The sequence below is a fragment of the Triticum dicoccoides genome, chromosome 4A, assembly GCF_002162155.2.
Source record: "Triticum dicoccoides isolate Atlit2015 ecotype Zavitan chromosome 4A, WEW_v2.0, whole genome shotgun sequence".
NCBI lineage: Eukaryota > Viridiplantae > Streptophyta > Magnoliopsida > Poales > Poaceae > Triticum > Triticum dicoccoides.
In genome coordinates, this window is record NC_041386.1 from 49145171 (window position 1) to 49217259 (window position 72089).

At 45.1% G+C, this 72089-nt stretch overlaps 2 protein-coding genes across 2 annotated transcripts; one reads left to right on the top strand and one right to left on the bottom strand.

Annotated features, from left to right (window-relative positions):
* Window positions 1-12944: 12944 nt before the first annotated feature.
* LOC119284923 (ninja-family protein MODD-like) lies at window positions 12945-20421 on the top strand. Its single transcript, XM_037564109.1, has 4 exons — window positions 12945-13383; window positions 13513-14079; window positions 19079-19378; window positions 19764-20421. The coding sequence occupies exons 1-4, from the start codon at window positions 13137-13139 to the stop codon at window positions 20183-20185; spliced, it is 1536 nt and encodes a 511-aa protein (XP_037420006.1). The 5' UTR covers window positions 12945-13136; the 3' UTR covers window positions 20186-20421.
* Window positions 20422-21199: 778 nt separating this feature from the next.
* On the bottom strand, window positions 21200-24813 carry LOC119284924 (replication protein A 70 kDa DNA-binding subunit B-like). Its single transcript, XM_037564110.1, has 12 exons — window positions 24531-24813; window positions 24163-24309; window positions 23859-24074; window positions 23584-23761; window positions 23220-23487; window positions 23024-23126; window positions 22796-22920; window positions 22626-22704; window positions 22394-22538; window positions 22124-22284; window positions 21904-22024; window positions 21200-21817 (listed from the first exon to the last, which is right to left on the bottom strand). Exons 1-12 carry the CDS (start codon window positions 24659-24661, stop codon window positions 21623-21625), a joined length of 1869 nt encoding a protein of 622 aa, XP_037420007.1. The 5' UTR covers window positions 24662-24813; the 3' UTR covers window positions 21200-21622.
* Window positions 24814-72089: the final 47276 nt, after the last annotated feature.

Genomic DNA, 72089 nt, shown 5'->3' on the forward strand with positions numbered 1-72089 from the left:
GCACGCTCAGTCACTAGGTTATATCCTAGGTATCAATAGGAATGTGCCTTCCATTTGCCGATTGTTCTATAACCATAGTTTCCATTTCAATCTAAGTATGCCATTTCTTTCGAATTCCTTCAAATGATCATTTCTGAATTTGCCTTAGTCTGGTATAAATAGTTTCAATGATCCCAGTATCAAAAGTAATTCTTTTTGCCACCTACGGGGATAGTTCCACGAGTCACCTTCCCTAAGGTGCCCCCTTATGGAATCATGGCAATTTATCTCCTCGCTACTTTGACATTTATTCACCATCTTCCTAAGCATGGAATTGTTTCCAACCAAATTGAAACCCTCGTCTTCAACCTCTTTCCATTGCTCCTAATGTGTGTTTTGTGTCTCAACTCAAGAGGTGTTCTTACGTCTCACTCCATGAGTTGATCTTGAGTTGCTCGATCTTCGAGAAGATCGATTCTTGTAGACTTTCTTTCTTTCACTATCATGTTGGGTGAAGATCTCTAAAGCAAAGACGTCAAGATCGATATGATGCAATGATTCAACATCTTTGAGAAGGGCAGTTGGATCGTGAAGATTGTGATAGTTAGTATCCCTTTTTCCTCTTACCTCACATCTTGAATCTCGTGACGAGATTCTTGTTTAGTGGGGTTGAGTTGTCACAGCCCTAGAATAATTGCCTGCAAATAGTTGCATCTACATCCATGCATCATGTTTAAATTTTTATTAAACTTGAAATGGGGATTGATCAAACCCTAGCACCCCTCTGAATTACCAGGATCAACTAAAATATTTTTCAATGAACCCAAAATGCCCTTCAGAAAAGTTCATCATTTTTGAATTGGTTGAAAACCTCTAAAAAATGATGCACATTTTTCTAGGTTATCCTGGATTTTTGAATTAAATTATATTGTATTTAAATTAGGGCATTTAAATGCTATAAATAATTTAAATGCTCCAATAATTCTGGAAAAGTTGAGGGATGTTGGAAATATTTCAAAAGTGCCCACAAATATTTTCATGAGTTTTAAAAGGGTTTAGTATTATTACTAAATCAGAAATAGAAAAAAGGACAGAAATAAGAGAGAAGGAGAGAGGGGGGAGAGGGAGGGAGAGAGAGAGAGGCCACCTAGACACTTATCTGGCCCAGCCCACCAAGGGCGGGAGGGTTTACTTCCTCCTGGCGCCAGTTGGATTGGGCGCATGCCCGACGCACACGCGTGCTCCGCGAGCCATGCAGCTGCCTGCCTGGCCTCCTCCAGCCAATGCGACGATGCACACGAACCCCCGAATACGTCTGGATCCGCTCGACCTCTCCATTCTTCCCCTCGCTCTCCCCTCGCCATGGCCGATGATGTTGCGCCCGCGCCGACATGAACCACCGCGTCCATCGCCTCCCCATCGTCTCTCCGACGTACCCACGAGCTCCGCCGTGCTGCCCTTGTCCTCTGCTTCGAGTCATGCGACTAGAAGATCTCCGACCTATTCTTCCTCCTTTGGATTCCAAGATCGCCATTGTCGCCCCGCTCGCTCCGACGCCTCCTCGAGCTTGCTGTCTGCCCCGCTCGAACCGTTGTGAGCCTGTCTCTTTTCCCCTCGCTCTCGTGCTCAATTTCTCATCATAGCCTCCGTATCACCGATGACCAAAAACCGTCGCCGCCTGAGCTCGTCGCCGACGATGCTCCAATGACCATTTGCTCACCCCAGTGTGCCCAATGTGCTCACCTCAACACGTAGCGCCCCACTAGCCCCTCACTTCGCACATTTGTGCGCCGCAGCCGCATCTCCGCACACACCCAAGCTCCAGTCACTGCTGCCAAGCTCGCCACCGTCAGCTTTGGCCATCTCAGGCCCGGCCACCACCTCCATTCGACGCACGCCGACGAGAGCTCTCCAACAAGCCCAGCCACACCTCGAACCGTGCCTCGTAGCATGATCCCGATTGCCATTCCGTGTTAGACCCCGTCGACGGCTAAACACCAGCGAGTTTGACCCAGTTGACCAGGGGTTTGACTCCCCTGGGTCACTGACGTGTGGGCCCAGGTCCCTAATTAACTCAGATTGGGATTAATCTTAGTGTTAACTAACACTGTTAGTTAGGTTAGTCACTAACACGCGGGTCCCACTGGTGACCTAGACCGCCCCTGTTGAGTGTTGATGCCACAGTGACGTCATACTAACACAATAAGTCATTTTATGGATTTAGTTTAATTTAGAATATCCAGGACATTCTAGAAAATGATATAAACTTCTAAAAATCATAGAAATTCAACCATAACACCAAATGAAATAATTTATATATGAAAAATGATCAGAAAAATATGAAGAATCTGTTTATACCATGATCATGCGTGTTTGAACAAGTTAAACTCGCCGAATAGGACAAATGATGATTAGGGTAATTTATGAAATAACATTTGGAGTTGGAATTTGATCTTGTTTAAATTTCGCTTCAATTAACTTGGCTAAATATTGCATTAGGTGAATTTAGTACCTTAATATGACATGTAATTCATGTGAATGTGCATTGCATTGATTTTGTTCCTTCTTTGCTAGTCGGTGTTGTTCCTTCTCAGTAGCTGATATTTTTGAGGTTCCGATCGTTGTCACTGATGAAGAGCAGTACAATCTTAAGAAGTGCCAGGCAAGCAAAAAAACCTTGATCACTTTGATACAATCCCGCTCTCTCGCTCCTGGTCTCTTTTAATGCATTACGACAACAATGATTCAACTGTTACATGTTGCGGTAGTTGAACCCATTCCTCTACATCACCTATCTTTGCCACAGTAAATAGTTGAAACCCACTAGCATGAGTAGGAGTTGTTTGAGCCACGGTGTGCCTACTCATTCATGCTTGATTGCTATGCCTGCACTACTTAGAGTTGTGTCAGCTCTGATTCATCTGGGATGGATTGGGATGGTGGTGAACATCTTCCACTGTTGAGAGCTAAATGTGTGAACACGATTTGGTAAAGGTAGCAGTGGGAGGCCATGTAGGAGTACATGGAGGATTGTCTCATTGGGACCGACCTCAAGAACCGAGTTATGTGTATGTTATCCAAGACTAGCTACTACCACACATTGGGATCCTTAATTGACTCTCTTGACTTATTAATTGCCTTGATCTTTGTCCATGAGTTGCAACTAGTTTCTAGTGTTTGTAGGATATGTGTTAGAGGCCACGCGTAGTGCTGACCCTAGGGGTGGTCTATGATGCGGTATAGACACTATGGCATGGTGTACCGAGGCACCCGTTTGGTGGGCTTGGGAACCATGCACACATCATTTGGGGCATAGTGGAAACCTCAGCCAAACTTCCTTGCGGATCAAGCTCAAATAGGCGATAAACCTGGATTAGAGACTTGTGTGGTTAGTCAGGTCGTGGCCGACATGCTCACCAGGCTTCCGCTTGATGGTTGTCGACATACATGATGTGTATATGGTGGTAAGTGGTGAGAGCGCGTGTGAAGAAGTACACCCCTGCAGGGTTATTAAACTATTCGAATAGCCACGTTCGTGGATATGGACTACTTGGAAAGCTTACATTGTTCATAGACAAGTTGAAAGGGATACTCTAAAATGCACAAGATAAGTGTGAGTGCTATGGATGGTCTTCTCGTAGGGAGACGGGAGCGGATCCATAGTGGTGTATTGATATGGTGACTATGTGGACTCGTGTGCGCTTTCTCACCTCAAAGAAAATACTGGTAGTCATAGTACATGATAGCCACTGAGTCAGAGCTGGCTTGTTGTGGTTACAGTCCACCACCCCATTGTTGATACTGGTGCATATGTAGCTAGTTCTGATGTAAGTCTTCCTGAGTACATTTGTACTCATGTTTGCTTAACTTATGTTTTATAGAGGAGACTTCAGTCTCACTAGTAGTTCCACGTGGGCTTCGACGATTAGCTTGGAAAGCCGAAAGAGAGGTCTGGTTGCTTTGGAGGGTCTTGTAGATAGACAGGCTTTCTATCCGTCTTTCTTTTCAACTGTCTGTACTCAGACAGGTTTATGCGTCCGCTTGTTGCTTGTATGACATTGTATGTTGGGTCATGAGAACCATGTTTGTAATATCATGTTATGTATGGTTACTCGGAGCCTCTTAAAATAAATACTTTGAGTCATAGATTTATGTTGTGATGTCATGTTGTATCTACACATATCGAGCATATTGTGTGTATGTTATTGAAATGCTTTGGTATGTGTGGGATCCGACACCTAGCTGTTTATTCTTGGTAGCCTTCCTTACGGGGAAATGCCTCCTAGTGCTTCCCTCTGGAACACATGGATTGACCACCATGTGTCCTTCTTTGCTCCTATGTTTATCCCTATGGGGAAATGTCACGTGGTGTTTACTAGAGTCCTTTGTAGCCTCACTATGACTCGGTTACACTCACTGCTGACCGACACGTGCATTGTTGGGTCACGTATGCATGTCCCTGTAAGTTTGTGCCACCTTGGTTTATGACTAGTCATGTCGGCCTGGGTTCTCTGTCATATGGATGCTAGCGACAAAATCATATATGTGAGCCAAAAGGCGCAAACGGTCTCGGCTAGGTAAAGGCGGCAGCCATGGATTACCGTCTGTGAGGCCGCAAAGTGATATGATGTGTTACATGCTAGATCGATGTGACTTAGGGTTGGGGTCCTGACATATAGTCTATGATTGTTGTTGAAATTATTTCTAGAGATAAAATCCACATAAATAGAATCATTAACACATCATTAGGATCAACATGAGCATTTTATTAGCAAAAAAATTCATAAGAGCATCCATTTTATCATTCAAAGTAGAAACTTCTTCAATGGAGTTTACCTTCTTACCAGTTGGAGCTCGATCGGTGTGCCATTGAGAATAATTTGTCATGATATTATCAAGGGTTTGTGTAACTTCTCCCGATGTGATTTCCATAAAAGTACCACCTGTAGCAGAGTCTAGAAGATTTCTCGACACAAAGTTTAGTCCCGCATAATTTTTTTTGTATTATCATCCATAAGCTTAAACCATGAGTGGGACAATTTCTAATCATTAATTTCATTCTCTCCCAAGATTGTGCAACATGTTCATGCTCAAGTTTCTTGAAGTTCATAATTTGATTTCTAAGAGAAATAATATTAGCAGGAGGAAAATACTTGGCAATAAAAGCATCCTTACACTTATCCCATGAATCAATACTATTGTGAGGCAAGGATGAAAATCAAGTTTTAGCACAATGTATTAGTGAGAAAGGAAATAATTTCAACTTTATAACATCATTATCCACATCTTTTTTCTTTTGCATATCACATAATTCAACGAAGGTATTAAGATGGATGCATCATCTTTACTAGGATTTCCAAAAAATTGTTCTTTCATAACAAGATTTAGCAATGCAGCATTAATATCATACAACTCCGAACTAGTGGTGGGAGGAGGAATTGGAGTACTAATAAAATCACTATTATTAGTTTTGAAAAGTTACACAACTTGGTGTTTCCTTGAGACATAGTGACAAAGCAAGCAAACAAGCAAACTAACAAAGTAAAATATTTTTGTATTTTTTATTTTTATGAGAAGTGGAGGGTGATGAAAAAGAGAGGCAAATAAAGAGTAGAGAAAGTAGATGATAGTTTGTATGTAGGAAACTGAGAATTTGATGATGTCTCCTCGGCAACGGCGCCATAAATTATTCATGCTACTTGTAAACTACTTTGGGATTTCCCCAAAGAGGAGGGGTGAAACAGTACTGTTTAGATAAGTATTTTCCTCAGTGAGAACCAAGGTTATCAAACCAATAGGAGAACCAAGCAAGCCTCCTTTAGCAGCACCTACACACACAAAAATAAATACTTGAACCCAACGCGGGCAAGAGGGTTGTCAATCGCCTTGAACTCGTTATTTGCAAGGATTAATTCTGATACTTATAGATAGATAAAAAGAAAAGTAAAACAAAATAAAAGTAAATAAATTGCAGCAAAATATTTTTGGTTTTTATAATATGATAAAGGTATACCTGGGGGGCATAGTTTTCACTAGAGGCTTCTCTCTCGAACACATAGCATACGATGGGTAAACAAATTACTGATGGGCAATTGATAGAAAAGCGTATAGTTGTGACATATTCATGACAATGATCACACATATAGGCATCACGTCTGTGACAAGTAGACCGACTCTGCCTGCATCTACTACTATTACTCCACCAATCAACCGCTATCCGGCATGCATCTATGGTATTAAGTTCATGACAAACAGAGTAGTGCTTTAAGCAAGATGGCATCATGTAGACAAAGTAAACCCAATCAACATGAATAAACCTCGTAGTTTTATCCTTAATGGCAATAATACAATATGCGTCTCGCTACCCTTTCTGTCACTGGGTGAGAACACCGCAAGATTGGACCCATTACAAAGCATCTCTCCCACTGAAGATAAATGAATATAGTTGGCCAAACCAAACAGAGGGAAATACAAAGCTATCATAATCATGCATAATAAAGTTTAGAAAAGACTCAATTACTTTCAATTAATAATCTAATCATAAGCCCACAATTCACGATATCCCAACAAACACACCGCAAAAGAAGATTGCATCGGATAGAACTCCAAGAAGATCGCGGAGAACATTGTATTAAAGATCAAAGAGAGAGAAGAAGCCATCTAGCTACTAGCTATGGACATGTAGGTCTATGGTAAACTACTCACGCATCATCGAAATACTACAAATGATGTAGAAGCCATCACTCAAAGTACTAATTTCTTCAACAGAGTTCACGTTTTTACTAGTAGGAGTTCTTTCAGTATGCCATTATGAATAATTTGCCATAATATTATCAAGCAATTTTGTAGCTTCTCCTAGTGTGATTTCCATAAAGATACCACCCGTGGCAGAATCTAAAATATTTATAAAAACAAAGTTCAATCCCGCATAAAAATTTTGTATGGTCATCCATAAACTTAACCCCATGAGTGGGGCAATTTCTTATCATTAATTTCATCCTCTCCCAAGATTGGGCAACATGTTCATGCTCAAGTTGCTTAAAGTTCATAATTTGATTTCTAAGAGAAATAATTTTCGTGGGAGGAAAAATACTTGGCAATAAAAGCATCCTTACACTTATCCCAAGAATCAATAATGTCTCGTAATGAGAACGGAAATAATTTTAATTTGACAATATCATTATCCACATCTTTTTTCTTTTGCATATCACACAATTCAACGGAAGTGTTAAGATGGGATGCAACATCTTCATTGGGACTACTAGAAAATTGTTTTTTCATAACAAGATCTAGCAAAGCGGCATTAATATCACACGACTCCGGACTAGTGGCAGGAGGAGAAATTGGAGTAATAATAAAATCATTATTATTAATATTGGAAAAGTCACACAACTTTGTTTTTTCTTGAGACATCGCGACAAAGCAAGCAAACAAGCAAAAAAGACAAACGGAAAATATTTTGTGTTTTTGTAAAAACATTTTAGAAGTCGGGGAGATGAAAACAATGGGCAAATGGCAAATGAAAGTAAATGCAAGGAGGTGAAATTTTTGTGCAATGGTACTTGATATGTGTTGGTGATGTCTCCTCGGCAACGTCGCCAGAAATTCTTCTTGCTACTTGTGAGATGCGTTGGGATATCCTCGAAGATGAGAGGATGATGCAGTACAACAGAGATAAGTATGTTCCTCAATTAAGAATCAAGGTTATCAATCTAGTAGGAGAACCACGCAATACCTTGTGAACAACACCTACGCACAAAATAACAAATATTTGCATCCAACACAAACAAGGGGTTTTCAATCCCTTGATGGTTAATTGTGAGGATCAAATCTTGTAGTGATAGATAGATAAACAAAAACACAAAATAAAATAATGATAAATAAATTGCAACAAAGTATTTTTGGATTATATATATATGATAAAGATAGACCCGAGGGTCATAGTTTTCACTTGAGGCTTCTCTCTCGAACAAAAAGCATACGGTTAGTAAACAAATTATTGTTGGGCAATTGATTAAAAAGTGAATAATTATTATGATATCCAAGGCAATGATCATGTATATAGGCATCACGTCTGAGACAAATAGACCGACTCCTGCCTTCATCTACCACTATTACTCCACACATCGACCGCTATCCAACATGCATCTAGAGTAATAAGTTCATAAAAAATGAAGTAACACCTTAAGCAAGATGACATGATACAGACAAAGTAAACTCAAGCAATATGAATAAACCTCATCATTTTATACTTAATGGCAACAATACAAATACGTGTGTTGTCCTTTCTGTCACTGGGATATAGAGCACCGCAAGATTGAACCCATCACAAAGCACCTCTCCCATTGCAAGATAAATCAACCTAGTTGGCCAAACCAAACCGAACGGATAGATAGAAGAGAAATACAAAACTATAATAATCATGCATAAAAGAGTTCAGAGAAGACTCAAATAATATTCATAGATAATCTGATCATAAACCCACAATTTATCGGATCCCAACAAACACACCACAAAAAGTCATTACATCGGATAGTTCTGCAAGAACATCGAGGAGAACATTGTATTGAAGATCAAAGAGAGAGAATAAGCCATCTACTCCCTCCGTTCCAAATTACTTGTCGCGGTTTTAGTTCAAATTTGAACTAAAACCACGACAAGTAATTTGGAACGGAGGGAGTAATTACTAGCTATGGACCCGTAGGCCTATGGTAAACTACTGATACACCATCGGAAGGGCATCAAGGTTGATGTAGAAGCCCTCCGTGGTCGATTCCCCATCCGGCAGAGTTCCGGAAAAGGCATCCAGATGGGATCCCGCAAGAACAAAGGCTTGCGGCGGCGGAAAAAGTATTTTGGATGGCTCTCTATTGGTTTCCCAGTTTTAGAGAATTTATAGAGTTGGAATTAGGTCAAATGGAGGAACGAGGGGCGCACAAGCCACATGGGCGCACCTACCCCCTGGGTGTGCCCATGTGCCTTGTGGCCTACTCCTTCACCTTCTGGCCTCCTCCCGAAGCTTCTAGGGTCTCTTATGTCCAAAAAAATCATCATAAATGTTTCGTGGCACTTGGACTTCGTTTGGTACTGATTTTCTAGAAAACCAAAAATAGACTAAAAAACAGCAACTGACACTTGGCACTAAGTTAATAGGTTAGTCCCAAAAATGATATAATATTGCATATAAAACATTCAAGATTAATACTATAATAGCATGGAACAATAAAAAATTATAGATGCATTGGAGACGTATCATGAGTCCATGTCCACCTTTATCCTTGGGGCTTAACACGACCTCCCATGTGACTGGACAAGTCCACCAATAACCCCTAACCGACCATTTCCAAAAAAAGGCATGTCTAATCTTGTCGATGGACTTGGTGACCCAGGGCGGTGGATCTAGCAAAAAGGTGAAATCGTGGTAGAATTAAGCACAAATTACACAAAAATGGGGCGATTGAGTCAGTAAAAAAAAGAATGGGGTGGTCGCTCCATGTAAGCATCGTAGCATGCCAAGAGGCAAGAAAGGCCTCAACGTATCCATGAGTATTTGTAAATCATCCTTCTTGGACTTCTTGCAGTTCATTGGCAACCCAAGGTAAGTGATGTGGAGATGCTTAAGTTGATAGTTGAGCATATTACAACAAATCTCAATAAAACAGGTGTCGTGGCTTATGGGTGTATTTTTTTAAACAGCTTATGGGTGTACTAGAGCTCTTAAGGGTATTGCAATTTAGCCCAGAGGGCGGAGGCACCGCCGAAGATATGCACTAGGGTTTTAACAACCTGTACATATGCGAGAGAAACGCATAGAAAAAGAATAATGTCGTCGGCATATAAAGAAAGCCTTTATTGAATAATGTCACTAGGAAATACAGTGAGCAGCCCCAAATCCTCTGCCTTAGAAATGGGTAGGTTAAAAGCATCCATAGTAATGATAATGTGCATCAAAGACACGGAAACTCCTTGTCGTAAGCTCCGAGCATGCCAAATAAATGGTCTCCGAGCATCATTGAGTAGTATGCTCGAAGAGGCCGTCGAGAGAATCACAATCCATGTCTGCCACGTTGGCCTGAGGCCCTTATCCCTAAGGATATCAAGAAGGAATTGCCAAGCGTCTGCATCAAAAGCTTTAGAAACACCTAATTTCGAAATAAGACTACTGCATCGTCCCACACGAGAGAGTGACATTATTCATCTTGGTTGAATAAACTCATGATGGTTTTAGCCCAAACAATCTTCATCTTAATATTCCCAAACGACTTGGAACTCCAACTTAGGAGAGATTTGGTTGTGAACTTAAGTTTACACCCGAATCGAGTGAGCGGATTTGAGATTGAGCAAAGGGCCTCTCTAGACCAAGCCGCGAAAATCGTCTCAATGGAGTCATCCAGATCAAGCCAGGAGGATTCAAAGCGAAAACACCAACACTTAACACTGTTGTGAACCATATAGAGGAGCAGCGGGCAATGGTGTGAGATGGCCGAAGAAATTCGTTAGAGGAAGGAGTAACAACGAATACCACTCTGGAGAGCCTAAAATGCGAACAATTTGCATAGCACGGTATTCTCTTGGTCTATTGGTCATTAGACCAGGAATATGCACAACTATTGAGAGTAATGTCGGGCAATATGGGCTACCATTGTGAGTAATGTCGAGCAGGCCGAGGTCATTTACGGCCTTCATGATGTTGCCCAACATGTAGCGATTGATATTATTATTATTCTTGTCATCGACACTTGGAATAAGGTTAAAATCCCCGGAGAGGAGACATAGACTAGTCGCGCTCTCACATATAAGCCTAAGCTCTTCGAGAAATCTTAACTTGTCCCGTCTATCTTGTGGCCCATAAACGGAGCTAGCCCAGAAGGCTGGCAAGTAGGGGCGATGGTAAGTAAATGTGAACGTTTATAGTTGGTTAATGTGCCTAGCTACTCACCAAGCAATCATTCCTGCAAAAAAGTCAACATTTTCAGAGATTAAAATTTTAGGCCAACTCCCCCTTCTCTCTCTCTCTCACACACACACAAGCTACTTTTTTGGAGCATGGTGAACATACTTTGGCCCTGTTTGGATACTCTAACACAGTTAGAGTTAGAGTTATTTTCTAACTCACTCTAACCCAAATAAGCACCTCTCCACCAGGATAGTTGGGTTGTGATCATATCCTTGCACAATGTATCTATGCCCGTGAGACCTAGCATCGCTGCTTTGATGTTCTGAACCTGCCTACCGCGGTCACGACACCCCAAGATTGCTTTCTGGAATAGTGGATGGCGCAGAGACAAGCCTTCCAAAAGAAGGAGAGGCGTGGGTTTGACACTTTGTTTATCTGTGCCACGTGGTCCATGTGGAAGCAGTGGAACGCCCGTGTCTTCAATCGGAGAGAACAACAGTTAGATGCGCAGGCCCTGACGAGTAGCATTCTTGAGGAGATTAAGGAATAGAAACTTGCTAGAGGCGGAGTAGGTGGTTTACAAAGATTCGTGAGAGTGTAGCTTATTCTCTTGTAATGGTGTGGGTGGGCTAATGGTGGTGTCCACATTACTATCGGCCTCTTGTAATCAAATTTTCTTCTTTCTATAAAAATATGGTACGCAATTTGCGTACTCTCGAAAAAAAGAACTAACCCACTCTAACCCTCCATGTTTGAATATTTTTGGTTATTTGAGCCTTTAATTAACCCAAACTAGCTCTAACCCCATGATCCAAACAGAGTTTTTGTCACTTCATTGGCACGATATATAGTCAACGTCAATGTCCATTAGGCGGTACCGAAAGTTGGTAGTCATGGACTCATGGTGTTGGTCAATGATGGCGCAATGAATACGTTAAACCTGAGTTGGTCCAGTCAACCGGCGTGAGATTTTCATCATAGTTACTTCACATATAGTCTTAGACACAAAATTCTACACTTTTTCAGAAAAAAAGATACCTAGGCCCTCGACAGCGTAGAATAGTTTCTCAAATTGAAAGTATATTTAATTCTAGCTAGAAGCACTTAAAGCTAGCCGGTTGTTTGAAACATAATTAGCGCCAGACTATCATTTGCTTAAGCCCAAGTTGCACATTATTTGAGGATAACCAACATTAGACTATAATTTGTGTAAGTCGGTGTCACTGGTCACTTTCCTTCCAACCCAATTATATATATCAAATATCTTTTGAGGCGGTGAAGATTCTTTGCCACTTGCATGGGCACCATATGCAGTCAGCATCAATGGTAGTATCAATTATGCGGTAAAGGAATACGATAGTTGTGATATCGGTCATCGATAGCAACAACGCATGTACCTCTCGCATGTTGGTTCTCGTTTTTTGCTCTTTAACCTTTTACGGTCAAACTCAAAAGTGGAGCTGGCCGGTAAAACTTCCTGTCGTAATCGAAGCCATTTGTCCAACACTTAGATACCCACTTGTTCGACAAGTGGATGCGTAGATCCATACTCTAAGCCCCTGCCGTGTAGCAGAATAGTTTCTCCGTCTGAAGATACGTGTTATTCTACTTGGAAGCATTAAAAAGTGGCCGAAAATAAGCTTTAGACCGAAAACGGCCGCCCTTTAAGGTCTTCTTTGGTTTGGAGGAATTTCATAGGAATTTTAAAGGATAGAATTTTTTCCTTTAGAGCTCTTTTGGTTCATAGGAATGGATTCCTATTTCTACATAGGATTGGTTTCTATCCTCCATATTTCATAGGAAAATAAAAATGAGCCTAGACTCAATGAAAAAAATTCTTTGATGTCAACCAAATGACATCTTGTTTCTTATTTCTACTCATAGAATTTGAGATATATGTCATCTCATTTCCTACCAGATTTCTATTTTTACGATAATTCTATTCTATGAACCAAATGAGGCATAAGCGGCTGGGCAGATGGATAGAGGTAGAGGTGGGTAGATAGGCAGGAGTACACGGCGAGTTGCATCGTCATCGCCCGTTGGTCGCGCACGCAGTTTCGCCGGAGACCGGGCCAAAAGGCCCCGCCCTCCGCCCGGTCGAGACTGAAGCGCAGAGGCGCCGCGCAGCCGCTCGCGCCCGTGACTCCACGTACGCCCCGCAGGCCACGCGCTCCGTCCGGCCTCCAGCCAGCGCGAGCGTTACCGCTCCGGCCTCGGCTCCGCCGCGAGCCACGCCACGCGTCCCCCCTGTCACGACATGTGTCCTGCCGGGCGGGCGGCGTGCCGTGTCCGCGCTCCCGAAACTGCCCCTCCCCCTCTCTCACTCCTCGAAAGCAAAAGGGCGGAGCGGGGGCCCCCGGGGACGAGCAAATTATTTTTGTTGCGAGGGCGCGTCTCCTTCCTCCTCTCCGTGCGAGGCAGCGGCGACGGCGAGCGGACCGGAACAGCACATCGCCGGCTCTACATCAATGGCGTCCACCTCCCTCCTCGGCTGCGCAGTTCTCGTAAGTCGCGTCGCGCCCCTCTCCTCGATCCTCCTCCTCCTATGCGCTCGCTTCTCTCTCGCTTCCTGTCTCATGAGCTGCTGACCTTAATTGCGCTTGGTTCCTGACTGTCCCTCCCCGCGGCGGCAGGCTCTTCTCTGACGAGCGCGGGAGCTTCCTCTGACCCGAGCAACGACACCGTGCGGGAGCTTCCTCTGTCCAGTGACCAGTTCCTGGCTTCGCCGGCGATGGAGGCCTACTCGAGGGACCTGCTGCGCGGCGTCGGCGGGGGAGGCGAGGCCGGTCGCGGCGAGGAGAAGCCGGGGCGCCTGGATTCGCAGACCGAGGAGGTCGAGCTTAGCCTCGGCCTGTCGCTCGGGGGCCGATTCGGGCAGGAGAGGAGGAGGGGCGAGGGGCTCGCCAGGTCCTCCTCCGTCGCCTGCATCCAGCAGGTGGCGCTGGCGCCGCCCGCGCTCCCCAGGACACACTCCCTGCCGCCTATGGCGGAGGCGGAGGCGGGGAACACCACCGCTTCCCCTAGGAGCGGCGCTGAGGTCCAGCCGCAGGGGAGTGGTGCCCCTCTGAACGGCGCCGTGGTGGAGCCCGCAGCTTTGCCACGGGCGAGCTTGAGCCCCCCGTCCACAGGCTCGTCGGACGGCGAAGGGAAGCTGCGGGCGAGCTTGAGCCCCCCGTCCACAGGCTCGTCGGCCGGCGACGGTGCGTCTTTTTTTTTCTGTCTTGATGTTTCCATGTGACGGTACTGATTTTGTATTAGTCATGTGGTAGTATTTTATTAGCTCAATTAATTCTCAAGCTCAGCAATGTGGTAGTACTAGTACTAACTTCATACATCTCATTTCCAAAAAAAATTAAAAAAATTGCACACATCTGGTAAATATATTGTGTTAGGTAGGTTCAACGGACATGATTGTTTTTATCTGGTACAAAGGACATGAATAGTTTCATTGTTTCTAAGAAAAATCTGTGAGCATAGATGCAATCATGCAATGCACATTAGGAAAGTGGAATTAGGCTTGCCATTTGCCAATTGCACCTGGCCGGTGAATAAAGTACACCAGTAGTATGGAGTAAAAGGCGCCCCTGTTTCTCTCTGGAGTATAGGTAGGCCGCTGGATCTTAGGTGGATTCGGCAAGCTAAGGTGATGTGTTACCATCTGTGTTTCCTTGTTGGCACCCGGGAATTGTCTTACAGCTCGGTTGGCTCGCTTATTTGACAACTTCTACATTAGTATAATGGAGCTGTCCTGTTTACAAGTATTTGTGAGCCAGGGTCTATTAGAACACTGCCATGATTTGTGTACCATTTTAGGAAGATGGGAAAGCAAGGCATAATCAGGGTGTGGGCTAGCTGCCTGGGCGGCCATCTCTAGCCTATTATAAGGATAGAAAGTACTAGGGCTGCCGAGACAAGCAATTATTAGCTCTCACTAGCTTGTGTGTGTTTTCTGCAAAGAGGCCAAAATCCATTTATTCAAGGCGACCAACCCTTACAGGACCATCCTTAGAGAAACAAAAAATTACACATGGCTCCTAGGGAAATTGACACCGTCCTCCTCCCGCACTCGCTAGAGGTGTAGTGTAAGCAAAGCTTCATACTGCACCTGGATCTCCGAAACACCGTTGGAGCCAAGGAATGTTGTTGATGTAGCGGCCAAGAAGTCGTCGGTGGAGCCAGAAGACGTCGACGAAAACATATCGCCACCTCGGAGAAGGCAGCAAAGAAGGTTGGACGACCAACCTAGATTTGGACAAACGGGTCTGGCAAAACCTAACCTCGTTAGTTCCCGGGTGAAGCCGAAGCTGGCCGAACTTCGACCATTTGGAGGAGGCAGTGGACCAAGAGACGAAGCGCATCGTCTTCTCTTGCAGAGGACGCCTTCGACGACCACCTGCAAAGCATGAAGACGGAACCAGATCCGCCGCACACCAGAAGAGCAACGACTAGACAATCCTCCATCCTCCTCTATGGCGCTAACGAGGCCGTCGCCAACAAGTTGGGGAAACCTTACTCTTCTACACGACGCTGTCGTCGTCACCACATCACCGTCGTCGGGGAACTAAACCCTAAGTACAGTGTCGTTGGGCAGACTAGGTCAAAATGCATGTCATTTGTTTGTATCTTGTGAAGCATGTGGCGCTTTGCAATATTTATTATTCGAAGGTGGTACATGAGTTATATGCCTTATTCAACATGACATTGTTGGATAAGGCAAAATGGCCCTCGACCTACACGAGTTTGGGATGTCATAGCCAACAATTAAAGTTGGACACTCGTCGAGGTTTGTCGCTGGTGAACAAGTCGAAGACATTGTCTATCCTAGTTCTGATGCTCGCCATTCTGGTGTAGTTTGTGACGCCAATGTGTTTGCTTACCTAGTGTAACATTTCACTCGTTTGAAGAGTGGCATCAAAGGCTTGCCATTTCATTGTATCTTGTGAAGCACATGATGACCATTCAAACATTTATCTGGATGTGGTGCATGATTTCGACTACTTACTCGGCATGATATTGTCGGACACGACATCAACACAAATTCAGGCGGCCATATTTGGCAATGGAAGTTCAAAGCACATCAAGGTCCATCCCTGAGGAATGAGTCGAACACCTTCGGTCATCCTAGTGCGTATGTCTGTTGTTCCAGCATACCTTGCGAGGCCAATGTGCTTGTTTATCTGGTGTAACATTTACTCATTTGGCAAAGTGGCATGAACGCTTGTCATTTCTCTATATCTTGTGAAGCATATGATCCTTGCTCAAACATCTCTTTGGAGGTACACGGTTCCTGTGCCTTATTCAGCATGATATTGTCGGATATGGCCAATAACGCTCAAATGCAACCCGACTTCGGGTGATCATATTCGGCAACAGAAGTTCTAAACCCATTGAGGTCTATACTGAGGAACAAGTCAGACACCATTGGCCATCCTAGTGCGGATGCTTGTCATTCTGGCAAACTTTATGATGGCGCTTTGCTTGTATACCTAGTGTAAAGTTTTACTCGTTTGGCGAAGTGGTACCAATGCTTCCCATTCCTCTGTATCTGTGAAGCGCATCATACTTGGCCAAACATTTTGTCGGAAGTGGTACACGGTTCTGATGCCTTATTCGGCATGATATTCTTAGACATGGGAAATAACACTCAAGTATGACACGAATTCTTCCGGGTTGGTACCTGGTTGTTGTGCCTTATTCGGCATGACATTGTTTGACATGACAAGTAACACTCAAGTATGACACAAATTTGGGTGCCATGTTTGGCAACCAATGTTGGAACCTGTCTAGGTCTATGGCTGAGGTACAAGTCAAACATCATCAACCATCCTAGTCTCGATGCTCGCCATTTCGGTGTACCTTGCATTGCCGATGTGTTTGCTTACCTAGTATAGCATTTTGCTCGTTTGGCGGAGTAGCATCAACTATTGCCATTTTGTTGTTTCTTGTGAAGCACATGAGATGGTCATATTCGACGACTCAAGTAGGAAATCCGTCGAAGTATGTTGTCGAGGAACAAGTTGGAAGCCTTGGCAATCCTAGTTCCGACGCTTGCCATTCCGATGTACCTTCCGATGTCATTGTGCTCGATTGGCAGGGTAGCATCAAATGTTGGCCATATCTTTGTATCTTACGAAGCACATGATAGCTGGTCAAACATTTATCTAAACTTGTTACATGATTTCGCTGCCTTGTTCAGCATGATATTGTTGGACACGGCATAAATAACACTCAAATCTCACAAATTTGGGCCCTCATGTTTGGCAACCAACGTCGGAACCTCGTCAAGGTCTATCGCTTAGGAACAACTCGAGCATCGCAATCATCGTAGTCGATTGCCATTTATGTGTATCTTATGATGCTGATGTGTTGTTTACCTACTCTAACGTTTACTCGGACGTGGTGCCGGATTTGACAATCGAAGTTTGGACACCTATCGAGGTCTATATCATCGAGGAACAAGTTGATCATTTTTGGGCATACTAGCTCCGAAGCTCGCTATTTCGTTATACCTTGCGATGCCCATATGATCGCTTATGAGTCTAACACTTACTAAGACACTTACCAAGACGTGGTAGAGGATCTTGATGCCTTATCCAGCATGACATTGTTGGACGTACAAAAACACTCAAATCCGACACTATACCTGGCCAAACCTTGAGCCGGGCCTAGCCAAGCCCGACGCAAAAAATCCAGGCCCGGCCCCGGCCTGGCCCGGCCATCGGGCCTGGTTTTTGGGCCCAAGCCCGGCCCGCACGCGTAAAGGCCGCCGGGCCCCTTCAGGAAATCGCAAAAACGAGGGGCCCGGGCCCAGCCCGGCCTTCGGGCTCAAAATCTAGGCCCGGGAGCAGCGTTGGGCTGGACCGGGCTGCCCATGGCCAGGACTATCCAACACAGATTCGGGGTGCAATACTCGACAACCGGAGCTACACACCCTAGAGGTCTATCGTCGAGGAAGAAGTCAAATGTCGTCGGCCTCATAGTTCTGGCTCGATATTCTGTTGTACGTTATGTGCTCACTTACCTATTGTAAAACATTGACTCAAACGCAATATTGGATGTTAGCCGGGGGTTCTCCTCCTTTTTGGAAGAAAAAAAAACACAATATCGGATTTTGGTGCCTCAACATGGGTTTGGGTGTGTTTACTTGGCAACCAAAGTTTGGCAAGGATGTCCCAGCAACGCTGGAGATGTTTGTTGCACGGTAGTACCATGATTATTTGGTGCACCAAGGATGCCATATCAAACATGTTTTACAGTGTGAAGCCTACGTGCTCGCTTAGCTAGTCTAATATTTACTTGGATCTGGTACCAGATGGTGCCCGAATTTGGTATGGCAAGTAGCATTCGAATCAACATGGATTCGGCGATCGAAGTTGACGCGGATGTCCGAGCAACACTAGAAATACCCATTGTACACCAAGGAAGCCATTTCCGGCATGGATTTCGGCAGCCCCATCACGACCACCACTTGTCATCAGCAAGAGACATCACACACGATTGCTTGCCGGAGTGCAAGTGGGCAAACAACCCTCCACCTTATCCGCGACCAGATCCCCCCAAAACATGCTTCCATATGGTGCACATTTTCCCCTTTGTTTCATTGCCTTCATTATTTACGTCTGCATGATTCATTTTTGGGCTAAATAACCATTTTGCCTCAAGATTAATTAGATATACTTTCAAAAGGGTCTACTGGAGCAGATATATTAATATTATGCCGAACATGTGGTTATTTCTTAAAAAGTTGGTTCCATTGATACAGGGAAAGTTTTGAACCAACCAACCACATCATGATTGATGAAAGTGGGGTCTTATTCTTGTATGCCAAAGTTATTTCATATAGAAAAAGGTTTCCTGTACCGATACCAGTATGCATTTTCATTGGGAGTCTGCTGGTTTCTCGTTGTTCCTCTTAAGTTACTTGTTGAAGCATGCCAATATAGTGCACTGGGGCATTAGGGTCATTTCCCCATCTATTTATGTAAGATGTCAATTATACATTGGTCCAGTCAAGAACTTTAGCATAGCCTGAAATGACCATCAATACTATCTAGTGTTTTCTTTCTTTTTTGTAAAGGGTGTGTTTGTAAGGACATGTGATACTTAATATATGTAAGGAGGGAGTACTAGTTTAAGCGAGCATGCATTACTTCGAGGATGGTCTGACAATATATTTTCATTGTGCATGGAATACTGCAGGTATCCTCACGAGGACAAGTTCACTCCCTGCTGGCATCGAGGATGGGTGGAGGAAGAGGAAGCTAGCAGAAACTCTGAACAAACTCGAGATGAAGAGGAGGATTGAGAGGATGAACTCTTCCAACGTTTCTGTAGGGGAAGTTGGAGAGAACGCAGATGAGATGAGTGAGCAGGCAGGAGGAAAGCAAAAAGCACAGAGAATGAACCATAGCAATGTGAGGCGTCGCTTGAGTGGGCTTCCTCCACCGTATCAGCCTCCAGCTGCATCACAAGGTCCGAAAAGGAATTCCGCTTTGAAAGGTAAAGTGATTTGCTAACCAACATATGTAAAGTAATTCAGCTGCATCACAAGGTACTTGGCTTTGCCGTCTGAACTACCAAGCCAAGCAACATACACCCACCAAATTAAATTGTGGCTTGGATTCATTCTGCCCTCTGGACCAAAACCGTGCAGTTACAGTATTTGTCCTATTGAACATGTCCTTGAACAGGAACTGCAAGGATACCAATAATTGACTGTGTTAACCAACCCTCGTTGTAAAGCAACTACTGATAGATCCGGACTGTTCTATACAAGCTGTTGTTTAGTAATTAGTAGCAGTTGGTTCTTATTTCAATGTTGCTACCTCCTATCAGATTTGCTTCTGCTGATCACCAAGGTATATGTTGGTGTGTAATCTTGCAGGAACTCCTGGCGCTCTAGAGCGGAGCCTGTCATCGGCTGTTCTGCCCTCGTCTGAGGGTGCAAACAGCGGCGCCGTGACAACCCCTTCATCTTCAGCATTGGCGGTGAGAGCAGCAGCCCCTGGCATCTCCACAGGGGAGCAGCGGGATGGTTCAGAAAGGCCGGCGGCGAGAGCTACTAGGACCAGGAGCGTGGCAGACATGGTGCGGAAGATGCCAGTGGTGTACACCAGCGGGCTCCCCAACGGCGAGAGGATCGACGGCTTCCTGTACCAGTACAGCAGAGCTGAGGAGGTGAGGATTGTGTGTGTGTGCCATGGTAGCTTCCTGACTCCGGCGGAGTTTGTGGCGCATGCCGGAGGCGGCGAAGTCGCCCACCCGATGAGGCACATCGTCGTCAACCCCCCGTCGTCTTCGCTCTAGACCGGCGCGCGCGCGCATGCGGGTCGCGCAAGTGCTCCGCGTGTGGCCTCAGCAGCCCTAAGCTTAGCTTGGAACTAGAAATCTCATCGTGAGATTGCATTTTATGTTTTACAGACTGCACATTACAGTACTTACTTATTATCCTGAACTGGAGACATGGTGGGAGATTTGCTCCTACAGACAACTAAATAGCAAACATATGACAGATTGAACATTACTCGTTGTTCTGGTGATCATCACTTGTTTCCTACTGTTATTGTTGTCGTTGTCGTCATTGTCTTAGGACCAAAGGGTCTGCAGCCATGGTCTTGTAGATACAGTGGCAGCTTGTTGGTGGCAACCAGCCTGCTGGAGCAAATTTTATGAACCAGCGACTGGTCAGTTGTTGGTGGCTTCTCAAAGCTACCAGCAACCAGTCACTAGTGATGGAGCACCAGTTTCATGGAGTCAGTGGCGAACCATGTACCTGACACCCTAGAACTGATGCAACATCTTCATCACATCTTCAGAGTCGGTGGCTTTAGAGTACTTTGTTAGCCTGGTCACCATTCATGATGGCTACTGATCTTAGTGGCTGGCTTCTCACATCTCCCAGCAACCAGTCACTTTTGATGGAACCTGTTTCATCTTCAAGTCAGTAGCTTACCATTTACATGACACCCAGTCAGAAGTGAAACATCTTAGTCGCACCTTCTGTACATTGTTACTGAGTTGGCTTCAAGGCTTGTTCAGTTTAGAGAGGATTGAGGGGGTTAACCCCTACTAAGTCAAAAAATCCTCCCCCAAACCTCCCAGCAACCAACTTACTCAATCCACTTTCAACCCGACAAGCCCAGCAGGCAGCAGGGCAAGACTGAGACTACCTTGCGCTGCTCAAACCTAGTACTTTTTGTCAGCCAACAGATTTGGTGAAAGTGATGCTCAAACCTAGATAGGTGGATTCACAACGTTATACACCTATGCTTACGCCACTCAAAAGTCAAAACACAGGAGAAAACATTCCCGGGACACAGGTAAAGAATAGTGCAGCGATTCTTGCATACTAAGCCACGAGGAGCACTTGCTCAGAGCATGTTTAACATCAGCTAGCAGTGGGTCTGCATACAACCTTGTCATATGCAGAAGGAATTTGCAGATCAAACAGAAGAATACCCCGATGTCCTCCAAATCAAACATCTACATATATAACACAGGAGCAAAAGCGTTTTTAAGTTACCACTACATTTGAGGAGCGACATAGCAGAAAGACACGGCTGAAGCAGCACTACACTTCAGGAAACTTGGGGCCAAAACATGGCTTCATCCTTAGCAAGCGGTGAGCTTGGATATCTATCTCCTCAAGGGGAGCAGGCATACTCTTGCATCTTCTCCCAGCAGGCGGCAGTGAGCTTGGAAATCTCCTCGAGGGGAGCAGGCATACTCCTCTTGCATCTTCTTCTAGCTGGAGGTGAGCTTGGCAATCTCCTCAAGCTGGTACCTTGCTTCAGCAGAGTAGTCGACCGGCGACTCACTCCTCACGGTGATCCTCTGCCTCTTCTCACCCATGTACTCGTTCTGCACCACGCTGACACGGAACAGGTGGGGAATCCAGGTGGCTTCCTTCAGCTTGAGCTGGAACAGGTCATCACCCTCCTGCAAACAGAATTTGACAGTCTTAGACACAGATTACAGAGCAAGCAACATATCTGCATTCCAAATGGCAAGGCACGAGTTTTTACCTCTTTCCTGATCCGATCAAGCTCATCTGCGCTGCAGCCAACAATTCTCTCTGCTTGGTCATTGAAAAGAGACAGCCAGGCCTCGCCAGTGGGATCAGAGACCTTGATCACCATGATGTACCTGAAGAGCCACGGTGAACAAGACACGTTTAGCATTGGTGTTTCATGGATCGTTAAATGGCAGTAGCATGTATTTACTGCAACTGAGTAGGACTGTTACCTCAATGAGCACTGCTCATAGTTCTTCTGGCACCCTTCACACCAGAATCCTGATCCAAGCGCCTCAGTCACCTTCTTGTTGCAGGTGGTGCAAGCACGGTACCACATGGTCTGGTCAGGCTTAATGTTGCTTATGTTGGCATACAGGCTGAAGAAAACAGGCTGCAAAACAAATCAGGTCAGATTACTTCAGGCAACTGCCAAGTGTGCACCCATGAATTATTCAGGTTCAGATGCACCATGTACTGTTAACAAACGTTCAATATTTTACCTTGTCCTGGCCCAAGTTAGGGTCACTTGTGATGTGAGACAGAAAAACTCTGTCAGAGTACATTGATCTCAAGCCACCAGCGTTGGATGCACCCATTCCAGCACCAACTGATGCCAAGGTAGTACCCTTGCCTTCAGATTCATACCTATTCAGCAAATAATGTGGTCATGATCTATAACAGAAAAACTTAAGAGCTAATCAAAAGAAGCATGGTTTAGCATCAGGGCCTTACCAAGCTTTAAGCTTCTCAGCCTCAGGCAACTCTGGGTTAATCACAAGTGTGCTTTTGCCTACTGTAGAAACAGACACACCTGGTAGAGAAATTCAGTAACAAGCTGTTAGCACAAATAAAATCAAATTGTTATCCAGAAAAGAATTTGTGGAAGGGTGCCAAGAGCTTACCTTGAAAGTCAGATACTTTCAGGCTCTTCACTGCAATGATAGGTGCAGAGTCAACCATGTCCAAGAGTTCCTCACCAACAGTGGTGGCAAGATCATTCCAAAGAGAAATGGTGACAGTTTTGTTCCTACAATCAAATTAGCTGTACATCAGAACATGCACCACCTTTCAAGCTATCAATATCACATACACCACATGTTAGGATATCAACAAGTAAAGCTGATGCTTACGAGTCATCTGCAACAACAATGTCACGCTTTGGGATTGACTCATTGTCAATCTTTCTTCTGATGCTCAGGGTAGGTGATACACTCTGAACAACACCAATGATATCTACAGATAATAGATGGAACAGAGTAAAATTAGTCACACTGAACGCATCAAGTTGCTAATATAGCTCACTGAAATTAAGCAATTCGGCCTCACCTACTAACTCCCTGCCACCAACATATGGCCCCAGCATATCAATCTTGACAAAGTTGTATTGCACTGGTGGAATGAAAGATTCCCCCTCAGCCTCTTCAACAACAGCAGTCTCATTCAGGGTCATCTCATAGTCATTCTGGACTGTCTTGAACTGCTTGTTCGCGATTCTGAGTGAACCCTTGGAGATGTAGTAGACCTTCCCCAACTCAAACACAGGATAGAACTTCTTTGCAGCCTCATTGAACATGGTGGCCTGGATCTGGGTGCCCTGTATTACACAGATCAAGCAAAATCAGCCTACAGTTGCAACTTGGTTCGGCAAATACATCTATGAAAGCGTTTGACATTTGTCAGGGGAACTTACATCCTCGTCAGTGAGCTCTACGTTGAAGACATGGCCTTCTCCACGGGCATTCCTGTATGACCTGAGGTTGCCCTTGCTTGTGACCCGCACCTTGATGACCCAGTTGCCCTGGTAGGGATTGAGGGAGATCAGAGGATGCACCCGCCTCGTCATGGCCAAGCGAGCAGCGGGAGCAGCACTGCAGACACAGAAGTGACAGAAGTGAGCAGAAATTCTTCACAAATTTCATCAGCAGAACATTACAGCAAGGACGCGGCTATGCAAGAAGAGCTTACTTTCCGCGCTGCTCGCTAACAATCTGGGACGCGGACTTCACGTCGTGCCTTGGCTTCAGCATAATCGTAGCCGGGGCGGCGCCAATGGGCTTGGAGAGACCCGCAGCCTCCTCCTTGGGCTTCATGAGAACCGATGGCTCTTCTATCTTGACCTCGCTCTTGATCTCGGCGTCAAGAGCCTGGGACACGACCTCGCACTTGGTGATGATCACCATCCTGCCGTACGCCGTACAAAGCGCAGTGTTCACTGAAGGATGAAACGGATCTGTAAGAACGGCGGGACGGGAGCGGGGATTGTACTTACTTGTCCGTCTTTTGTGGGATGTCGTTGCATGTGTAGTTGAGGATGCGGACGAGGCCGAGGTTCTGGAGCTTGCCGGAGTGGACCTCCGACGCGAAGTGGGTGGAGAGGATCGCCTTGACCTTCGCCTCCCCGTCGCTGGCCATGAAACTGCAAGGCAACAAGAACAGTCCGTCAGGGCCACATCTCATACAGGGGGAAATCGGCGCAAGGAAGAACAGATCTGTGCCGGTACGGGGCAAATGGAGAGATCTAACAGATTCTGAAGACCAAACGAGCGATTCCGCGGTGGGCGCAGAAGGGGCAGATAGATCCGGCGAGACGCTACGCGGGAGGGGGGAGGGGGCGATAGAAGGAGGGAGAGCACTCACGTGAAGCGGGAGCCGATGGGTTTGAGGTCGAGGACCTGCACGACGATCTCCGGCACGTCGTCGGGCGACTCCGGCGTGGGGTTGGCGAGGATGAGGGCCACGGCGCTCGGCGTCACCGACTTGGCGTCCATGCCTCTCGTCTCCGGCGGGGTTCGCGTGTCTTCCGGAAGAAGATTTCGTGGGCGGTGGAGGTGGTGGGCGTCGGCGTCGGCGGCGGCGGAGATGGCTTGGAGTTGGGAGAGGGGATGGGATCTGCGCGCTTGTTATAAGGTGCTTTTGAGGGGGAAATTGGCGGGCGCGGGCGGGGGCGGGGTTGAGGCTCCTGAGAATTGCCGCGGGTTTCTGCGAACGGCGGGAGGCGCGTGGATAGTTTTCTTTCTTTTGGCTCCGTTTTGGTGGCTCTGGCGGGAGAAATTTGGGGGGAGTTTTCGCGCCAGAAGCGAGCGAGCGAGCGGGGGGTTAGAAGCCGCTAGCGGTGTGGTGGTACCGCTTTCTCGGCCCAACTGGGTCGAGAGGAGGGCTTTGGGGCCCAGCATCCACACGTGATTCCTTTTTTGAATTCGGAAGTGTGTGCGAGACGATTGAGGGGGGAAATACTGTGTGCACCTGGCCGTGGGAAGAGGATATACTGACTTTGGGAGCGGAAACACTTTTTTTACGGTACCGTGAGCCTCCGGCGAAACAGATCCCGCAAATGTTTTGCGGGATAAGTTTACGGGATTTGTTCCGCGTCGAAGGGCTCGCGGTACCACAAATTTTACATAGCTTCCTAAATTAGAGGTTTCAACATAGAAATCGGATGGGATCATAATATAAATTAAATATATGAATATAAATGGTTGAAAAAGCAATTCAGAATACAACGACCGTTTTCATTGCAATAAATGTTCAAATTCGAATAGTTATTACAATACCAAATTGTCTAAATCCCACACAAATACATATGAATAAAAATGGGAATCTATCTCCCCACATAGAGTTGTCAATGATGCTCGATAAGATCATGCTTGAGTTGGTTGTGTGAATCACGATTCCCGATCTTTCGGTAGGTCTTAAGAAATGCAGTGATTTCATCTACGTCTCTGCCAGGTTTCACATGGCTACCAACATTGTCATAATTGTACAAGTCCAAATCCCTCTCATCCTCGACGATCATGTTGTGTACAATTACACAAGCAGTTATGATGTTTCTGATAAAAAAATTATCCCAGAAGCAAGCAGGACCTCGAGCAATGGCCACGAGCTTGCAAGACGCCAAATGCCCTCTCAATATCCTCTCGGCAAGGTTCTTGCTTCGGCAAAAAAATTGTGTTTCTTGATTTGGGTTCACTAATGGTCTTCACGAATGTTGATTAGGAAGGATAAATACCGTCGCTACAATAGTACCCCATGTTATACTCATGGAAATTGACGGTGTAGTTGCAAGTCGGAGCTTTGACACTAGCTAGCTGAGCAAATAGATGAGATTGTTGCAGGACATTGATATCATTAAGAGACCCCGACAAACCAAAGAAACAATTCCAAATCCATAAATCATGTGAAGCCACGGCTTCAAGCACAATGGTGGGTTTTCGTTTGTGGCTTGTGTATTGCCCTGCCCAAGCCACCCGGTAGTTCTTCTGCCTCCAATGCATGCAATCAATACTACCTAGCATGCCCGACCATCCCCTTTCTTCGTTCATTGCCATGTTTCTTTTTGTGTCTTCTTCGTTTGGAGCATGAAGGTACTCCGGGCCACAAACCCGGATCATCGTCTTGGCAAAGACATAGACGCATTTGATGGTGGTATATTCTCCAGTGCGAAGATATTCATCCGCGTAGTCGATGGGAACACCATATGCAATCACTCATCATCGCCGATATTTTTTGATATGCACTAAAGCCAATCAAAACGGTGGCATTCCTATGCCGAGTGAAGAAACAACAATTTTGCTAGCAAGCTTCAACGATGTGGAGGAAAAGTGACATACGCATTCGATGTCGCCTATGAAAGAGGTGAGATGAATATGTCGGTACCTCGGTGAAGTAGTCCTTCATGGGCATCTTGTCGCTGAGACCTTGGTTGTGGGGAATGCATAGCGGCCAACCATGGATCGCGCCGCTTTTTCTTCGACCCTGCCTCAAATTCCTCCACGAGGTGCAACAACACTAGGTTGTCAACATCGTCGTTGAGGATCATCTCTTCCGTGTCTGAATCATCGGTCAAAGATGACAAGGACGAACTCCAACCCATCTACAAAATGCAACACGATATGCCCATGAATTTCACCTGAACCTACTCCGGGCCAAATCGAGCAGAAACACGTGGGTGTTGGACATATCTCGCCCGACACCGGCTGAAGCAAAGCCACGCCGCCCCTTTCTTCTCCCCCACAGGCCAAAGCAAAGCCACGTTGTGCCGCCCTTTCTTCTCCCCTCCGGCAGAAGCAAAGTCGCGCTGCCCCCTTCCTCCAATGCGCGCGGGCGAGCCCCATTGATTACGAGGCTCATCGACGCCAGAACCAACTGGATCCACATGCTACAAGGCCACGTGCCAAGCCTCGAGGCAGATCCATGGCGTCGGCCGTGAGCCTAGACACAAATGGGCACCCCTGCGCTAAAACTTGGTGGAATGGACGCGGTGTGGGGTGGCGGAGCTTTCGGGCGGTGCGGGGGCAGCAAGAACGGGTCGGGATGTGCGGCGACGGGTAGTGGAGGCGTGAACGGAAGCGGTCGGAAATGCGTTCGTGGCAAAGGAAAGGGGAGGCCGCAAAATCAAGTGAAATCCCATAGATATCAAGGGAATGAGCTAGTGGATTCCGGATCCCACAAAAAAAATCCGGACAGCCGATACTGAGGGATCTATTCGGGTTGGGCGAACCCCTCTGACCCGCAAACCGACGGTTATTTTGCCAGATGGCATGGTTGAGGGATTTGCTAGAGATGTTGTTAGGGCATCTCCAAGGCGGACCCTCTAACCTCCACTATATATCCGGACCACAGTGTTTGAACCACTTTTGTCATCCAATGGGGACCTGCATATGTCAATTTAGCAACCCAGATGTACGGATTCCAGTATCCAAGAGACAAACAGGGGGAGGGGTGCCGGAGTCTAGACATGCACTTGACCAATCACTTGCACGGTCCCCCTCTTATCTCTCTCCTCCCAAGAGCACATGCATAGTCCCATCTTCCCTCTCTCCTCCCAACCGGACACAAACTCACAAATATCCCCACCACATGCATGGCCCCACATACCTTTTCTCCTCCCAATTGGATACTTTGTAATTAGCATTGGATGGCTCACTCCCGGATCATGTCGCAGACCATGTTCGTACACAAAATTAGACATATACTGGAGAGATTAATGGGCCAGCCTTGAAGATGCCCTTAGTCCATCAAAGTTAGAAAAAAAATAAACTCATATATTAGCTTCGGATTCAAATCAGTCCATGATAGCAAAATCAACCATGCTAGCAGCACATGTGGCATCCGTGAGAAGTCGAAAGGGCTTTTGAATAAAACTAGGTTGCAAACCTTTTGCATATACCACCATGGATTCCCCCTCTCTCTCTCTCTCTTGGTCTATTATAACGGTTCGATCGCTTGCATCCTCCTTTGGGCCGACCAAATGCTACTATGTGACCGGGTAGTTACAAAGGTAGGTTTCGGGCTTGTCCAGACCCATGCTGCGAGACATGGGCGAGCAAGATGGGATTTTGCCCCTCCGATCAGGAGAGATACTATGGGCCCCTCATGTGATCCGACCAAGATAAGCATGGCCATGCGACAAGGATTATGAGATAATCCGGTTAGTGGTTGGCATCACTGGAACGAGAAAGAGGTTAGGCTAGCACAAGGATGACAGACTCGCCTTGAGCCTGACAACGTACATCGTATGGCAAAGGGGAGTGTGACATGTTGTACATGTTCACCAACCGGCCTCATTGTGAACTTGGTGATTGACACCCCTTGCTAGAGGCCGCTACCAACCGAGCAGGTCAGAAGTAATCCGATCTGCGAGCAAGCTGACTTGAACCGAAGGGCTCGCGCGCTTAAGGGAAGGAACCTGTGTGGCTGGATATGACTCCACGATTGATATATGATCTTACTCCGACCCAGATCCAGACCAAACAGACTTTGGGCTTTAGGATTCGTGCGAGGCACAGGTGTTGATGAGCGCGCGATGCCGATATATAGTGGAGGTGCGACACACTCATTCGGTTGATCGCTTCGGTGCCGTCACTAGGGTTTTGCATGTGTTGCAACTTGCAACTAGCCACCTCCACTCGCCGCTGGTTGTGTAATCAGACCTAGCAGTCCGTGATGGCTCATGTCCGCGTCAGTATTTCCTCGAAGAGGAAGGGATGATGCAGCACAGCTTCGGTAGGTATTTCCCTCAGTGATGAAACCAAGGTTATCGAACCAGTAGGAGAACCAAGCAACACTATGTAAATGATACCTGCACACAAAGAACAAATACTTGCAACCAGGCGCGTAAGAGGGGTTGTCAATCCCTCTCGGGTAAAGGATAGATTGATTTGTAGTAGATTGGATAAATAGATCTCGCAAAAACACGAAATAAAATAAATAACAAAAAAATGCAGCAAGGTATTTTTTGGGTTTTTGGAATAATAGATCTAAAAGAAAAAGCAAATAAAAAAAGATCTCGAAGCAAATATGGTAAATAATAGATCCGGGGGCCGTAGATTTCACTAGTGGCTTCTCTCGAGAAAAATAGCATACGGTGGGTAAATAAATTACTGTTGGGCAATTGATAGAACTTCAAATAACCAGGACAATATCCAGACAATGATCATTATATAGGCATCACGTCCAAGATTAGTAGATCGACTCTTGCCTGCATCTACTACTATTACTCCACACATCGACTATTATCCAGCATGCATCTAGTGTATTAAGTTCATGAAAAAAATAGAGTAATGCAACAAGAATGATGACATGATGTAGACAAGATCTATTCATGTAGGAATAGACCCCATCTTGTTACCTTAATGGCAACGATCAATATGTGTCTTGCTGCCCCTTCTGTCACTAGGAAAGAACACTACACGACCGAACCCATCACAAAGCACCTCTTCCCATGGCAAGAAAAAATGATCTAGTCGGCCTAACTAAACCAAAGATTCAAAGAACAAATACGAGGCTCTAAGTAATTATGCATATAAGAGATCAAAACTCAAATAACTTTCATGGATAAAATAGATCTGATCATAAACTCAAAATTCATCGGATCCCAACAAACATATCGCAAAAAGAGTTACATCAAATAGATCTCCAAGAGACCATTGTATTGAGAATCAAGAGAGAGAGAGAGAAAGGAAGCCATCTAGCTACCAACTACGGACCCGTAGGTCTATAATGAACTACTCACGCATCATCGGAGAGGCACCAATGAGGATGATGAACCCCTCCATAATGGTGTCTAGATTGGATCAGGTGGTTCTGGAACTTGTAGCGGCTGGAATTGTGTTTCGTCGACTCCTCTAGGATTTTTGGATTTTCAGGGTATTTATATAGCAAAGAGGCGGTGCAGGAGGCGACCGAGGTGGGCACAACCCACCCAGGTGCGCCTGGGCCCCCAAGCACGCCTAGGTGGGTGGTGCTCCCCTCGGAGCCCCCCTCTGGTACTTCTTTGGCCCAACGTGTGTCTTCTGGTCCAGAAAAAATCTCCAAAAAGTTTTGCTGCATTTGGACTCTGTTCGGTATTGATTTTCTATGAAGTAAAAAACAAGCAAAAAGAGCAACTGCACCGAGCACTATGTCAATAGGTTAGTCCCAAAAAATAATATATAGTTGCTATAAAATGATTGTAAAACATCCAAGAATGATAATATAACAACATGGAACAATAAAAAATTATACGTTGGAGACGTATCAGCATCCCCAAGCTTAATTCATGCTCGTCCTCGAGTAGATAACTGATAAAAACAGAATTTTTGATGTGGAATGTTGCCTAACATGTTCATCACATATTCTTTTCTTTTGTAGCATGGACATATGGACTTTTATATGGTTCAAAGCAATAGTCTAGTTTTGACATGAAGATTTCAATACTCAAGCATATCAATAAGCAACCATGTCTTTCAAAATATCAACACTAAAGCAAGTTATCCCTAGCCCATCATGCTCAATCATTGATCCATTCATGAAATGCACTCGCATATTATCCACACCCAATGCTCAAGTACGATCATAGTGCCCCTTAGTTGGTGCTTTATAAGAGAAGATGGAGACTCAAATAAAAAAATGCATAAAGTAAAAAAGAAAGGCCCTTCGCAGAGGGAAGTGGGGATTTGTAGAGATGCTAGAGCTCGAAGCAAAAAAATAAAGATACAAATTTTGGGTGGCATGCTTTTCCTATCAATGGAAACGATCAAGTAACTCCCAATACTTTCCATGTTAGATATATCATAGGCGGTTCCCAAACAGAAAATAAAGTTTATTACTTTTTCCATCATACTTTCACATTCCACGGCTAGTTGTATCCACGGATGTCGTCCATACCAACACTTTCCAAGAAATTTATTATTTGACAACATAAAGTAAATTCATTTTTCATTTAGGGACTGGGCATCCCTAATACCCGTGTCGTACTCTCGTGCAGTGATAAGTGAATAAATAGTCATATTAAGAATAACACATCTAGCGTGGAAAAATATCAGCCACCCACTACCGTTTCATGAGCGGTACGAGCACACAAAAATAAATTTATTTTGAAATTTAGAGATGGCACATACAAATTTGCTTAGAATGGAATGTGAATACCGCATATAGGTAGGTATGGTGGACCCATATGGCAAAACTGGGTTTACGGATTTTGGATGCACAAGTAGTATTTCTACTTAGTACAAGTGAAGGATAGCAAAAATATTGAGAAGCATCCAAGCAAGAAACGAAAAATCACATAAGCGAGCATTACGCATAACTAACACCGAATAATGCACCACAAGTAGGATGTAATTTCATTGCATAACTATTGACTTTTGTGTTTGCATAGGGAATCACAAACCTTAACACAAATATTCTTACTAAAGCATAATTACTTACCAACATGGCTCACATATCACTATCATCATATCGCAGAACTATTACAAGGAATCAAGTTTATTTTGTCCAATGATCTTCATGAAAGTTTTTATTATATCCCTCTTGAATATCTATCACTTTGGGACTAATTTTCATATGTTGCTTTCGATAGCTCAAACAAATTTAAGTGAAGAACATGAGCATAAAATTTTCTTCTCTCAAAATAATTTAAGTGAAGCATGAGAGAATCTATAAAGAAAATTCTAACTCTAAAATAAATATAAGTGAAGCATGAGAGCATTTCTTCAAAAATATTAAAGCACACCGTGCTCAAAAAGATATAAGTGAAGCACTGGAGCAATTCCATAGCTTAAAAAAATTAAATGAAGCACATAGAGCAATTCTAACAAATCATAGAATAATTTTGGTTCTCTCAAATAGGTGTGTCCAGCAAGGATAGATGACACAAACTAAAAATCAAAACAAGCGAAGACTCATATAATACAAGACGCTCCAAGCAAAACTCATGATACGTGACGAATAAATATATAGCTCCAAGTAAAATACCTATTGTCGTTAGAAGAAAGAGGGGATGCCATTGATGTCTGCTTGAACTACGTCGGTATTTCCCCAAAGAGGAAGGGCTGATGCAGCACAACAATGGGAGGTATTTCCCCCAGTGATGAGACCAAGGTTATCGAACCAGTAGGAGAACCATGCAACACTATGTGAACGACACCTGCACACAAATAACAAATACTCGCAACCCGGCGTATTAAAGGGGTTGTCAATCCCTTTCGGGCAACGGCGCCATAAATTGGCAAGTGGACGGGGTAAAAATATGATAGATTGGATAAACAGATCTCGCCGTAGGTTTCACTAGTGGCTTCTCTCGAGAAAAATAGCAAACGGCGGGTAAACAAATTACGGTCGGGCAATTGATAGAACTTCAAATAATCATGACGTTATCTAGGCAGTGATCATTATATAGGCATCACGTCCAAGATTAGTAGACCGACTCTTGCTTGCATCTACTACTATTACTCCACACATCGACCGCTATCCAACATGCATCTAGTGTATTAAATTCACGGAGAAATGGAGTAATGTAATAAGAACGATGACATGATGTAGACAATATCTATTTATCTAGAAATAGACCCCATCTTATTATCCTTAATAGCAACGATACATACGTGTCGGTTCCCCTTCTATCACTAGGATCAAGCACCGTAAGATCAAACCCATAACAAAGGACCTCTTCCCATTGCAAGATAAATAGATCAAGTTGGCCAAACAAAACCCAAATATCGAAGAAGAAATATGAGGTTATAAGCAATCATGCATATAAGAGATCAAAGAAGACTCAAATAACTTTCATGGATAAAAAGATAGATCTGATCATAAACTCAAAGTTCATCGGATCCCAACAAACGCACCACAGAAAGAGTTACATCATATGGATCTCCAAGAGACCATTGTATTGAGAATCAAGAGAGAGAGAGAGAGAGGGGGGGGAGAGAGGGAGAGGAAGCCATCTAGCTACTAACTACGGACCCGAAGGTGTACAAAAGACTACTCACACATCATCGAAGAGGCACCAATGGACATGATGAACCCCTCCTTGATGGTGTCTAGATTGGATCCGGTGGTTCTGGAACTTGCGGCGGCTGGAATTGATTTTTGTTGAGTCTCCTAGGGTTTCTAGAATATTGGGGTATTTATAGAGCAAAGAGGCGGTGCAAGAGACCATCGAGGTGGGCACAACCCACCTGGGCGCGCCCTGGTGGGTTGTGCCTGTTGGGGAACGTAGCATGAAATTTCAAAAAAAATCCTACGATCATGCAAGATCTATCTAGGAAAGTGTGTCCACATATCCTCGTAGACCGAAAGCGGAAGCGTTAGGTTAATGTGGTTGATGTAGTCGAAAGTCTTCGCGATCCAACCGATCTAGTACCGAACGCACGACACCTCCGAGTTCAGCACACGTTCAGCTCGATGATGTCCTTCGAACTCTTGATCCAGTAGAGGGTCGAGGGAGAGTTTCGTCAACACGATGGCGTGGTGACGGTGATGGTGATGTGATCCACTCAGGGCTTCGCCTAAGCACTACGACTCTATGACTGGAGGAGTAAACTGTGGAGGGGGCACCGCACACGGCTAAGAGAACAATTGATGTGCTATGGGGTACCCCTGCCCCCGTATATAAAGGAGGGGAGGAGGAGGCCCGCCACCAAGGGGGCGCGCCAAGGGGGGGGTCCTACTAGGACTCCACTCCCAGTAGGATTCGCCCCCCTCTTTTTTCCTTTCTCATCGGAGGGGAAAAGGAAGGAGAGGGAGAGGGAAAGGGGGCCGCGCCCCCTCCTCCTTGTCCTATTCGGACTCCCTTGGAGTGGGGCGTGCACCACCCCTTGCGGGCTCCTCTCTCTCTCCACTAAGGCCCATGTAGGCCCAATACTTCCCCGGGGGGTTCCGGTAACCCCCCGGTACTCCAAAATATACCCGAACCTTTCCGAAACCATTCCGGTGTCCGAATATCATCGTCCAATATATCAATCTTTACCTCTCGACCATTTCGAGACTCCTCGTCATGTATGTGATCTCATCCAGGACTCCGAACAAACTTCAGTCACCAAAAACACATAACTCATAATACAAATCGTCATCAAACGTTAAGCGTGCGGACCCTACAGGTTTGAGAACTATGTAGACATGACCGAGACACATCTTCGGTCAATAACCAATAGCGGAACCTGGATGCTCATATTGGTTCCTACATCTTCTATGAAGATCTTTATCGGTCAGACCGCAATAACAACATACGTTATTCCCTTTGTCATCGGTATGTTACTTGCCCGAGATTCGATCGTCGGTATCATCATACCTAGTTCAATCTCGTTACCGACAAGTCTCTTTACTCGTTCTATAATGCATCATCCCGCAACTAACTCATTAGTCACATTGCTTGCAAGGATTATAGTGATGTGCATTACTGAGAGGGCCCAGAGATACCTCTCCGATACTTGGAGTGACAAATCCTAATCTTGATCTATGCCAACCCAACAAACACCTCCGGAGACACCTGTAGAGCATATTTATAATCACCCAGTTATGTTGTGACATTTGATAGCACACAAGGTGTTCCTCCGGTATTCGGGAGTTGCATAATCTCATAGTCAGAGGAATATGTATAAGTCATGAAGAAAGCAGTAGAAATAAAACTTAACGATCAATGTGCTAAGCTAACGGATGTGTCTTGTCCATCACATCATTCTCCTAATGATGTGATCCCGTTCATCAAATGACAACACATTTCTATAGTCAAGAAACTTAACCATCTTTGATTAACGAGCTAGTCAACTAGAGGCATACTAGGGACACCCTGTTTTGTCTATGTATTCACACATGTATCAAGTTTCTGGTTAATACAATTCTAGCATGAATAATAAACATTTATCATGATATAAGGAAATATAAATAACAACTTTATTATTTCCTCTAGGGCATATTTCCTTCAGTCTCCCACTTGCACTAGAGTCAATAATCTAGATTACATGGTAATGATTCTAACACCCATGGAGTCTTGGTGTTGATCATGTTTTGCTCGTGGAACATGCTTAGTCAACGGGTCTGCAACATTTAGATCCATATGTATTTTGCAAATCTCTATGTCTCCCTCCTTGACTTGATCGTGGATGGAATTGAAGCGTCTCTTGATGTGTTTGGTTCTCTTGTGAAATCTAGATTCCTTAGCCAAGGCAATTGCTCCAGTATTGTCACAAAAGATTTTCATTGGACCCGATACACTAGGTATTACACTTAGATCGAATATGAACTCCTTCATTTGCTGCTTCCGAAGCAGCTATGTACTCCGCTTCACATGTAGATCCCACCACGACGCTCTGCTTGGAACTGCACCAACTTACAGCTCCACCATTCAATATATATGCGTATTTGGTTTGCAAGTTTGAGTCATTCGGATCAGTGTCAAATCTTGCATCAACGTAACCATTTAAGGCAAGCTCTTTGTTACCTCCATAAACGAGAAACATATTATTAATCCTTTTCAGGTATTTCAGGATGTTCTTGACCGTTGTCCAGTGATCCACTCCTGGATTACTATGGTACCTCCCTGCTAAATTTATAGCAAGGCACACATCAAGTCTGGTACACAGCATTGCATACATGATAGAACCTATGGCGGAGGCATAGGGAATGACTTTCATTTTCTCTCTATCTTCTGCAGTGGTCGGGCATTGAGTCTGACTCAACTTCACACCTTGTAACATAGGCAAGAACCCTTTTCTTTGACTGATCCATTTTGAACTTCTTCAAAACTCTATCAAGGTATGTGCTTTGTGAAAGTCCAATTAAGTGTCTTGATCTATCTCTATAGATCTTGATGCCCAATATATAAGCAACTTCACTGAGGTCTTTCATTGAAAAATTCTTATTCAAGTATCCTTTTATGTTATCCAGAAATTATGTATTATTTCCAAGCAACAATATGTCATCCACATATAATATTAGAAATGCTACAGAGCTCCCACTCACTTTCTTGTAAATATAGGCTTCTCCAAAAGTCTGTATAAAACCATATGATTTGATCACACTATCAAAGCGTATATTCCAACTCCGAGATGCTTGCACCAGTCCATAAATGGATCGCTGGAGCTTGCACACTTTGTTAGCAACTTTAGGATCGACAAAAACTTCTAGTTGCATCATATACAACTCGTCTTTAATAAATCCATTAAGGAATGCGGTTTTGACATCCATTTGCCAAATTTAATAATCATAAAATGCGGCAATTGCTAACATGATTCAGACAGGCCTAAGCATCGCTACGGGTGAGAAAGTCTCATCGTAGTCAACTCCTTGAACTTGTCGAAAACCTTTCACAACAAGTTGAACTTTGTAGACAATAACATTACCATCAGTGCGAGTCTTCTTCTTGAAGATCCATTTATTCTCTATGGCTTACCGATCATCGGTCAAGTCAACCAAAGTCCACACTTTGTTCTCGTACATGGATCCCATCTCAGATTTCATGGCCTCAAGCCATTTTGCGGAATACGGGCTCATCATCACTTCCTCATAGTTCATAGGTTCGTCATGTTCTAGTAACATGAATTCCAGAACAGGGTTACCGTACCACTCTGGTGTGGAACGTACTCTGGTTGACCTATGAGGTTCGGTAGTAACTTGATCTGAAGTTTCATGATCATCATCATTAACTTCCTCACTAATTGGTGTAGGCATCACTGTAACTGATTTTTGTAATGAACTACTTTCCAACACGGGAGAAGGTACAATTACCTCATCAAGTTCTACTTTCCTCTCACTCACTTCTTTCGAGAGAAACTCCTTCTCTAGAAAGGATCCATTCTTAGCAACGAATATCTTGCCTTCGGATCTGTGATAGAAGGTGTACCCAACAGTTTCCTTTGGGTATCCTATTAAGACGCATTTCTCCGATTTGGGTTCGAGCTTATCAGGCTGAAGCTTTTTCACATAAGCATCGCAACCCCAAACTTTAAGAAACGACAACTTAGGTTTCTTGCCAAACCACAGTTCATATGGTGTCGTCTCAACGGATTTAGATGGTGCCCTATTTAAAGTGAATGCAGCCATCTCTAAAGCATAACCCCAAAATTATAGTGGTAAATCGATAAGAGACATCATAGATCGCACCATATCTAATAAAGTACGATTACGACGTTCGTACACACCATTATGCTGTGGTGTTCCAGGTGGCGTGAGTTGCGAAACTATTCCACATTGTTTCAAATGAAGACCAAACTCGTAACTCAAATATTCGCCTCCGCAATTAGATCATAAAAACTTTATTTTCTTGTTACGATGATTTTCTACTTCACTATGAAATTCTTTGAACTTCTCAAATGTTCCAGACTTATGTTTCATTAAGTAGATATACCCATATATGCTCAAATCATCTGTGAAGGTCAGAAAATAATGATACCCGCCGCGAGCCTCAACACTCATCGGACCGCATACATCAGTAGGTAGGCATGGTTCGCAAGCATCAAGTGATTCATAATCAAGTGATTCCAAAAGCCCATCAACATGGAGTTTCTTCATGTGCTTTATACCAATATGACCTAAATGGCAGTGCCACAAATAAGTTGCACTATCATTATTAACTTTACATCTTTTGGCTTCAATATTATGAATATGTGTATAACTACGATCGAGATTCAACAAAAATAGACCACTCATAAAGGGTGCATGACCATAAAAGATATTACTCATGTAAATAGAATCAACCATTATTCTCTGATTTAAATGAATAACCGTCTCGCATCAAACAAGATCTAGAAATAATGTTCATGCTCAACACTGGCACCAAATAACAATTATTCAGGTCTAAAACTAATCTCGAGGGTAGATGTAGAGGTAGCGTGCCGACGGCGATCACATCAACCTTGGAACCATTTCCAACGCGCGTCGTCACCTCATCCTTAGCCAATCTTCGATTAATCTGTAGCCCATGTTTCGAGTTGCAAATACGAGCAAAAGAACCAGTATCAAATACCCAGGCGCTACTACGAGCATTAGTAAGGTACACATCAATAACATGTATATCAAATATACCTTTCACTTTGCCATCCTTCTTATCAGCCAAATACTTGGGGAGTTTCGCTTCCAGTGACCAGTCCCTTTGCAGTAGAAGCACTTAGTTTCAGGCTCAGGTCCACACTTGGGCTTCTTCCCAGGAGCAACAACTTGCTTGCTATTCTTTTTGAAGTCCCCCTTCTTCCCTTTACCCTTTTTCTTGAAACTAGTGGTCTTGTTAACCATTAGCATTGCAAAGAGCTCGGGAATTGTCTTTGCCATCCCTTGCATGTTATAGTTCATCATGAAGCCTTCATAGCTTGGTGGCAGTGATTGAAGGACTCTGTCAATGACACTATCATCAGGAAGATTAACTCCTAGCTGAGTCAAGTGGTTATGTGTAACGCCCCGAGACCGATGCGCCAGGTGTCTTCCAGTTATTCGATGTTGTTGCCTTGTATTTTGCTTGTGTGTTGCATCTTGCCATGTCATCATCCGCATTGCATCGTCATGTTTTCAAAACTTGCATCTGTCCCGGTCTCCTCGTTCTCTCCGTTATCCGTTCTGAGCCCAGACACACTTGCACGCGCCCGCAGCATGTCCGTATTATTATTTTATAAATGGCCGGAAAATGTTCTCGAAATGGGTTGAAAGTTGGCATGTGGTGTTGTTATGTTGTAGGTAGGCCGTCTGCCAAATTTCATCGCATTCGGAGTTCGTTTGATAGCCCAACGGATAACTATAGCGACATTAGAGTCGGTCTAACGTCGGACGTTTTCAGTCTCCGGAAACCGTGCCGGGCTGCATCTCTCCCCTCTTCTCTCAGACCAACCCGCTCTTCACAATCCGCCAGACCCAGCCTAACCCTCTCTGCGCAGTGCATCGGACCCCTCACGTGCGCGTCCGAAATTGTCCCGGACCCGACCCGGGCAGTCGTCACCGTTGGATCCGGATCATCCTCAAACGTCTATAAAACGTCACCGTTTTCTTATTTGGACTTCCTAGCTATTTTATTCGCGATCGTTCGGTTGCGATCGGAGGGACGATATACCCCTAAGTCAACCCACCTACTATATATGTAGTATATCCCTAGTCCATTTTGGACAACCCTAATTTCTAGGGATCCTACCCTAGCGCCGCCACCCACTTTCTCCCCAATTTCAGTGCCCGACCAACCACCACACCCCGTTCCTCGATCCCCTCGCTTCTGCGTCCCTGGACGCGTCCAGCGCCTGCCGCTCCTCGCGACAGCGCGCCCACAGGGGCAGCATCGCCAGCCGCCCTTTCCCATCTCGATCGTTCCAGGACCCCGTCGCCTCTCCCTTTCCCTGCCTTTTCCCATCTCTTCAAGCTCTCTCTCAATTTTCTCTCATCTCTCTCGTTTCTCTTCACAGGGACCGACGCCATGGACGCCTATGCTCTACCAGAGTCCACCACCGCCGCAGTTTCGCGTCAGACCCGGCCGGGAACCGCCGGATCTCGCCGCCTCCGCCATGGATTTCTCATCCCCGACCTCTTCTGCTGCTTCTGACGTCCCACCGGCGTCTTCCCGGAGCCCAAGCCCCCCTCGCTGTCCCCTGCATCGCGCCAGACGCCGCCTTCTGCTGCTGCCTTGCCGCAGTCCAGCCGTGCCGCTTCGTCTTCGGCCCCTGCCTCGCGAGCGCTCGATCCCAAGTCCTGCGCTGCCTCCGTTCGAGAGGAAGACGACGAAGCCGTGCCCCACGTTGACTCCTCGTCGCGTGGATCCAGCTGGGCCTCGTCCCGATCCCAAGTCCAGCGCCCTCCTGGCGCGTCTCGCTTCGTGGCCCAGCACTGCAGATCTGGCCTGCCAAGCCCTTCCCCGACTGGGCCTCAGCCCGAAGTGAGCAGCCCCCCTCCAGCCCCTGTGCATTGTTGGGCCAACCAGATTCAGCCCGTTGCGTGTTTTTTCCTGCTGCTGCATTTAGCTATTTTCCAGAAAACTGTTGTTTTATAGATTAGTCCCTCTAGTTCATGCATATAATTACTCACCAACCGTGCATCGGATTAAAACAATTTATATATGAAACTTGCTTAGAAATTCATCTAGTTTCATAATATGTCACTCTCATCCATGTTTAACATGTTTAAAATGTTGTTTGTTTAAATTTGCTTAATAACTTGCTAAAATGATTTATTTCATAACTAAATAACCGTAACTCGGTTTGTAACAAACTTTATATGTAAATGGGGTAGAAAATGTCTAGTTTAACATGGTGGCTTTACTTTGCATGTTTAATAACTCTAAAATTGTGTTTAGGGAATAACAGTTCCAAACCTAATATATGCATATGAGGATTTACCGGAATTGTTGTTCGTTGCTTCCGACCTCATTTAAGCTTGCCTAGATAGGTAGTTTTATTATGTTTCACCCTCTTGCCATGTTTAACAACATTTAATATTGTTGGGTACATAAACAAGTTCGAACCAAATAAGTCACGTGGTGTTTCGTCAATATGCAACGGAGTTGCATATTGAGCTCCACTTAATTTGTAGTATTGTTTGTGCATATTGCCATGCCATGCTTCATGAAACCGGACATGCATCATACTTGATTGTGCATCATGCCATGTTCATGTGTTGGTTGTTTACTATGTTGTTTTCTCCTTTTCCGGTGTTGCTTCTTCGGGCTGGTTCCAATAACGTCGTATTGTGAGGACCCGTTCATATACGTCCGTTTGTCTTCTTCTTGGACTCGTTCTTCTTCCTTGCGGGATCTCAGGCAAGATGATCATACCCTCGAAATCACTTCTATCTTTGCTTGCTAGTTGCTCGCTCTTTTGCTATGCCTATGCTACGATACCTACCACGTACTTATCATGCCTCCCATATTGTTGAACCAAGCCTCTAACCCACCTTGTCCTAGCAAACCGTTGTTTGGCTATGTTACCGCTTTGCTCAGCCCCTCTTATAGCGTTGTTAGTTGCAGGTGAAGATTGAAGTTTGTTCCTTGTTGGAACATGGAGATGTTGTTCCTTGTTTGGAACATGTTTACTTGTTGGGATATCACAATATATCTTATTTAATTAATGCATCTATATACTTGGTAAAGGGTGGAAGGCTCGGCCTTATGCCTGGTGTTTTGTTCCACTCTTGCCGCCCTAGTTTCCGTCATATAGGTGTTATGTTCCCGCATTTTGCGTTCCTTACGCGGTTGGGTTATAATGGGAACCCCTTGACAGTTCGCTTTGAATAAAACTCCTCCAGCAAGGCCCAACCTTGGTTTTACCATTCGCCACCTAGCCTTTTTCCCTTGGGAGTCGCGCATCCCAAGGGTCATCTTATTTTAAACCCCCCGGGCCAGTGCTTGTCTAAGTGTTGGTCCAAACTAGAGCCCCTTGCAGCGCCACCTCGGGGAAACTCGAGGGCTAGTTTTAGTTATACGGATTGCTTATCCGGTGTTGCCCTGAGAACAAGATATGTGCAGCTCCTATCGGGATGTCGGCGCATCAGGTGGTCTTGCTGGACTTGTTTTACCATTGTCGAGGATGTCTTGTAGAACCGGGATACCGAGTCTGATCGGAATGTCTCGGGAGGAGGTCTATTCCTTCGTTGACCGTGAGAGCTTGTCATGGGTTAAGTTGGGACACCCCTGCATGGATTTGAACTTTCGAAAGCCGTGCCTGTGGTTATGGGCAGATGGGAATTTGTTAACGTCCGGTTGTAGAAAACCTGAAGTTGACCTTAGTTAAAATACATCAACCGCGTGTGTAACCGTGATGGTCTCTTTCCGACGGAGTCCGGGAAGTGAACACGGTGTTGGAGTTATGCTTGACGTAGGTTGTTTTAGGATCACTTCTTGATCATACTTTTATCGACCGTGCTTTGCTTTCTCTTCTCGCTCTCATTTGCGTATGTTAGCCACCATATATGCTAGTCGCTTGCTGCATCTCCACCTCATACCTTTACCTTACCCATAAGCTTAAATAGTCTTGATCGCGAGGGTGCGAGATTGCTGAGTCCCTATGGCTCACAGATACTTCCATAACCAGCTTGCAGGTGCCGATGAGACCGTGCAGATGACGCAACCAAGCTCAGGAGGAGCTCGATGAAGATCTTGTCCTTTGTGTTGCTTCGTTCTAGTTGATCAGTAGTGGAGCCCAGTTGGGGTCGATCGGGGACCTTTGCCGCATTTGGGGTTCTTCTTTTATTTTGGTTCCGTAGTCGGACCTTGTTTGTATTTGGATGTTGTAATGCTTTATTCATGTATTGTGCGAAGTGGCGATTGTAAGCCAACTATGTATCTCTTTCCCTTATGTATTACATGGGTTGTGTGAAGATTACCTCTCTTGCGACATTGCTTTCAATGCGGTTATGCCTCTAAGTCGTGCTTCGACACGTGGGAGATATAGCCGCATCGAGGGCGTTACATTATGGTACCAGACATTATGAGTATGTGTTCATTGACATAATTGTTCTCCTCCATCTTGCAACTATAGAACTTGTTGGAGACTTCATATCTCTCAACTCGGGCATTTGCTTGAAATATTAACTTCAACACTTGGAACATCTCATATGCTCCATGACATTCAAAACGTCTTTGAAGTCCCGATTCGAAGCCGTAAAGCATGGCACACTTAACTATCGAGTAGTCATCAGCTTTAGTCTGCCAGACGTTCATAACGTCCAGAGTTGCTCCTACAGCGGGTCTTGCACCTAGCGGTTCTTCCAAGATGTAATTCTTCTGTGCAGCAATGAGGATAATCCTCAAGTTACGTACCCAGTCCGTGTAGTTGCTACCATCATCTTTCAACTTAGCTTTCTCTAGGAACGCATTAAAATTCAAGGGAACGGGAGCATGGGCCATTGATCTACAACAACATAGATATGCAAAAACTATCAGGACTAAGTTCATGATAAATTTAAGTTCAATTAATCATATTACTAAGAACTCCCACTTAGATAGACATCCCTCTAGTCATCTAAATGATCACGTGATCCATATCAACTAAACCATGTCTGATCATCACGTGAGATAGAGTAGTTTTCAATTGTGAACATCTCCGTGTTGATCATATCTACTATATGATTCTCATTCGACCTTTCGGTCTTAGTGTTCCGAGGCCATATCTGCATATGCTAGGCAATATCACGTGGTGTCTCGGCACGACGAACTGTAGCAACGGTGCATACTCAGGGAGAACACTTATACCTTGAAATTTAGTGAGGGATTATCCTATAATGCTACCGTCGTACTAAGCAAAATAAGATGCGTGAAAGATAAACATCACATGCAATCAAAATATGTGACATGATATGGCCATCATCATCTTGTGCCTTTGATCTCCATCTCCAAAGCACCTTCATGATCTCCATCGTCACCGGCTTGACACCTTGATCTCCATCGTAGTGTCGTTGTCGTCTCGCCAACTATTGCTTCCACAACTATCGCTACCGCATAGTGATAAAGTAAAGCAATTACATGTCGATTGCATTTCATACAATAAAGCGACAACCATAAGGCTCCTTCCAGTTGCCGATAACTTCTACAAAACATGATCATCTCATACAACAAGTTATATCTCATCACGTCTTCACCATATCACATCACTACATGCCCTGCAAAAACAAGTTAGACGTCCTCTACTTTGTTGTTGCAAGTTTTATGTGGCTGCTACAGGCTTATAGCAAGAACCTTTTTTACCTACGCATCAAAACCACAATGATTTTTCATCAAGTGTGCTGTTTTAACCTTCAACAAGGATCAACCATAGTCAAATTCGATTCAACTAAAGTTGTAGAAACAGACACCCGCAAGCCACCTTGATGCAAAATAAGTTGCATGTCTGTCGGTGGAACCGGTCTCATGAACATGGTCATGTAAGGTTGGTCCGGGCCGCTTCATCCAACAATATCGCCAAATGAAAATAAGACATTGGTGGTAAGTAGTATGACTATTATCGTGTAACATCCCAAATTTTCAATTTGGAATGTTATACATTAGATCATCATGCATATCATATTTTATTTTGCATTTTGGTTGATCCTAGAAATTCTACGCAACTCAATGACCCACGGAGAGAGTTAGGAATTTCGTCATTTTCATATTTGAGTTTTCTCAAATTTTGAGAATAGGATCATTTGATTTTATTTATTTTATCATCAATTATTTCTATTACAAAAATATGAGAGAGGGAATAAAATGACTTTCCCCAAAATAAAGAAATATTGAGGACTTAATAATAAAATCAAATAAGATTTTATTTCGGAGTTTTTCGGTGTTTTATTTGAATTTAGGAAAAATGTGCATTTTTCAAAATTGCATTTAGGGCCCAAATAAATGTTCACCTTGTGCGGCTTGATTTTAGAAGCCCGTGAAAACTTATTTTGGAATTTTTGGTGTCCGTTTAGTATTTCTTTTTATTTTTCTTCCAAGCGGAATAATAAAAAAAAGAACCGACTTAACGGGCCGTGTCCGACCTGGACACCGACCGGGAGGCCTTTATAAGTCGAGGCCCGGCCCCAGGGGAAACCCTAAAGCGCCCTAAGCCGCCGCCGCCCTAAGAAGCCGCCGCCGACGTCCGCCACCGCCGGATCTCACCGCCGAGGTTCGTCGCGCCTCATTTTCCGTGTCGAAAAAAAAGAGAAAAGAAATTCGGCATTCGTCGTTTTTCTTTTTCTCGGATTAAATCTGTGATTTTTCTGATCGCGATTCCTGATCCGATTTTCGTTTTAGTTTAACTTTTCGCTCGTTTATCGGAATCAGGCGATTCAAGCGCCTAGGGATTCGTCTCGAAACCCTCTGCCCGTTTAACCAACTTAAACAAGTTTTTGCTACTGTAAAATTTGCCCTAGATCCAGATTACTAGAACAAAGTTGTTTTCTTTCGCCGTTTGTTTTTCGTTGCTTCGTTTGATTTGATTCTTTTTGCCAACCGGAGTTCTTAAGTTGAACCTTCTGGTTAGATCTCTTATTTGAGTTTTACCTTTGCATTATATGAGTACTTATTGTATGCTTGTTTGTTTGTCTGCGATAGAATACCCGAAGTGCGCCGCCTGTTACTTCGAATCGTTAGGTTTCGCGGATCATCAGCAAGGCAAGTAACACTTTGATCATACCTCACACATTGCATGATTAGGATCTAATTAAACTGTGGGATGGGAAGTAGATGAGGTAGTACCTATTACCTGTTTATTTTCAAACCTTTGGGAGTTACTTCTACGTTTTCTTATTATGCCATGCTATGCTAGTAGACGTGGATTGGGTGAGTGAAATCCATGACAGATGTGAGATTGTTAATTAATGGCTTATCTAAGGTGACAAGTTAAACACACATCTGGGTGGATTGAGGCACCTGGGTATTCCAGGACTTGCCTGTTTTCTTTTGGACCGCCACCCAGGCTCAAAGGGATCATGAGACTATTCATACTAGAAACTTCCGTGTGCAGCCACAAGCTATTATGGGCTCTAGCATAGTTGACTAAGTTGTGTGAACTCTTACAGTGGTAGACTAGCAGATGTAGGGGATGTAGGTGGTACGGTCTACCCGATCGTAAGGTGCTAGCGCTTCTGAAAGACTATGTCTCGGTCATCCGTCTTCTCAAACACCATGTAGTGCGAGAAACCAAACGGAGGCGATCGAGTCTTGTGGGGAAAAGTGCGCAAACCTATGCAGAGTGTAATAAACTAATCATGGTTAGCCGTGTCCCCGGTTATGGACATCTTGAGTATCTAGTACCTGGATTTTCATGTGAATCTCAACATTTTACTCTAAATTAATTTTGTTGGGTTATGTTTAATGATGATGCTTAATTGGGATTGAGAATGCTGTCAACCATTCTCAATGTTTAACAACCACCATGATAGTAATTAAATCTATTCCTTTGAAGTAGGGAAAAATTGGCTTTACGCAAAACAGTAACCATAGAGCTTTCCACCAGCCAAATATGCATATAGTATAGCTGTTTCATTCCATTACTCTCTATGTGTTACCTTGCCAGCATATTCCATGTGCTGACCCGTTTTCGGGCTGCAACGTTAATGTTGCAGACTTTTCAGACGATGATTAAGGAGTTTTTAGGTCGTGGTTCTCTACTCAGTGATGCCGTTGGAGTTGATGGACTCACTTATCTTCCAAGCCTTCCGCTGTTATCGTTATTAGATGGCCTTAAGCCATACTTATTGTAATAAGTTCTCTTTTGAGACACTCGATGTAATAAGTGTGTGATTGCTACTCTGTTATAAATCCTCCGAGTACTGTGTGGTGTCAGCATTACTGATCCAGGGATGACACCGGAGCACAGAGATCAGACTGTTTGAGGTCTGGTCGCTACAGAGATGGTATCAGAGCACACGCTGACTGTAGGACACGACCACTAAGCACAAGACCTAGATCACTATTCACTCTCTTCTCTTTTGACCTCTCGTCTTTTCTACTCTTTAGGATGGCGGATGCAAGGAACAAGTTCATGCAACCGGATGAAGATACACCCTTTGGACGCCACTTGAAGGAAGTCACTAGATACCTGAACATAGGATTACCAAGCTTCATGGGGACCTACAACGCCACTTTACCTGAAGAAGAGCGCTGGATGATTCAAGTTCAAGTTCCAGGAAGGACGTTCATGCCAGTCACTGAGCCCATAGAATTTTCTTTTGATGCACCAACTTGGAGTCTAGGAAAGAGCATGGCAGCTCACATCGCCATGAGACGCATTGGAGAAGTCTACCGCAAGGATCTCAAGGATACTATCTACCAGATTTGTGGGCGCCGAGATGAACACTGGGAGATGATCAACACCAGGAAGGATAGATCAATTGCAGCTTTTATCCAGGAGTTAAACCAGCACATTCGACGACAAGAGAACCAGATGTGCGCCGACATGATAGATCTGAAGAAGGCTAAGACAAGAATCAAGGAACTGGAGGAAGAACTCAAGGCTACACGTGAAGATTATGAAGAGGAAATAGAAGTACTAGTGGAGAAGAATGACGATCTGATCAAGAAGATCGGGATATTTATGGGAGACCCTACACCAGTAGATGAAGACAAAGAACCCCAGGAGATTAGCCCGAAAGACTACATCATCATCGACGACACAGACTCGGACCCAGACGAAAGCGATGATGACTATGTTGATGAAGCTGGAGCAGATATCATGGAGTCTGCAACCGAAGAATATTTCTAGTAGACCACCTCATCAGTAGTAGTAGTCCACCATGTAAATATAGTAGTCCGAGCACTTTTTGCGATAGTTAGATCGATTGTATGCCCTTGTTTGATTGAATGAAGTGAATTGTTTGCTTTTGCCTCATGTGCATATGGGTAGTGTTTTCTCTTTATACCCCCTCTATTCTTATATCTCATCTTTTCTAAACCCTCAGATGCCTCCGAGACGTGACCCCGGATTTACCTTTCCACCGGAGCTCACCCAGTTGATCTAGCAGCAGAATACATTGATGCAGTTACTAGTCCAGAATCAGAATCTGGGGAACAACAACAACAACCCACCACCACCACCACCACCTATTGACCACTTAGCCCGTTTTCTTAGGCTGAATCCACCGGTGTTTTCCAGTAGCACCGAGCCGATAGTAGCAGATGATTGGCTCTGCAAGACCGCTAGGGAGTTGACCACAGCAGGATGCACAAATGCGGAGAAGGTGAAGTTTACTGCACATCAGTTAGAAGGACCCGCAACATCATGGTGGGAGAATTTCACAGCCACATTCCCAGTCGACACTGTCACATGGGACCAGTTTCAGCAGGCTTTTCGTACTGCACACGTTTCAGCAGGAGCTATGGCCATGAAGAAGCGTGAGTTTCGCAACTTGCACCAAGGAGGACGGACAGTTGGCCAGTATGTGGAGGAATTTAGTAAGTTAGCACGTTATGCACCAGATGACGTCGCTACGGATGCAGCTAAGCAGGAGAAGTTTCTGGAAGGACTGAATGATGAGTTGAGCATGCAGTTGATGGTAGCCACCTTCAACAACTACCAGGAGTTAGTAGATCGTGCTCTTATGATTGAAGGGAAGCAGCAACAGATTGAGAATCGCAAGAGGAAGTATGGACAAGGAAAGTACAATTCAGGAGCTCAGCAGAAGCCACGTTTTACCCCTAGACCGGGAGGACATTTTCAGCATATCCATGGAGGAGGTAGCTCGCACAATCACAATGGCACCAAGAATGGTAATGGCAATGGAGGAAGCAACGGCCAGAACCGCACCAACCCATCAACCCCAGCCAAGAAGGACTTAAGCCAAGTCACTTGTTTTAAGTGTTCGAAGACAAGGCATTATGCAAATGAATGTCCTGAATTGCAAAATGGAAATAGTAATGGAAGTTCTGGGAAGAAGCCGAACCCTTTCAACAGGGGACAGGTGAACCACGTTAGCATGGAGGAGGTTGAAGCTCAGCCCGATGCAGTAATAGGTAAGTTTTTGGTTAAGTCATTTACTGCACTCGTTCTTTTTGACACTGGTGCATCGCATTCATACATCTCAAGGGGATTTGTGGATAAGTATAACCTACCAACCCAAGCCCTTAGGTCACCCATGTTAGTAACCTCGCTCGGAGCAGAGTATGTGGCTAGTCTATGGTGTGATCGGTTACCATTAAGGATTGGTAACTATGTTTTTCCCTCAGACCTAATAGTATTGGAATCTCAAGGATTGGATGTGATATTAGGCATGGATTGGTTATCAAAGTATGAAGGGAATATTGAATGTGCTAGTAAGTCAATTTTGCTTACCACACCAGAAGGGAGAAGGATCAAGTATGTATCCCGACATGTGTCAAAGAGGACCCAAGTAAATTGCCTAACAGGAGTTGTGCAGGAGGAAGTACCAGTGGTAAGGGATTTCCCTGATGTATTTCCAGAGGAGTTGCCAGGCATGCCACTGGATAGAGATATTGCGTTTTTGATTGAGCTATTGCCAGGCACAGAGGCCAATATCAAAGAGACCATATAGGATGCCAGCAAAGGATTTGGTGGAAATTAAGAAGCAGATTAAAGAGTTACTGGATAAGGGATATATTCGCCCAAGTTCTTCGCCTTGGGGATCGCCAGTACTTCTAGTAGAGAAGAAGGATGGATCGTTAAGGATGGTTGTTGATTATTGAGGATTGAATGAAGTAACGATCAAGAACAAGTACCCGCTACCAATGATCAACGATCTGTTTGATCGATTGCAAGGAGCTAAGGTATTTTCCAAGATCGATCTGCGATCAGGATACCACCAGTTGAAGATTCGAGAACAGGATATTCCGAATATAGCTTTTACCACCAGGTATGGGTTGTATGAGTATACCGTTATGTCATTTGGTCTGACTAACGCACCTGGCTATTTTATGAACATGATGAACAAAGTGTTTATGGAGTTTTTGGATAAGTTCGTCGTAGTGTTCATTGATGATATCCTGGTTTATTCGAAGAATGAAGAGGAACATAAGGAGCATTTGCGTTTGGTACTTGGAAAGCTCAGAGAACATCAATTGTATGCCAAGTTCAGCAAATGTGAGTTTTGTTTGAAGGAAGTAGGATTCCTCAGACATGTTATATCTAGAGAAGGTATAGCAGTAGATCCCGCTAAAGTTGAAACCGTGACCAAGTGGGAATCCCCAACAATAGTTGGAGAGATCCGGAGTTTCCTTGGACTCGCAGGGTACTACCGGAGATTTATTGAGAATTTCTCAAAGATTGCGAAGCCTATGACGGAGTTGTTAAAGAAGGATACCAAGTTCATATGGACGGAGGAGTGTGAGGCTAGTTTCCAGGAGTTGAAGAAATGTTTGGTTACCTCACCAGTGTTGATTTTGCCAGACCAGACCAAGGATTATGAGGTGTATTGTGACGCTTCATGTCGAGGACTCAGAGTAGTGCTTATGCAGGAAGGGAGAGTTGTTTCATATGCCTCAAGACAACTGAAACCTCATGAGTTGAATTATGCCACGCATGATTTGGAGTTAGCAGCCATAGTGCATGCATTGAAGACATGGAGACATTTTCTGATTGGAAATCATTGTGAGGTGTACACGGATCATAAGAGTTTGAAGTACATTTTCACACAGAAGGAGTTGAATCTCAGACAAAGGAGATGGTTGGAGCTTATCAAGGATTATGATATGAAATTGCATTATCATCCCGAAAAGGCTAATGTAGTAGCTGACGCATTAAGCCGTAAGAGCCATGTCAATACATTAATGACGGGAGAAATACCAAGGGAGTTAGCAGAAAATCTTCATGAACTATGTTTGGAAATAGTTCCGAGAGGCTATGTAGCAGCATTGGAGATTCAGTCAACTTTGGTGGATAGAATCAAAGAAGCTCAGAAAGCTGACAAAGAGATTGCCGCTATAAAGGAGAAACTGAGCAAAGGAAAAGCTAAAGGATTTTGTGAGGATGAGCACGACACCCTATGGTTTGAAGACCGCGTTTACGTGCCCAATGACTCGGAGATTAGGAAGTTGATTTTGCAAGAGGCACACGACTCACCGTATTCAATTCACCCAGGAAATACCAAGATGTATCTGGATTTGAAGGATATTTTCTGGTGGACCGAAATGAAGAAGGATATAGCGGAGTATGTAGCAGTTTGTGATGTATGTCAGAGAGTAAAGGCAGAGCATCAGAAACCAGCAGGATTGTTACAACCATTTCCAATACCCGAATGGAAGTGGCATAAGCTAGGCATGGATTTTATCACGGGATTTCCCAGGACTCGTTCAAGCTATGACTCGATTTGGGTTGTAGTCGATCGATTGATGAAAGTAGCTCACTTCATCCCAGTAAAGACCACTTACACCAGTGCTAAGTTGGCAAAGATATACATGACCAAGATCGTATGTCTGCATGGAGTTCCAAGGAGTATCGTATCGGATAGAGGAAGCCAGTTTACCTCAAAGTTCTGGAAGCAGTTGCACGAAACTTTGGGAACCAGGCTAGAATTCAGTACAACTTTTCATCCACAGACAGATGGACAGACCGAGAGAGTCAATCAGAATTTTGGAGGATATGCTGAGAGCTTGTGCGCTAGATTACAGATCTAGTTGGGACGATAATTTGCCATATGCAGAGTTCTCTTACAACAACAGTTATCAAACCAGTTTAAAGATGGCCCCTTTCGAAGCTTTGTACAGAAGGAGGTGCAGGACACCGTTGTCGTGGGATGAAGTTGGAGACCGCCAGTTGTTTGGACCTGACTTGATTAAGGAGTCTGAACAGAAGGTGAAATTGATTCGCGATAGGCTCAAGGTAGCCCAGTCCAGACAGAAGAGTTATGCGGATTCTAAACGCAAGGAGACAGTTTACGAAGTCGGAGGCAGAGCTTATCTTCGAGTATCTCCACTTTTCGGGGAACAAAGCGTTTTGGAGTTAAAGGGAAGTTAGCACCACGATTTGTAGGACCATATCGAGTTTTGGAGCGTATGGGAGAAGTGGCCTACAAGTTGGAATTGCCCGAAGGATTGTCAGGAGTACATGATGTGTTCCACGTTTCTCAGTTAAAGAAATGTCACGCGGAGATGGCTGACATACCGTTGAGAGACACAGTGCCTTTGGAAACTATTCAGTTGGATAACGATTTGACCTACGAGGAGAAACCAGTCAAGATTCTCGAGTTTGCTAGTCGAGTTACTCGCAGCAAAGTTATTAAGTTTTGCAATGTTCAGTGGAGCCACCACACGGGGGATGAAGCCACCTGGGAGCGAGAGGAAGATTTGCTCAAAGACCACCCTCACCTATTTTCTAGCCAACCCGAATCTCAAGGGCGAGATTCATCTTAAGGGGGGTAGGTTTGTAACATCCCAAAATTTCAATTTGGAATGTTATACATTAGATCATCATGCATATCATATTTTATTTCGCATTTTGGTTGATCTAGAAATTCTACGCAACTCAATGACCCACGGAGAGAGTTGGGAATTTCGTTATTTTCATATTTGAGTCTTCTCAAATTTTGAGAACAAGATCATTTGATTTTATTTATTTTATCATCAATTATTTCTATTACAAAAATATGAGAGAGGGAATAAAATGACTTTCCCAAAATAAAGAAATATTGAGGATTTAATAATAAAATCAAATAAGATTTTATTTCGGAGTTTTTTGGTGTTTCATTTGAATTTAGGAAAAATGTGCGTTTTTCAAATTTGTATTTAGGGCCCAAATAAATGTTCACCTTGTCTGGCTTGATTTTAGAAGCCCGTGAAAATTTATTTCGGAATTTTTGGAGTCCGTTTAGTATTTCTTTTTATTTTTCTTCCGAGCGGAATAATTAAAAAAAACGAACCGACTTAACGGGCCGTGTCCGACCTGGACACCGACCGGGAGGCCTTTATAAGCCGAGGCCCGGCCCCGGGGGAAACCCTAAAGCGCCCTAAGCCGCCGCCGCCCTAAGAAGCCGCCGCCGTCGGATCTCGCCGCCGAGGTTCGTCGCGCCTCGTTTTCCGTGCCGAAAAAAAGAGAAAAAAATTCGGCGTTCGTCGTTTTTCTTTTTCTCGGATTAAATCCGCGATTTTTCTGATCGTGATTCCTGATCTGATTTTCGTTTTAGTTTAACTTTTCGCTCGTTTATCGGAATCAGGCGATTCAAGCGCCTAGGGATTCGTCTCGAAACCCTCTGCCCGTTTAACCAACTTAAACAAGTTTTTGCTACTGTAAAATTTGCCCTAGATCCAGATTACTAGAACGAAGTTGTTTTCTTTCGCCGTTTGTTTTTCGTTGCTTCGTTCGATTTGATTCTTTTTGCCAACCAGAGTTCTTAAGTTGAACCTTCTGGTTAGATCTCTTATTTGAGTTTTACCTGTGCATTAGATGAGTACTTATTGTATGCTTGTTTGTTTGTCTGCGATAGGATACCCGAAGTGCGCCACCTGTTACTTCGAATCGTTAGGTTTCGCGGATCATTAGCAAGGCAAGTAACACTTTGATCATACCTTTTCTACCACCCAGTTTTATTGCATTAGATCAATCCTCACACATTGCATGATTAGGATCTAATTAAACTGTGGGATGGGAAGTAGATGAGGTAGTACCTATTACCTGTTTATTTTCAAACCTTTGGGAGTTACTTCTACGTTTGCTTATTATGCCATGCTATGCTAGTAGACGTGGATTGGGTGAGTGAAATCCATGACAGATGTGAGATTGTTAATTAATGGTTTATCTAAGGTGGCAACTTAAACACACATCTGGGTGGATTGAGGCACCTGGGTATTCCAGGACTTGCCTGTTTTCTTTTGGACCGCCACCCAGGCTCAAAGGGATCATGAGACTATTCATACTAGAAACTTTCGTGTGCAGCCACAAGCTATTATGGGCTCTAGCATAGTTGACTAAGTTGTGCGAACTCTTACAGTGGTAGACTAGCAGATGTAGGGGATGTAGGTGGTACGGTCTACCCGATCGTAAGGTGCTAGCGCTTCTGAAAGACTATGTCTCGGTCATCCGTCTTCTCAAACACCATGTAGTGTGAGAAACCAAACGGAGGCGATCGAGTCTTGTGGGGAAAAGTGCGCAAACCTCTGCAGAGTGTAATAAACTAATCATGGTTAGCCGTGTCCCCGGTTATGGACATCTTGAGTATCTAGTACCCGGATTTTCATGTGAATCTCAACATGTTACTCTAAATTAATTTTGTTGGGTTATGTTTAATGATGATGCTTAATTGGGATTGAGAATGATGTCAACCATTCTCAATGTTTAACAACCACCATGATAGTAATTAAATCTATTCCTTTGAAGTAGGAAAAAATTGGCTTTATGCAAAACAGTAACCATAGAGCTTTCCACCAGCCAAATATGCATATAGTATAGTTGTTTCATTCCATTACTCTCTATGTGTTACCTTGCCAGCATATTCCATGTGCTGACCCGTTTTCGGGCTGCAACGTTAATGTTGCAGACTTTTCAGACGACGATTAAGGAGTTTTTAGGTTGTGGTTCTATACTCAGTGATGCCATTGGAGTTGATGGACTCACTTATCTTCCAAGCCTTCCGCTGTTATCGTTATTAGATGCCTTAAGCCATACTTATTGTAATAAGTTCTCTTTTGAGACACTCGATGTAATAAGTGTGTGATTGCTACTCTGTTATAAATCCTCCGAGTACTGTGTGGTGTCAGCATTACTGATCTAGGGATGGCACCGGAGCACAGAGATCAGACTGTTTGAGGTCTGGTCGCTACATATCGCCCACAACTCTTTGTGCTCTACTCATGCATATCATCTATGCATAGACCTGGCTCAGATGCCACTGTTGGGGGACGTGGCATGCAATTTCTAAAAATCATACGATCACGCAAGATCTATCTAGGAGATGCATAGCAATGTGAGGGGGAGAGTGTTCGCGTACCCTCGTAGACCGAAAGCGGAAGTGTTAGGTTAACGCGGTTGATGTAGTCGAACGTCTTCGCGATCCAACCGATCTAGTACCGAACGTACAACACCTCCGAGTTCAGCACACGTTCAGCTCGATGATGTCCCTCGAACTCTTGATCCAGCAGAGGGTCGAGGGAGAGTTTCGTCAGAACAACGGCGTGGTGACGGTGATGGTGATGTGATCCGTGCAGGGCTTCGCCTAAGTAGTACGATGATATGACCAGAGGAGTAAACTATGGAGGGGGGCACCACACACGGCTAAGAGAACAACTGATGTGCTACGGGGTGCCCCCATCCCCCGTATATAAAGGAGGGGAGGAGGAGGCCGGCCACCAAGGGGGCGCGCCAAGGGGGGAGTCCTACTAGGACTCCACTCCTAGTAGGATTCGGCCCCCCTCTTTTTCTTTTCTCATCGGAGGGGAAAAGGAGGGAGAGGGAGAGGGAGAGGGAAAGGGGGCCGCACCCCTCCTCCTTGTCCTATTCGAACTCCCTTGGAGGAGGGTGCGTGCCACCCCTTGCGGGCTCTCCTCTCTCTCCACTAAGGCACATGTAGGTGATACATCTCCAACGTATCTATAATTTTTTATTATTCCATGCTATTATATTATCAACCTTGGATGTTTTATATGCATTTATATGCTATTTTATATGATTTTTGAGAATAACCTATTAACCTAGAGCCCAGTGCCAGTTTATGTTTTTTCCTTGTTTTGGAGTATCGCAGAAAAGGGAAATCAAACGGAGTCCAATTGACCTGAAACTTCACGGAACTTATTTTTGGAACGGAAGCAATCCAGGAGACTTGGAGTAGACATCAGGAAGCTTCGAGGAAGCCACGAGGCAGGGAGGCGTGCCCTACCCCCTGGGCGCGCCCCCCACCCTCGTGGGCCCCTCATGGCTCCCCTGGCCGACTTCTTTTGCCTATATATGTCCATATACCCTAAAAACATTGGGGAGCAGAATAGATCGGGAGTTCCACCACCAGAAGCCTCCGTAGCCACCGAAAACCAATCTAGACCCATTCCGACACCCTGCCGGAGGAGGGAATCCCTCTCCAGTTGCCATCTTCATCATCCCGGCACTCTCCATGATGAGGAGGGAGTAGTCCACCCTCGGGGCTGAGGGTATGTACCAGTAGCTATGTGTTTGATCTCTCTCTCTCTCTCTCTCTCGTGTTCTTGATTCGGCACGATCTTAATGTATCGCGAGCTTTGCTATTATAGTTGGATCTTATGATGTTTCTCCCCCTCTACTCTCTTGTGATGAATTGAGTTTTCCCTTTGAAGTTATCTTATCGGATTGAGTCTTTAAGGATTTGAGAACACTTGATGTATGTCATGCATGTTATTATCTGTGGTGACAATGGGATATCATGTGATCCACTTGATGTATGTTTTGGTGATCAACTTGCGAGTTCCGTGACCTCGTGAACTTATGCATAGGGGTTGGCACACGTTTTCGTCTTGACTCTCCGGTAGAAACTTTGGGGCACTCTTTGAAGTACTTTGTGTTGGTTGAATAGATGAATATGAGATTGTGTGATGCATATCGTATAATCATAACAGCAGATACTTGAGGTGACATTGGGGTATCTAGGTGACATTAGGGTTTTGGTTGATTTGTGTCTTAAGGTGTTATTCTAGTACGAACTCTGATGTCTACTACACAACCTTCTTCTTGTAGACGTTGTTGGGCCTCCAAGTGCAGAGGTTTGTAGGACAGTAGCAAATTTCCCTCAAGTGGATGACCTAAGGTTTATCAATCCGTAGGAGGCCTAGGATGAAGATGGTCTCTCTCAAGCAACCCTGCAACCAAATAACAAAGAGTCTCTTGTGTCCCCAACACACCCAATACAATGGTAATTTGTATAGGCGCACTAGTTCGGCGAAGAGATGGTGACACAAGTGCAATATGGATGGTAGATAAAGGTATTTGTAATATGAAATTATAAAAACAGCAAGGTAACTAATGATAAAAGTGAGCTAAAACGGTATTGCAATGCATTGAAACAAGGCCTAGGGTTCATACTTTCACTAGTGCAAGTTCCCTCAACAATAATAACATAATTGGATCATATAACTATCCCTCAACATGCAACAAAGAGTCACTCCAAAGTCACTAATAGCGGAGAACAAACGAAGAGATTATGGCACGGTACGAAACCACCTCAAAGTTATTCTTTCCAATCAATCCGTTGGGCTATTCCTATAAGTGTCACAAACAGCCCTAGAGTTCGTACTAGAATAACACCTTAAGACACAAATCAACCAAAACCCTAATGTCACCTAGATACTCCAATGTCACCTCAAGTATCCGTGGGTATGATTATACGATATGCATCACACAATCTCAGATTCATCTATTCAACCAACACATAGGACCTCAAAGAGTGCCCAAAGTTTCTACCAGAGAATCACGACGAAAACGTGTGCCAACCCCTATGCATAGGTTCATGGGCGGAACCCGCAAGTTGATCACCAAAACATACATCAAGTGAACCACGTGATATCCCATTGTCACCACAGATACACACGACAAGACATACATCAAGTGTTCTCAAATCTTTAAAGACTCAATCCGATAAGATAACTTCAAAGGGGAAACTCAATCCATTACAAGATAGTAGAGGGGGGAGAAAACATCATAAGATCCAACTATAATAGCAAAGCTCGCGATACATCAAGATCGTACCACCTCAAGAACACGAGAGAGAGAGATCAAACACATAGCTACTGGTACATACCCTCAGCCCTGAGGGAGAACTACTCCCTCTTCATCATGGAGAGCACAGGGATGATGAAGATGGCCATCGGAGAGGGATTTCCCCCTTCGGCAGGGTGCCGGCACGGGTCTAGATTGGTTTTCGGTGGCTAGGGAGGCTTCTGGCGGTGGAACTCCCAATCTATTGTGCTCCCCGATCGTTTTAGGGTATATGGAGATATATAGGAGGAAGAAGTGCGTCAGGGGGCCACGAGGGGCCCACGAGGGTGGAGGGCGCACCCAGGGGGTGCCTCGTGGCCTCCTTGTTGATCCCCTGACGTGCACTCCAAGTCTTCTAGGCTTCTTCTGATCCAAAAATAAGTTCCGTGAAGTTTCAGGTCAATTGGACTCCGTTTGATTTTCTTTTTCTGCGATATTCTAAAACAAGGAAAAAACAGAAACTGGCACTGGGCTCTGGGTTAATAGGTTAGTCCCAAAAATCATATAAAATAGCATATAAATGCATATAAAACATCCAAGGTTGATAATATAATAGCATGGAACAATAAAAAATTATAGATACATTGGAGACGTATCAGCATCCCCAAGCTTAAATCTTGCTCGTCCTCGAGTAGGTAAATGATAAAAATAGAATTTTTGATGTGGAATGCTACCTAACATATTTCTCGAAGTAATTCTCTTCATTTTGGCATGAATGTTCAGATCCATAAGATTCAAGACAAAAGTTCAATATTGACATGAAAATAATAATACTTCAAGCATACTAACCAAGCAATTATGTCTTCTCAAAATAACATGGCCAAAGAAAGCTATCCCTACAAAATCATATAGTCTGGCTATGCTCCATCTTCACCACACAAAATATTTAAATCATGCACAACCCCGATGACAAGCCAAGCAATTGTTTCATACTTTTGGTGTTCTGAAACTTTTTCAATCTTCACGCAATACATGAGCGTGAGCCATGGACATAGCACTATAGGTGGAATAGAATGGTGGTTGTGGAGGAGACAAAAAGGAGAAGATAGTCTCACATAAACTAGGCGTATCAATGGGCTATGGAGATGCCCATCAATAGATATCAATGTGAGTGAGTAGGGATTGCCATGCAACGAATGCACTAGAGCTATAAATGTATGAAGGCTCACAAAAGAAACTAGTGGGTGTGCATCCAACTCGCTTGCTCACGAAGACCTGGGGCATTTTGAGGAAGCCCATCATTGGAATATACAAGCCAAGTTCTATAATGAAAGATTCCCACTAGTATATGAAGGTGACAAAACAAGAGACTCTCTATCATGAAGATCATGGTGCTACTTTGGAGCACAAGTGTGGTAAAAGGATAGTAGCATTGCCCCTTCTCTCTTTTTCTCTCATTTTTTTATTTTTTTATTTGGGCCTTCTCTTTTTTTATGGCCTTTTTTTATTTGGGCTTCTTTGGCCTCTTTTTTTCGTCCGGAGTCTCACCCCGACTTGTGGGGGAATCATAGTCTCCATCATCCTTTCCTCACTGGGACAATGCTCTAAAAATGATGATCATCACACTTTTATTTACTTACAACTCAACAATTAAAACTCGATACTTATAACAAAATATGACTCTATGTGAATGCCTCCGGCGGTGTACCGGGATATGCAATCAATCAAGAGTGACATGTATGAAAGAATTATGAACGGTGGCTTTGCCACAAATACGATGTCAACTACATGATCATGCAAAGCAATATGACAATGATGAAGCGTGTTATGATAAACGGAACGGTGGGAAGTTGCATGGCAATATATCTCGGAATGGCTATGGAAATGCCATAATAGGTAGGTATGGTGGCTGTTTTGAGGAAGATATATGGTGGGTTTATGGACCGGCGAAAGTTGCTCGATACTAGAGAGGCTAGCAATGGTGGAAGGGTGAGAGTGCGTATAATCCATGGACTCAACATTAGTCATAAAGAGCTCACATACTTATTGCAAAAATCTATTAGTTATCGAAACAAAGTATTACGCGCATGCTCCTAGGGGGATAGATTGGTAGGAAAAGACCATCGCTCGTCCCCGACCGCCACTCATAAGGAAGACAATAAATAAATAAATCATGCTCCGACTTCATCACATAACGGTTCACCATACGTGCATGCTACGGGAATCACAAACTTCAACACAAGTATTTCTCAAATTCACAACTACTCAACTAGCATGACTCTAATATCACCATCTCCATATCTCAAAACAATTATCAAGTATCAAACTTCTCTTAGTATTCAATGCACTCTATATGAAAGTTTTTATTATACCCCTCTTGGATGCCCATCATATTAGGACTAAATTCATAACCAAAGCAAATTACCATGCTGTTTAGGACTCTCAAAATAATATAAGTGAAGCATGAGAGTTCATCTATTTCTACAAAATAAAACCACCCCCGTGCTCTAAAAGGATATAAGTGAAGCACTAGAGCAAATGACAAACTACTCCGAAAGATATAAGTGAAGATCAATGAGTAGTCGAATAATTATGCAACTATGTGAATACTCTCTAACATTTAATAATTTCAGATCTTGGTATTTTATTCAAACAGCAAGCAAAGCTAAATAAAATGACATTATAAGAATGGCATCATGTGAAGAAGCAAAAACTTAGGATCAACCGAAACTAACCGATAGTTGTTGAAGAAGAAAGGTGGGATGCCAACCGGGGCATCCCCAAGCTTAGACGCTTGAGACTTCTTGAAATATTATCTTGGTATGCCTTGGGCATCCCCAAGCTTGAGATTTTGTGTCTCCTTAATTCCTCTCATATCACGGTCTCCCTAAATCTCAAAAGCTTCATCCACACAATACTCAACAAGGACTCGTGAGATAAGTTAGTATAAACCATTGCCAAAACCTTATCATATTCTACTGTAGCAAATCACTAAAATTATTATTCAACATTGCATACTAAATGCCTCTGCATATTTAATAGTCCTATCCTCAAATAGAATCATTAAAGAAGCAACCATATGCAAACAATGCAAACATAACAGCAATCTGCCTGAACAGGATAGTCTGTAAAGAGTGCAGCAAGATGCATACTTCCCTAACTACAAAAATTATGAAAGAAAATTCCCACTGTAGTAAATTTATCAGAGCTTAATATGCAAAAGGTTTCAACATTTTATCACATTCTGACTTTTCTAGGGAATTGTTGCAACAACGGTAAACTTTCTGTTTTCAAACAGCAACATGAAGACTTATAACATAGGCATAGTAAAGACTATCAATGCCACTGAGGGAGTCCTGGATTAGGGGGTGTTCGGGTAGCCGGACTATACCTTCAGCCGGACTCCAGGACTATGAAGATACAAAATTGAAGACTTCGTCCCATGTCCGGATGGGACTTTCCTTGGCGTGGAAGGCAAGCTTGGCGATGCGGATATTCAAGATCTCCTACCATTGTAACCGACTCTGTGTAACCCTAACCCTATCCGGTGTCTATATAAACCGGAGGGTTGTAGTCCGTAGGACATCAACTCCAGATACAACAATCATACCATAGGCTAGCTTCTAGGGTTTAGCCTCCTTGATCTCATGGTAGATCTACTCTTATACTACCCATATCATCAATATTAATCAAGCAGGAGTAGGGTATTACCTCCATCGAGAGGGCCCGAACCTGGGTAAAAACATCGTGTCCCTTGTCTCCTGTTACCATCCGGCCTTGACGCACAGTTCGGGACCCCCTACCCGAGATCCGCCGGTTTTGACACCGACATTGGTGCTTTCATTGAGAGTTCCTCTGTGTCGTCGCCTTTAGGCCCGATGGCTCCTTTGATCATCATCAACGATGCGGTCCAGGGTGAGACTTTTCTCTCCGGACAGATCTTCGTCTTCGGCGGCTTCGCACTGCGGGCCAATTCGCTTGGCCACCTGGAGCAGATCGAAAGCTACGCCCCTGGCCATCAAGTCAGGTTTGGAAGCCTAAATTACATGGCAGACATCCGCGGAGATTTGATCTTCGATGGATTCGAGCCACAACCAAGTGCGCCGCACTGTCTCGCGGGGCATGATCTAGCTCTGTCACCGAACAGTATCCCGGAGGCCGCAAACGCACCAGCTCTGACCCTTAATTCGGAGCCAGTTGTGTTAGTCGAGGATGAGCGGTTGCACGTCACCTCAAGGGTTGCGATCTCAAAGGCGATCGAGCTGAACGCCGGCCCCACACTCCGCGTGACTTACGACTCCGAGGATCCGGACTCCTCTCCGGACTCTGAACCCCCCGCGCCCCTGCCGATCGAATCCGATTGGGCACCAATAATGGAGTTCACCACCGCGGACATCTTTCAGCACTCGCCTTTTGGCGACATCCTGAATTCTCTCAAGTCTCTCTCTTTATCAGGAGAGCCCTGGCCGGATTACGGTCAGCGAGGATGGGATACGGACGATGAAGAAGTTCAAAGCCCACCCACCACCCACTTTGTAGCCACTGTCGACGATTTAACCGACATGCTTGACTTCGGCTCCAAAGACATCGACGGTATGGACGACGATGTAGGAGCCGAACAGGAACCAACACCTGTCGGGCGCTGGAAGGCCACCTCGTCATATGACATATATATGGTGGACACTCCAAAAGATGGAGATGGCGATGGAATAGCGGGGGATGACACCTCCAAGAAACAACCAAAGCGCCGGCGTCAGCGGCGCCGCTCTAAATCCCGCTAAAGCAAAAACGGCGATTCCGGCACGGGAGATAATACTACCCCGGATAGCGCCGAAGAACACCCACCACAGCAAGATTCGGCACAGGAAGATGGAGAAGCCAGCCCTCATGAGAGAGCGGCAGACCGAGAGGTCGAGGATGATAACTATATGCCTCCCTCCGAAGACGAGGCAAGCCTTGATGACGACGAATTCGTCGTACCATCAGACCCCGCCGAACAAGAGCATTTCAAACATAGGCTTTTAGCCACGGCAAGCAGACTCAAGAAAAAGCAGCAACAGCTTAGAGCTGACCAAGATTTGCTAGCTGATAGATGGATTGAAGTCCTTGCAGCCGAAGAGTACGAACTCGAACGCCCCTCCAAGAGTTACCCAAAGCGCAGGCCGCTACCCCGATCAGAGGAGGAAGTACCTACATCACCAGCGCACGACATGACAGACCGGCCACCTCGCGGCCGCGACAGAGAGGCCTCTCGGCCCTCCACCCAAGCCATGTCCCGACGCCGCTCAACTAAGGCACGGGAAAATGCGCCAGACCTACGAGACGTACTGGAGGATAAGGCAAGACAAACAAGATCGATCTACGGATCGTGCAAGCGCCCTACGGCACGTGACGATGATCTTCACTTCGGATACAACAAATCCGGCCGGGCCGAACACAACAGACATAGCTCTTCCGAGCTGCGTCGTGATATAGCCCAGTATAGAGGCGCCGCACACCCGCTATGCTTCACGGATGAAGTAATGGATCACAAAATCCCAGATGGTTTCAAACCCTTAAACATTGAATCATACGATGGCACAACAGATCCGGCGGTATGGATCGAGGATTATCTCCTTCACATCCACATGGCACGCGGTGATGATCTACATGCCATCAAATACCTCCCGCTCAAACTTAAAGGACCGGCTCGACATTGGCTTAACGGCTTGCCAGCAGACTCAATCGGTTCTTGGGAGGACCTGGAAGCCGCATTCCTCGACAAATTCCAGGGCACTTACGTGCGACCACCAGATGCCGACGACTTAAGCCACATAATTCAGTAGCCAGAGGAATCGGCCACGCAATTCTGGACACGGTTCCTAACAAAGAAAAACCAGATAGTCGACTGTCCGGACGCAGAGGCCCTAGCAGCCTTCAAGCATAACATCTGCGGCGAGTGGCTTACCCGGCACCTGGGACAGGAAAAGCCGAAATCTATGGCAGCCCTCACGACGCTCATGACCCGCTTTTGCACGGGAGAAGACAGCTGGCTAGCTCGCAGTAACAACTTATCAAAGAACCCCGGTAATTCGGATACCAAGAACAAAATTGGCAGGACACGTCGGAATAAGCAAAAACACCGCGTTAGCAGCGACAGCAACAAAGACACGATAGTCAATGCCGGATTCAGAGGCTATAAATCCGGTCAGCAAAAAAAGCCATCCAAAAAGAATACTCAGGGCCCGTCCAGTTTGGACCGAATACTCGACCGCTTGTGCCAGATACATGGCACCCCCGAAAGGCCAGCCAATCACACTAACAGAGATTGTTGGGTGTTCAAGCAGGCAGGCAAGTTAAGAGCCGAAAACAAAGACAAGGGGCTGCACAGCGACGACGAGGAGGAGCCCAGGCCGCCGAACAACAATGGACAAAAGGGCTTTCCCCCACAAGTGCGGACGGTGAACATGATATATGCAACCCACATTCCCAAGAGGGAGCGGAAGCGTGCGCTACGGGACGTATACGCGATGGAGCCAGTCGCCCCAAAGTTCAACCCATGGTCCTCCTGCCCGATCACTTTTGATCGAAGGGACCATCCCACTAGCATCCGTCATGGCGGCTTCGCCGCATTGGTTCTCGACCCAATCATCGATGGATTTCATCTCACAAGAGTCCTCATGGACGGCGGCAGTAGCCTGAACCTGCTTTACCAGGATACAGTGCGGAAAATGGGCATAGATCCCTCAAGGATTAGGCCCACAAAAACGACCTTTAAAGGCGTTATACCAGGTGTAGAAGCCAACTGTACAGGCTCAGTAACACTTGACGTGGTCTTCGGATCCCCGGACAATTTCCGAAGCGAAGAGTTAATCTTCGATATAGTCCCGTTTCGCAGTGGCTATCACGCCCTGCTCGGACGAACCGCATTCGCAAAGTTCAATGCGGTGCCGCACTACGCATATCTCAAGCTCAAGATGCCAGGCCCTCGAGGAGTAATCACGGTCAATGGAAACACCGAACACTCCCTCCGTATGAAGGAGCACACGGTGGCTCTCGCAGCGGAAGTACAAAGTAGCCTTCTTAGGCAATTCTCCAGTCCGGCCGTTAAAAAGACAGACACCGCCAACCGCGCCCGGAGTAACCCACAATAGGACCGCCTGGCACGTTCTGAGAAAGCGTAGCAATGCGGCCCCAACCCCAGCTCTCACGACATAGCGAAACCAGTGCCTCGCGTACATAACTACTCCCTTGAAATACCATGGGCACAGGGGAAGGGGCACAATAACGGCACGCCCAAAATACGGCTTAAAATGTACTAGGGGCTGCCAGATTCTTTTTTTAATTTTTTCTTACTTTCAGGACTCCATACTTCGGACGACCTGTTCGGCAATTCGACTGCCACACAAACGATGCAAGATCCAGGGAGGCAGACAAGCCATGCCGCATTATGGAACTCCCAGGTGGTCTCTGTTACGAGCGGTATACCTGTTTTGAATACAATTCCGCGGCCTGCCCCTAGTCAGGACATGTTAAATAGTCCAATATCTTTTTGCTTATCGCACTATTTGTATCGTTCGGCTTTGATAAATAGCCTCTCTATAAACAATGCATAGTTTTTTGTCTATTTTTCGCATTATCCTCTTTTCATATATATGTTTATTAAATGACATGATTGCACCCGTACACCATGGTACGGCAAACACGCCAGGGGCTTCAGTACCCCTCATTATGGTGTGAGAAGTCCGTACACTTTCACAAGTGCGGCACCCCGAACTTATAGCACTATATGCATCGGCCCCGAATCATGATTTGGGTCAATAGTTGGGTTTGCTCGGCTCCTATGTTTTGGTGCCTTACGTTCCGCTATATTGGCTAAGGTAGCACTAGGAGAACCACTGCGATTGTGCCCCGGTTCAGCTGGGTTAAGCACCTCAGTGGAGAAAGCTAAAACTGACTGTCATGATGAGGCGAGAGACCAGTCGCTGTTCGAGAGGTTTTTCGAGTCCCTAAAGACTTACGCCGCTTCGAGCGAGGAGCTGGCTTTGTCCGGCCAAGGCGTGGATAGCGCCCCGAACTCGGTCTTCCGAACTAGGGGATTCGCCGAAATTTAAAATTATAGAGTTCTATGGCTAAGTGAGAGTGTTCAAGCATTATAGTCCGATTGCCTGGTTCGTTGTGCTGAGCGCCTCCCTCGAAGGACCCAACTATGGGAAAAAGAGCGCTCAGGTTTATCCTGAACACCCCAGCACTAGTGGCATGGGGGCAGAAGCCGACGACTGGCCATCTCTCAATTTTTTGATAAATGGCCGCACAGAAAGTAATATTTTAAATTCAATAAGCATTGCTTAGCGCATATGAACAAGTTTTCAGCGCACAGGATAAACACGAGCGAGTTCATTCAAAAATCACATCCTTGGTACATTCATCCGCCACAAGGCGGGCACCTGCAAGAACATCCTTGTAGTAATTCTCGGGCTTGCGATGCTCCTTCCCCGGCGGCGGCCCGTCCTTCACAAGCTTCTCACCGTCCAACTTACCCCAGTGCACCTTTGCACGGGCAAGGGCCCGACGGGCACCTTCGATGCAGACGGAGCACTTGATGACCTCGAGCCTCGGACAGGCCTCCACCAGCCGCCGCACCAGCCCGAAATAGCTCCCAGGCAGGGCCTCTCCGGGCCACAGCCGAACTATGAAGCCCTTCATGGCCTGTTCGGCCGCCTTGTGGAGCTCGACCAGCTGTTTCAGCTGGTCGCTCAAGGGCACAAGGTGTCCGGCCTCAGAATACTGAGACCAGAACACCTTCTCCGTCGAGCTGCCCTCTTCAGCTCGGTAGAATGCGGCGGCATCGGATACGCTGCGGGGAAGATCTGCGAATGCCCCTGGAGAGCTCCGGATTCGGGTAAGTAACAAGTAGTTTACTTTTATATTTCTGCTTTGCATAAAGAATGCCTTACCCGCTGCTATCTTCCTCATCTCCTCCAATTCTTGGAGGGACTTTTGGGCTTCGGCCTTGGCAGACTTGGCAGTCTCAAGGGCCGTTGCGAGCTCGGATGCTTGCACCTTTGACTCAAGCTCCAAACTATCATGTTTTTTCATGAGAGCCTGAAGCTCTTGCTGAACCTCGCCGACCTGAGCCCCAAGTCTGTCTCGCTCGGTGCGCTCCGCGGCCGTTTTCTTTTCGGCCTCAGACAACGCCTGCTTAAGGGTCGCCACCTCAGTCGTGGCCCCTACAATAAGCAGTACAATCCTGTTATCTTTTTGCAATCATGCCTTTTTATAGGCACTTTTTCTGTAAGGTATTTCTTACCTTCTTTCTCCTCGAGCCGCCGCTTGGCAAGGCCGAGCTCTTGCTCGGTCCGCTCGAAGTCCTGCTTTAGGACACCCACCTCCGCAGTCAGTGCGGCGGTGGATAGCAGCGAAGCCTGCATATGCATATTGACTCTTTTTTGTTAGACTCCTGCGATATTTAATAGATCCTCTATTCGGCTTTTCTTTTCGAACGCCAAGCAAAGCATCAGGGGCTACTGTCTATGCGGTAATATTTTTACATATTTTTACTTACCTCGAAGCCTGTTAGAAGGCTAGCGCAAGCTTCAGTCAGTCCGCTCTTGATGGACTGAACCTTCTGGATCACCGTACTCATAATAGTACGGTGCCCCTCGTCGATGGAGGTGCCGTCGAGCACCTCCAGCAGATTGTCCGGCACCTCCGGTTGGACGGAGGCCGCCGGCTCAGAAGGCTTGCTCCTGTTGGAAGGAGTTCGCCTACCGCGGTCCGGAGCTGTGGAAGATTCTAGCGCGGTGTCCGACACAAAGCCAGACTTGGAGCCCTGGGGGGCCTTATCCCCTTCATTCCTGGAGTCTAGGAGGTTGCCTTGCGGCTCCTCCGGGACCACCTCCTCCTGCCCCGGAGCTTGTCGCGACGCCACTTCGGCGTCGTCTGCAGTGCAGGGGGAGACAGCGGGCGGAACTGAGTTCACGTCCGATGAGTCCAGGGAGCCGCCCGACGATTCATTGAATTCGGCCCGGGGCAGGCTGCATAATTACGTTCGACATTAGGGAAAGCTGTGCAACAAAGGAACATCATGAGTTACTCTGATATCCGAAGTTACGATTTCGCCGGACGATTGGCCCTATTTGGCCACTCCTCTCCTCTCCGCCCTCTTCGGCGTCGGGGGAGTAGTCCGGCGGAGGGTTCTTCCTTTTCCTAGACCCCTCGGCCTCCCCCGTTAGGGCGGCCTTCCTCTTCTCTCCTCCCTCCGCTGGGGGGGAGAGTTTTCTTCTTCCTCCTCGTTTTCACGGGAAGAGGGCGTCTCGGACTCGTCGGATGACGAGTCCGACACCACCATGTTACGGGCACTCTTTCGAGTCCCCATGGTCTTCTTCTTCTTGGCCTTCTTCTCCAGCACCACATAAGGCGCCGGAACCAGCAGCTTCACTAGTAGAGCTGGGGCTGGGTCTTCGGGCAGCGGAGCCGGACAGTTAATCGGTCCGGATATCGCTCGCCAAGCCTGTCAAAGGTAAGTGAGTTTAGATCCCGCATAGAGTCAAACTATGAAAAAAAGCTTAACATCCCGTAAAAGGTGAAGATAGCTTACCTCGCTAGCGTGACGCTGCGAGCTGTATCCGCGGTCCTTGGAAGCGGATGCGGGAGCCTCGGCGCCCTTGAATAGCACCTTCCAGGCATCTTCGTATGTCGTGTCGAAGAGCCTGCTAAGGGTTTGGTGCTGCGCCGGGTCGAACTCCCACAGATTAAAATCCCGTTGTTGGCACGGGAGGATCCGGCGGACGAGCATAACCTGGATTACATTAACAAGCCGGATTGGCTTGTTCGCCCGGGACTGGATGCATGTTTGCAATCCGGTCACCTCTTTTTCGTCACCCCACGACAGGCCCGTCTCTTTCCAGGACATAAGCCGCATGGGGGGTCCGGGTCAGAACTCGGGGGCTGCGATCCAGTTCGGATCGCGTGGCTCGGTGATGTAAAACCACCCGGATTGCCACCCCTTTAGGGTCTCCACAAAAGAGCCCTCGAACCATAGGACATTGGCCATCTTGCCCGCCATGGCGCCTCCGCACTCCGCCTGGCTGCCGCGCACCACCTTGGGCTTGACGTTGAAGGTCTTGAGCCAGAGGCCGAAATGAGGGCGGACGCGGAGGAGAGCCTCGCACACGACGATAAACGCCGAGATGTTGATGATGAAGTTCGGGGCCAGATCGTGGAAATCCAGGCTGTAGTAGAACATGAGCCCCCGGACAAATGGGTGGAGTGGAAAACCCAGTCCGCGAAAGAAGTGGGGAAGAAATACTACCCTCTCATGGGGCCTTGGGGTGGGGAGAAGCTGCCCCTTTTCGGGAAGCCGGTGCGCGATGTCCTTAGACAGGTATCCGGCCTTCCTTAGCTTCTTGACTTGGCCCTCCGTAGCGGAGGAGACCATCCACTTGCCTCCCGCTCCGGACATTGCTGGAGAAGGTTGAGGTGGGAAGTGCGGGCTTGGGCGCTGGAGCTCGAGTGCACAGGAGATGGATAGGCAAAGGAGGAAGAAGGCGTAGGTAAAAAGGTGGATCCTTATCCCCTTATATGGGCGGATGCGGTTGTGCGTCCCCACCAGCCTAGTAAAACTTGCTTGCCTCCCAAGCGCCGTGATAAATGGCGCGGTTGGGTTACCCACGTCCGTATTGATGAGAATCCTGTAAAGGGGGTACACGATCTCTGCTTTGACAAGACGTGCCAAGGAAACCGCCTTGCAAAACGTGCTGAGGTGGAAAAGTAAAAACGATTCGAGTAAAGGACTTGGCCGTAGTGTGATGACGCACTGCAGAATATGTCAACAGATTTGATTTGTGTTTATATCATTCCCTCTATGGCAATATGTGGAAACTTATTTTGCAGAGCCGGACACTACTCTTGGTGTCTACAGTCTTCTATGAAGGACTTGGAGGAGGAACCCGCCTTGCAATGCCAAAGACAATATGTGCGCCGGACTCGTCGTCATTGAAGCCCGGTTCAGGGGCTACTGAGGAAGTCCTGGATTAGGGGGTGTTCGGGTAGCCGGACTATACCTTCAGCCGGACTCCAGGACTATGAAGATACAAGATTGAAGACTTCGTCCCGTGTCCGGATGGGACTTTCCTTGGCGTGGAAGGCAAGCTTGGCGATGCAGATATTCAAGATCTCCTACCATTGTAACTGACTCTGTGTAACCCTAACCCTATCCGGTGTCTATATAAACCGGAGGGTTGTAGTCCGTAGGACATCAACTCCAGATACAACAATCATACCATAGGCTAGCTTCTAGGGTTTAGCCTCCTTGATCTCGTGGTAGATCTACTCTTGTACTACCCATATCATCAATATTAATCAAGGAGGAGTAGGGTATTACCTCCATCGAGAGGGCCCGAACCTAGGTAAAAACATCGTGTCCCTTGTCTCCTGTTACCATCCGGCCTTGACACACAGTTCGGGACCCCCTACCCGAGATCCGCCGGTTTTGACACCGACAACCACTTTTATTAAAATAAAATATGCAAAAAATTGTTCTAAATAACATCAAGAAAATCCTAACAAAATAAATTGACGCTCCAAGCAAAACACATATCATGTGGTGAATAAAAATATAGCTCCAACTAAAGTTACCGATGGAAGTAGACGTAAGAGGGGATGCCTTCTGGGGCATCCCCAAGCATAGGCTCTTGGTTGTCCTTGAATATTACCTTGGGGTGCCATGGGCATCCCCAAGCTTAGGCTCTTTCCACTCCTTGTTCCATAATCCATCAAATCTTTACCCAAAACTTGAAAACTTCACAACACAAAACTCAAAGTAGAAAATCTCGTGAGCTCCATTAGCGAAAGAAAACAAAAGACCACTTCAAGGTACTGTAATGAACTCATTCTTTTATTTATATTGGTGTTAAACCTACTGTATTCCAACTTCTCTATGGTTTATAAACTATTTTACTAGCCATAGATTCATCAAAATAAGCAAACAACACACGAAAAACAGAATCTGTCAAAAACATAGCAGTCTGTAGTAATCTGTAACTAACGCACACTTATGGAACCCCAAAAATTCTAAAATAAATTGCTGGACGTGAGGCATTTATCTATTAATCATATGCAAAAATAATTAACTAAATAGCACTCTCCAATAAAAAATGGCAGCAATTCTCGTGAGCGCTAAAGTTTCTGTTTTTTACAGCAAGATCAACAAGACTTTCCCCAAGTCTTCCCAAAGGTTCTACTTGGCACAAACACTAATTAAAAGCATAAAACCACATCTAAACAGAGGCTAGATGAATTATTTATTACTAAGCAGGAGCAAAAAGCAAGGAACAAAAATAAAGTTGGGTTGCCTCCCAACAAGCGCTATCGTTTGACGCCCCTAGCTAGGCATGATGATTTCAATGATGCTCACATAAAGGATAAGAATTGAAACATAAAGAGAGCATCATGAAGAATATGACTTGGCACATTTAAGCCTGACACACTTCCTATGCATAGGTATTTTGTGAGCAAACAACTTGTGGGAACAAGAATCAACTAGCATAGGAAGATAAAACAAGCATAACTTCAAAACTTTAAGCACATAGAGAGGAAACTTGATATTATTGCAATTCCTACAAGCATATATCCCTCCCTCATAATAATTTTCAGTAGCATCATGAATGAATTAAACAATATAAATATCACATAAAGCATTCTTTTCATGGTCTACAAGCATAATTTTTTTATTACTCTCCACATAAGCAAATTTCTTCTCATGAATAGTAGTGGGAGCAAGCTCAACAAATTATTATCATGGGATTGAAAATTGAAATCAAGATGACAAGTTTCATTGTTATCATTATTCTTTAAATCATACGTGTCATCACAATAATCATCATAGATAGGAGGCATGCTTTCGTCATAATAAATTTGCTCATCAAAACTTGGGGGACAAAAAAATATCATCAAACATAGCTCCCCCAAGCTTGTGGCTTCGCATATCATTAGCATCATAGATATTCAGGGAATTCATACTAACAACATTGCAATCATGCTCATCATTCAAATATTTAGTGCCAAACATTCTAATGCATTCTTCTTCTAGCACTTGAGCACAATTATAGGAATCCTTATTTTCATGATAGATATTAAAAAGATGAAGCATATGAGGTACCCTTAATTCCATTTTTTTGGTAGTTTTCTTTTATAGACTAAACTAGTGATAAAACAAGAAACTAAAAGACTCGATTGCAAGATATAAAGATATACCTTCAAGCACTCACCTCCCCGACAACGGCGCCAGAAAAGAGCTTGATGTCTACTACACAACCTTCTTCTTGTAGACGTTGTTGGGCCTCCAAGTGCAGGGGTTTGTAGGATAGTAGCAAATTTCCCTCAAGTGGATGACCTAAGGTTTATTAATCCATAGGAGGCATAGGATGAATATGGTCTCTCTCAAGCAACCCTGCAACCAAATAACAAAGAGTCTCTTGTGTCCCCAACACACCCAATACAATGGTAATTTGTATAGGTGCACTAGTTCGGCAAAGAGATGGTGATACAAGTGCAATATGGATGGTAGATAAAGGTATTTGTAATCTGAAATTATAAAAACAGCAAGGTAACTAATGATAAAAGTGAGCTAAAATGGCATTGCAATGCGTTGAAACAAGGCCTAGGGTTCACACTTTCACTAGTGCAAGTTCCCTCAACAATAATAACATAATTGGATCATATAACTATCCCTCAACATGCAACAAAGAGTCACTCCAAAGTCACTAATAGCGGAGAACAAACGAAGAGATTATGGTAGGGTACGAAACCACCTCAAAGTTATTCTTTCCAATCAATCCGTTGGGCTATTCCTATAAGTGTCACAAACAGCCCTAGAGTTCGTACTAGAATAACACCTTAAGACACAAATCAACCAAAACCCTAATGCCACCTAGATACTCCAATGTCACCTCAAGTATCCGTGGGTATGATTATACGATATGCATCACACAAT

Coding starts and splice junctions, on each gene's coding strand:
- LOC119284923 (XM_037564109.1), top strand. CDS start 13,137: ATGTGTCCTGCCGGGCGGGCGGCGTGCCGTGTCCGCGCTCCCGAAACT. Junction 14,080..19,078: donor AGGCTCGTCGGCCGGCGACG/GTGCGTCTTTTT, acceptor GGAATACTGCAG/GTATCCTCACGAGGACAAGT. Junction 19,379..19,763: donor AAGGAATTCCGCTTTGAAAG/GTAAAGTGATTT, acceptor GTAATCTTGCAG/GAACTCCTGGCGCTCTAGAG.
- LOC119284924 (XM_037564110.1), bottom strand. CDS start 24,661: ATGGACGCCAAGTCGGTGACGCCGAGCGCCGTGGCCCTCATCCTCGCC. Junction 24,075..24,162: donor ATCCCACAAAAGACGGACAA/GTAAGTACAATC, acceptor GGCGTACGGCAG/GATGGTGATCATCACCAAGT. Junction 23,762..23,858: donor GTTAGCGAGCAGCGCGGAAA/GTAAGCTCTTCT, acceptor CTGTGTCTGCAG/TGCTGCTCCCGCTGCTCGCT.